The sequence below is a fragment of the Nicotiana sylvestris genome, chromosome 8, assembly GCF_000393655.2.
Source record: "Nicotiana sylvestris chromosome 8, ASM39365v2, whole genome shotgun sequence".
NCBI lineage: Eukaryota > Viridiplantae > Streptophyta > Magnoliopsida > Solanales > Solanaceae > Nicotiana > Nicotiana sylvestris.
In genome coordinates, this window is record NC_091064.1 from 177,963,934 (window position 1) to 178,036,022 (window position 72,089).

Below are 72,089 nucleotides of genomic sequence, written 5' to 3' on the forward strand. Positions count from 1 at the left end.
TGATAAAAACTGGCATTCAGAAAAGGCGAAGGACCAGTATCATCTCCAAAGTTCACAAAATAAAGGCATCAGAGGAAAGCATTAGCCGACAAGAAAGCAAGGCAACAAGAACAAGTTGAAGATAGAAGATATCTCACACTCTTGCTTAACTTCTTGTTTTTCCTTTCAAGAACAATGTAACAAGGAGATCAGTGAGCAGTAGCATCCTACAGCAGCATGCAACAGCGCACAACAGCAGCAAGCACTACAGTCACACGGTAGTCCCAGCTACCAAAATTTCCCGAACTACATTGACCTGATTCCTGTTCAGCCCAGGATATGTAGGAAACCTCTGAAGCAAAGGTTCGGTCAAATCTTTTTCAAAAAATGCTTCACACGGAGTACTCAGATGAGCAAAAATCACCCGCTTTATCTTTGCGCGAAAACCCTTCGTGTCTTCGGGCAAAGAGGGGCAGCTGTAAGCACGTGATTTTTGCTTCGCAGACAATCGCTCCAAAAGAAAAGAAAAATAGTGACAAATGACTTCACTATACAATTGTTCGAGTTTTCCGTGACATGTGTTGTTAGTCGTGTGTGGGTCTGTCCATTTCGCATTTAATCATTAATCAAACAAAATACAAAAAATATGTGTCATTAAAAGAAATTTCAAAGATATATATATGTGCATCGTTTCGTTCTGGGTTGTGATTTAAATTACTTAAACAAGTTAATTTGGTGTGATAATTATGTTAAAATGCTACATTGTTGTTTGTTTTAATTCCATTTGTTTTATTACCTATTTGTTTTAAAAAAACTTAATAATAAAATAAATAAAAAATAATAAAACAAAAAGAAAAGAGTTGAAAATCGGTTTGGGCCCAAAAGAAATGAAACAAAGTAGGCCCAAACAGGCACTCAAATCCAGTCCAAATCCGGCCTGCCCAAGCACCAATTCAAACGATGCCGTTTCAGGCAAGTCGATCTGAGCCGTCTAAGCCTCTTGATCCAACGGTCCACATGCTCACCCGTGACCCGACCCAATAACCGATCTAACCCAACCCCTCACTTAAACCAAACGACCCCGTTTGACTATCAAACGACCCCGTCTCATTTCTCACCATCAGATCCAAGCCGTTGAGATCATCTGATCCGACGGCTCAGATCCAAACCCATAGACCATATATAAACCTTCCCTTACATCCCACGCCCCCTATACCAACACCCCGTCCCTTCGTCCCCAAGCTCAAACCCGGACCTCCCATTAGAAACCCTAGCCGCCCCCGTCTCCCTCGCCATTAAAGCCGGCGGCATGGACGCCGGTGGCCACCTCCTGAACACCCTAGGACCACCTCACTGTCCTAAACATGGATCTGCTATCCATTTGCCTCGAATCACCTTCCTTCGTCTCGAATCTTCATTTGAAGATTTGAGTCGAACCCGGACCTATACCAAACTACCCCATCTTCATACCAGACACTCCCCTGACCCTCCTCGTGACCAAACCAAATTTGGTTTGGTCCGAATCTACACACAACTCATAAAAAATCAGATCTGAAGATCCAAAACCTAGAACACTAATAGCCTTGGAATCCGGCCGGTCTTAACAAGGGTTTGAGGTTTAATGGATCTTAACCAAGGTATTCTCATGTGTGAACACCCTGGTTAAAATTTGTTCGGCCTCAAATGGTCAAAACTAAGTCGGATTTGGGACAGTTTGGTTTAAACTTTTTCAGTAAGTTTTCTTCCTCTTTGTTTTAGTTTTGATTGAGTTGTTAGCATGCTTTGTTGTGCCTGTTTGTTATTGTGTGATGTTTTCTTAATTTCTTCCATCTCTGTCAAAGGCCTTTTATTGGGTCAATTGTTTTCTGTTTGTGTTCTGAATGTACCCCATGATAAACATGATCGTCAATTAGATTAGTCGTCAAATGAGTTAATTCATATAGGCCCCCAGTAATTGAACAAAAGTTGTCTGATGCCCTTTAGGTCCCTGAACGTAGTGTTTATATGAGCGACTGATTATTACCTGTTATAATAAGTATAGTCGACCTGATAAATGTCGTCGATTAATTTCCTACGACTGAATGTTCAAATATTCTAATATGTACAACCTCACTTGACTGAATGGACCTGCATTATGATTTGAGTGTTGGACATTATCTATGAGTGCTAGTTTGTAACTACATTGTAAAAAAATCAATTAAAAGGATCAGGCTAGGGCAGTTCTGAAATGGAACTTTCAGAAGTTCAAAAATGCCCTGATACTGCAATGGGCAGGGCAGTAATAATCAAGGGCTAACAAGGGTATTCTGGGGTTTGAAAAGGACAGAAAAGATTAGTTTAAATGAACTGACAAGTATGGTACTAATTTAGGATTAAACTAATGCTCAATGGGGAACAAGACACAAGGGTATGGGGTTTAAAATGAATAATAAAATGAGCCCATAACTCTTGATTAAACAAAACCAGGCGTGGGGAACAAAGGGCTGGCACCAAAAGATGCTTAGGCATAGGCTTAAAGGAGTATGGGCAGTCTGCAAATTGGCAGGGGAGGCAGCTTAACTGCACTGGGTCATTTGGCTTATAAATAAGCCATTTGAGAACTTAAAAATTGGGGGAATTTTTAGTCTTGAGGCTGAAAACTTTTAGTCTGAAGAGAGGTCTACTGAGTTTAAAGAAAACTGAAAACATAAGGTAGTTTCCAGTAAACATTGTAACCAAACACTGTCTGAAAGTGGTATAAGAGTTCATATTGGTCAAGCTGCCTTGGCCAAGTTCTGTTTGTTTGCATTGACTGAGCTGTTTGTGTTTGTTGAACTGTTGGTGTTGCTGCATCGAATACTCTGTTACTGCTGTTGTTTCCTTACTCTTTCCTGGGATTGCTGGTTTGGTACTCGACTATCTGCTAGTTCTTTTGTTCTGGGAAATATTGCTGGTTGTCTGTGGGCTGTGGAAAACATTTGATTGTTGGTTTGTTGCTGTGCTGTTGCTGTGTTTACTGCATACTGCCCAGCTGATCATTCCTTTCTTCTTTGTCCTCTATACCAGGTACACAATTACACTACCAATGTAACTCGAAAGTTTGAGCAATGAGTATAAAAGAGAAGATCTGCAGATGTTGTTTATATACATGTACTGTTGTGTTGAATGTCATGTAGTGTCTAATAGCTCACATTTTTGGATACTGAAGGTAGCTTACAAGCCTAGTTGATGTCAATGTAGGGGATCGAATGATAGTTGTATATGTATGCTGTTAGGATAAAAGTATTCTCAATGAATTAGGTTGCATCTCAGATTTAGTTTACTTTGCAGTATATGCTGTAACGTATGCCAAGCATGAAAACTGTACATCATGGGTTAAGTTCTTCCTTTTCTGATTAATGGTCTCATATAACTAGTAAACCACCTGTTAAGACAAAGAACATAAAACTTGTAATATCAACCCCATGAAGGTCGAGTTCAGGTCAAAACAGGCCAAGCAGGCCTGCTTCGAGCAAGCAGTGGCCCAGGTTTGGCCCATCACGCATGGGTTGGATTTGGGCCCGTGATTATTTATTCGACTGACTGTGCACGCAGCTTCGTTCCTGATTTTTTTTAAGCATTTCCGAATTCCGTTACAAATAACTTGCAAGCATGTAATTGATTAGGACTATCTACTGTTTTCAATAGATAGAGACAAATACGACAAGAAACGTAGTTGCTATAGGATACCCTTTTAAAATAAGAACGAGATGAGCCTCGACGAAAATAAACAAAACGCGCAGATGCGGGGCCCTTGTTAAATGTATATTATCGAAGCATTTAGTTTCCAGGGCGGGTTGTTTAGCAAATCTCACAACCCTCCTAAAATAACAATACGTTAGACTCTTTAGGACGCGCCTTAATAAATCTTACCTTCTTAAACCCGGGTGCACATTTATGTGACCCAAATCCAATTCTCAACGGAGTCGAAATGTGTTTCTAACCACGGGTACATTGATTGTGGCGTGGTTCGAGGTGCGTGTCCATGACGTTGCAAATTCATTTTTAAAATAAGAATGAGATGAGCCTCACCAAATAAAATACAAATTACGGGGCCCTCAGTAAATATTTGTTTTTAAAAATTGTTTAGATTTCAGGATGGACTGTTTTAGTAAAATTCCACGGTCCTACCCAAAATAAATACGCTAGTCGCTTTAGGCGCGCCTTTAATAATTTAATTTCCTTAAACTCGGGTGCACATTGATGTGACCCAAATCCAAATCTCAACGGAGTCAAAGTATGTCGACGACCACGGGTACATTGATTGTAACGCGGTTCGAGATACATTTTCAGCGATGTTCATATTTCTTTTAAAAACAATAATAATAAAGCGGTTAAAAGATAAAATTTGCACATAAGTTCATATTTGTATAAAATCAGACAATCAAGCCGAATATAACAGTTGAGCGACCGTGCTAGAACCACGGAACTCGGGAATGCCTAACACCTTCTCCCGGGTTAACAGAATTCCTTATCCGGATTTCTGGTACGCAGACTTTAATATAGAGTCATTATTTTCCTCGATTCGGGATTAAAATTGGTGACTTGGGACACCCTAAATCTCCCAAGTGGCGACTCTGAAATAAATAAACAAATCCCGTTTCGATTGTCCTTTAATTGGAAAAAACTCCCTTGCGCCCTCTCGGGTGCGGAAAAAGGAGGTGTGACACCTTACCTTTAAATTTGGCGTCGAGTCTCGACCAATGTAAACCTTCCTATTTGGGAAGTCAATGATAATTTCTAGTTCTTCAGCATTTGACCTCGTGGCTTTTGATGCCTTCGGTTCAATGATTGCTTCCGAAAATATTTGTATAATTGTCCAAGGTTATTAATGAACCTTCTTTCCTCGTGTCTATTCCATCCCGCAGCTATCTCTTCTTTTTCAGTTGTTAGGTGTGGTGTCTTTGTAAGCAATCTCGTGGGTGTTTTACCGATGTTCTTCCTAATCTTCATTCTTCTCCTGTGAAATTTTACAATTTAGCAAGGTAATTCCTTGCCTGTTCGGGTAGAGCCAGATCTTTTCCAGCCCGTGAATAAAATCTCACATCTCTTTGCTCGGACCTGTTTTTTAGATTTTTGCATTTAGATTCGAATCACCCAAGAATCACATCCACTTGATCTCCGGACCTATTTTAACTTTCAATTGAATGAACGTGTCTTCCTCTATTCGAAGCTTTGTATTATATCGAATGTAAATTTTACTCCTCAGTACCGGGAAGGTCCGACATTATTCTTCTGACTCCTTCAATCATATCCGGAATCATCTCGGTTTGGTTTTCGAACCTATTTTTGGGCACTTATTACTGTCGATTCGACTTACAGTGTCTTCTTCTATTTAAATTTCGGTGCTGCAACGGTTATGCATATCATTCTCGCAGGATAGATAGAAATTCCCAGAGGTGTTCTATCCGCTCGTTCTATTCCTTGATCTGTTTATGTAAGGTTAGAACTAAATTTTGCAAATTAAAATTATCTGGTATATCTGAACCTCCTGTTTCGGAACTATTTCGTACAGATCCATTATAATTCGCTCTGGTACAGATAGTTGCAGTACCAATATATCGATGTACATTCTCTATTTTTCTCTGCTTGTTACTTACATATCATTATCATGGCTATTCTTCCCTTTTTATTTTGCATGTACGCCATCTCCAACTTAGTTGCCCTCAACTGTGTTGATTGGTAAATTTCGGCCATGATGAAGGTTTAAACTGAAAACAAGCGAATATTAACAAAAATTATTACTATCTTTGGATGAATAGCAAATTTGCTTGAGTTCCCGGTAACCGAACCAAACTGTTTAACCGAAAAAATAGTTTTCAAGGTCAAAACAATAATTTAATATATGATGGGCCACAAGCAACCGATTCAATCCGAAAGATATAAAATTTTGTTAATACAACGTGATAGAGAAGTGGGAAATAAATTCAATGACAGATAATATAATAAAAATAAAGCAGAGAAGAAAGAATTCTTATTGAATGATCCTTGATAGGATAATGAGCCGAACAGAGTTTGAAGGGCCGAACTATGGCTAACTTGGGAGCAAGATGCTATGAATTACAATGTATAGAATTGTAGAGAAGAAAATTAGATTCCCCTGATGGTAGTAAAAGTATGTCTATTTATAGGGCTAAATCTATGTAACTAGTCTCCTTGAATTATGGGTCCATTATGAGCATTTACTCAATCCATCCATTACTTTTGGAAGACTTGTAACAGCTGTGTAAATGCTGGAATTCCGTAATTGATGAGTTAATTCCATAATTGATGAGTTAATTCCATAATTAATGAGTCAATCACGCGCCTGTTGAGTCAATCACGTGCCTGTTGAGTCAATCCCGTGCCTATTGAGTCAATCTCATGCTTGTTGAGTCAATCTTGTAATTGATTGTCTTGTTCTGACCGTTACAATCATTTTTTGCATTTATTAATACTCCCTCCGTTCCAATTTATGTAAACCTGTTTGACTGAGCACGGAGTTTAAGAAAAAAATAAAGACTTTTGGAATTTGTAGTCCGAAACAAGTCCAAATGGGGCCCAGAGTATTTGTGTGGTTATAAAAGCTTCTCATTAAGGGTAAAGTTGTAACTTTAAGCTAAATTGTTACCAAATTTAGAAAAGGTTCATTCTTTTTGGAACGGACCAAAAAGGAAATAGGTTCACATAAACTGGAACAGAGGGAGTAATTGATTTGTAACTGATGGTAAATCCCATATAATCCGGGATTAATTATTCCTTACTCATTTGTAATTATGAGATATTCTCCCGCGCCTGATCTGGGCTATTTCATGATGATAAGTTTTGGGGCTAACATGCACGGTATGAGTATGTTCGGTCCCGGGGGTGTTTCACATATCATCTTTACATGTCATTCTTCACTTTTCTTCAAACTCTACTGACATGTGTCGCCATTTAATAGACCCACAAGGCGAGTCTAATTTTTACTAATGCACTCTCCTCAATCCACCTTCCTTAAAATTCCATGTTTCCTGTACTCCTCCCCCCTCCCCATGTGGACTCTATTTTCTTCAAGAATTTAATTATTCTTTTCAAAATTCATACAAATCCAAAGGATCTAATGTGCTACTTTATTTTTTCAATATGAAAAAAGTACTTTATTTTTTTAAAAAGAAAGTATCATTTCTGTAACATGAAAATAAATTACTCATTTTGTTGAATAAAAGAAAATATTTTTCTAAATCATGAAAAAAATACTCAATTTCTTGAAATAATAGAAAATACTTTTTCTGCATCATGAAAAGAAAGTACTCATTTTGTTAAAATAAAAGAAAATATTTTTTCTACATGAGGAAAAGAAGATACTTAGTTTGTTGAAATGAAAGAAAATATTTTTTCTACATCATGAAAAGAAAGTACTCGTTCTGTTGATTTGAAAGAAAATAATTTTTTCTACATCATGGAAAAAAAGTACTCGTTTTTTTTTTAAATGAAAGAAAATACTTTTACATACTATATCATAAAAAGAATATACTCATTTTGTTGAAATAAAAATTAATCTATCTACAACATGAAAAGCAGAAGCGGATCCAGGATTTAGGCAGGATGGGTGCACTATTAAGAATAAGAGAATCTAGAATATAATTTTACGTGTTCAACCTTTAGTTCTTGCGATTGCGTACCCAATGTGCTTTTGGAATTATGAGTTTAATTTTTTTTAAATAGTAATTTTCTTACATCTATATCTATTTTTTATGTTAAAAATATTGAGATCAGTTGAACCCATTGACTATATGCTACATCATACACCGCTACTAGTTTTAATATACATATTTTGTTTAATCATATAAGATTTTACAGTGACAAAAGAAGAATAGGAATTTCAATATGTGAAAATTTTGAAAGAATAAATCAAATAAAAAAAGAAAAAGAAAAAGTACTTAATTAATACGCAAAAAATAACACCAGACACGCCCATCTCACGTGGGCGTCTACTTCTAAAAAAAAAAAGTCAAAACAACAAGATTGACATAAGAGTTGAACTTACAACCTCACCTAGAGAAGTACACTCAATAACCATCACATCATATAATACTTTTAACATGGGTGCACACACATATATTTAAATATTTTTGAAACAATATAACATTACTATACACGATTTAGGGCGGGGAGCATGGGTTTACATGCCCCAAGGAACCCCCCCCCCCTAAATAGGTCCCTGATGAAAAGAAAGTACTCTTAATAATAGTTCTATTTAGAGTGGGTGGTGGGCGAGGTTGGGGTGGGTAGGGTGTGGTCGGTGGTAGGGGTAGGGGTAGAGGTTGGGGTGGCGTGGTTGAGAATATGGTGGAGAATGTTGAAAAATATTTTGGAAAATATTTTTCGTTCCTTTAATTAGAGGAAAATGAGTTTTTGAGGAATATATTTCCAAAATATTTAAACCAATTAAATATAAAAAAAATAAAAAATATTTTCTTCCCTACCAAACATACACTTTGTGTGAGTAAATTTTACTGAACCGAAGGCTGACGCCAGAGGTGCAAATGTGCAATTATTAGAATTAGGGTTAGGAAAATCATTTTACAGAGTGATTTTCCCATCTAACCAATGTTCGTATATTCTTCTTTTGGTCAAAATAAGAGGCTTTCGTCCATTTTAGAAGAAATTATGAAAACCTAAAAGATATAGAGCAAAGTACAAAAATGGAATATTTGTGACATGTAAGGACAAGTAAGAAAGTCAGGTGACGCTAGTTGATGAAGATCAAGCAACTACCACTTTTATTATAGCTTTGGGTTTTGGGGGAATAAATAATAAATTTCAAAGAAAATGACTAAAAAGTCATGTTTGCACAAAAGAGAGAGAGGGAGAAAAAAGAACTAGCATTAACAATAGTCTTCTTATATTATTGAAGTCACCAAGATAGTTGTCACGTCCTTAGTTGTTAACTAACTACACGTGCGACACTTGACAATTTGCTCACGATCTTGCACAACTTGCTCATGTTCTTGCTATGCCAAGTCAGCCTTACTACCTTCAAGATCGCTAAGAGAATGGAAGAAAGAACACAAGAGAATTGTTCAAGGAAGCTTTGTATTAGAGAGAACTTGAATTGTTTGCTTGGTGAATTACAAATCAGTGGCCCCCTTTATATATTAGTCTCATAGGGGCTAGTGTGTAAATATTAATTATTATACAAGTCCTTGATATTTACAAGATAAGGGCTTTCTCTAGAATTCTCTACAAGCCTAGAAGATTCCAAGGACTTTCTTAGCAAATCTATAAGGATCTAGGTTATTCCTAAGGAAATGTCCATACCTCCCTAGAATCTTCTCACAAATGCTAGCCTTCTTTTTATGTAAGCTTCCACATGACATTAATATATGCTAAATAGCGCCTATGTGGCATGATAACATGGCGGGTCATCACACTCTCCCCCACCCAATATTGCGACGATCGCGGTGCAATGCTGCTGCATAAACTCTCGGATCTTATCTTTGAATTGCCACAAGTCTTCATATCGTACCCACGTGGCCTCCTCGGTGATTGCCCTTTCCAATGGACGAGGAACATAGCGGTGGCTTTTTGCCCTTGTTTTCGCTTGGCCTGGTAATCTATGCCTCAATCTCCCGATCATGCGAGGCGGTGATGGTCATTGGTGCTCGACTTGATTGGCCTCTACTCGGATCATCCTTATCTTCATGATATGGCTTAAGCATGCTGGCATGGAAGACATGATAGATCTTAAGATACGATGGCATGTCAAGCTTGTATGAGATCTTGCCTGCCTTGGCGACGATTTTAAATGGCCCCTCGTACTTGCGAATCAGATTCTGATGCATGCCCCATAGTGCCTTGAACTGTCTTGGGTTAAACTTCACCATGACCATGTCCCCAACTCTATAGTCCGTGGGATGCCATTTACGGTCCATAAATTTCTTCATCTTCTTAACTGCCTTATTCAAGTAGGACTTAGCAGTGTCAAGCTGCTCCTCCCATCTTTTGGCCATATGATAAGCCCCCAAACTCTTTCCCCCAAACGCGGCTGGTAAGGAATGTGGAGTTTGTGGTTGTTAGCTTGTGGCTAGCTCAAATGGTGTCCGTCCTGTGGACTCACTCCGCTGCAAGTTATAAGAGAATTGGGCGATGTTTAGGAGCCTTGCCCAATCTTTCTGATGCGCGCTTACATAATGCCTCAAGTAGCATTCTAGTAAGGCATTGACTCGTTCTATTTGTCCATCCGTCTGTGGGTGGAAACTAGTAGAAAAGTACAGCTCTGTACCAAGTATATCAAACAACTCTCTCCAAACGTTTTCAGTAAAGTGGGGATCTTGATCACTGATTATATGCCTTGGTAAGCCCCAATACCTTACCACGTTCTTAAAGAATAGCTTGGCGGCTTCCTTGGTTGTATAACCTGGTGAGGCGAGCATAAAGGTGGCATATTTGGAAAATCTATCCACGACCACCATAATAGTACCATAACCGTCGGACCTTGGTAGGCAAGTGATAAAGTCCATAATCATGCTCTCTCATGGACGCTCTGCAACTGGTAGTGGCTCCAAAAGTCCTCTGGGCTATTGTTGCTCAACCTTGTCCTGCTGACATACAAGACAAGTCTGCACATAACATTCTATATCATCTCGCATGCGTTGCCAATAGTAAATTGACTCAACCAAGGCCCTGGTGCGACGTTGGCCTAGATGACCAACCCACATTATATCATGACTCTCCCTTATGATCCCCCGTCTAATGTATCCAAACTTAGGCGCATAGACCCGCCGACCCGTGGTAAGCAATATGCAGTCTTCTACCTAAAAACGTCTCATCTTGCCCTGGTTGGCTAACTCGATAAGTTGTTTGGCTCCTGGATCATGTTGCATGCCTTCTTTTATAGCCTCAAAAATATCCCATCTCATTGAAGTAATTTGCAGCAAGCTCGACTTTCCGTCTCAAGGCATCGGCTATAACGTTACCTTTGCCCGGCTTATACTCCAGTGCATAATCAAACTTGGCCAAGAAATCCTGCCACCTAGCCTGCTTTGGTGTGAGCTTCTTCTGTGTCTGAAAGTAGCTAGTAGACACATTATCAGTCTTGACCATGAACCTCGACCCGAGCAGATAATGTCTCCATGTACGAAGGCAATGCACAATGGCAGTCATTTCCTTCTCTTGTAGCGTGTAACGCCGCTCCGTCTCATATAACTTGCCGCTCTCAAATGCTATGGGATGCTTATCCTTCATCACGACACCCCCAATGGCAAAGTCTAAGGTATCTATGTGCACCTCAAATGTCTTGGCAAAGTCAGGTAATGCCAAGATTGGCTCCTCTGTTACAGCTGCCTAAGGCATTCAAACGCCTTTTGACAATGCTTCGTCCAAACCCATGGCTTGTTCTTCTTTAGCAACTCAGACAATGGTGCGACCTTTGCTGAGTATCCACTAATGAACCGACGATAGTAGCTAACAAGGCCAAGGAAAGATCTCAACTTAGTTACCTTTATGGGTGCCTCCCACTCCTGGATAGCATGTACCTTTGCCTCGTCCATGTGTAGCTCGCCATTGCTAATGACATGGCCCAAGAAGTGCACCTTTGATTGTGCAAACTCGCACTTCTCTCTCTTTATGTATAGTTCATTCTCCCGCAAGGCTTGAAAAACCTTCCTTAAGTGCTCCATGTGTTCCTCCAAGGTGTTGTTGTAGATGACTATCTTATCTAGGTAGACTACCACGAACTGATCAAGGTAGGGATGAAAAATCTTGTTCATAAGGGTACAAAATGTGGCCGATGCATTGGTTAAACCGAAGGGCATCACCAACCACTCAAAGGCTCCATATCTCGTCACACATGCTGTCTTTGGCTCATCCCCTTCCGCAATGCGAACCTGGTAGTAGCCTTTTCGAAGATCCACCTTAGTAAAGTACTTGGCTTGCCTAAGTCTATCGAACAAATCAGCAATGAGCGAGATTGGGTACTTATTCTTCACTGTAACCTTATTAAGTGCTCGGTAGTCTATGCACAAGCGCAACGATCCATCCTTCTTCTTCTGGAACAATACTGGTGCGCCGAAAGGTGACTTTGATGGGTGATTGTGACCAGCATCCAACAACTCTTTCAATTGTTTCTTGAGCTCCTCCACCTCGGGCGGTGCCATATGATATGGGGCAAATACGGGTGGCTTAGCCCCTGGCTCTAACTCAATCTTGTGATCCACCTCTCACCTAGGCGGCAAGTGCTTAGGTAACTCCTTGGGCATGACATTTTTGTTCTCCTCAAGCAACTTCTCTATGCAAGGCGACATTGTCTCTTGAAAATTCTTGTCTTCCTCTAGACTTGCAATGGTTGCCACAAACGTCGGCTCCCCTTTCTTGATCCCCTTGACAACATGCATAGCTGAGAGTTGTGCTTGGGTCTGTCCGTGTGGCATAGTCACTGTAGGTACCATGCAAGCTCCTTCTCGCTCCATAACCAAGAGACGTTGGAGGTAGGGGTCGATTAAAGTATGACAATGTCTAAAGAACTCTTGCCCCAGTATGATGCCAAAGATATCCATAGCGGTTACGGTAAAGTTTGTCATACCTTTCCAAGTTCCCAATTTGACACCAACTCCATTAGCTACCCCACAAGCATTTTGTACTTCGACATTCACGGTCTTGATGCGAGAGTTGGTTGGAGCAAGCTTCAATTCTAGTCTCTTTGCGGCAGCCTCAGTTACGAAATTATGAGTTGCTCCAGTATCCACCATTGCACGAGCGGGATTGTTATTGATGGTGAGATCCACATACTGATTGCCATTATCGGTAGGTTGGATAGCTTGCTTTGTGACAACACCACATAATCCGATCATACCCAACTGTGTGGTTCCCGAACTCTCTCCTTGCGGTTGCTCCTTCTGTTCACGGACCATGACATTGAGGCTCTTGAGGTCGGGACAATTCCTGAAGCCGTATGGCCCTCCACATATGTAGCATCCCTTCTTCTCGGTCTGTGCCTTCTTCTCGGCATAACCCTAATGACTACTCGAATTTTTGGGATCTTGAGTCTTGGAGTATTGTTGTTGTATCTCCTTACCTTTGCCACGATCTCCCACACCTTTGACATTGTTAACCTTTGACTCCTTTCCATTGCCTTTGTCGTGCTTGTCATGCCTGAAATCCATCAATGATTCGGCCTCCATTATGTCTTGGTCTATATCAGTGACTTGTCGGCGTTGCAACTCTTGCTTAGCCCAATTTTGCAACCCATCCATTAAGTGGAACAACAAGTCATCATTGTTCAGGTTGGGGATTTGAAACGTAAGGGTAGTGAACTCCTTGACATAGTTACATATGCTTCCTGTTTGCTTCAATTCCCTAAGCTAGCGCCTTGCCTCATACAAGACATTGTTTGGAAATAAATGTTGCTTGAACTCCACTTTGAGCTCCCATGTGCTAATAGTACATAGACCTTTATCCACGTCGGCCATCTTCTTTCTCCATCATAGCATGGCAGTCTCTGAGAGGTACAATACCGCAGTGTTGATCTTGGACTCGTCGTCCCTCACTTTTCCATGCCTGAAGTAGTTCTCCAAGTGCCAAAGGAAGTTTTTCACTTTTTGTGCATCACGAACACCTTTGAACACCGGGGGTTTGGGAGCCTCAATCTTGGCCTCCCTCATCACCACAACATTTCTGGTTGCCTCGGTCACGCCAGCATTGGCATACTCATCGAGTGACTATATCTTTGCCTTCATAGCATTGATAGTACTCAAAGCCTCCATGAGTCTGCACTCTAAGGCAGTGATGGTTTACCTTAGTTCCATCTCGGTATGTGCACGTCCCTCCAAGTCATTTCGGATACTCTCGATCTCTTCAAGAGTGTGCCCCTCAAGAACGTTAAGGGTGCCTTCCACCTTACCCAAGCGTTGGCCAAAGAATTCCACGGCGTACATCCCCGCATTCATCTTCATCACCCACTCTTTACCGAGCGAGACGTCCTCTAGAAGGACCTTCACTTCATCCTCGCTCGCCTCAGTGGCAGATGGTTCTTGGGATGTACGCCCTTCGTTTGACACAACCTCAGGTGGAACCTCCTGGCTCCTGTTGGTGGCACTTCTCTTTTTGCTACGACCACTCTTGCCAGCAACATCCTGGATGATGTTGGCTTGGGTGTTGGCAGCGTTAATTTCTCCGTCGTTCGCCATTCCTTTAGTTGAAACCTGGCTCTGATACCACGTTGTCATGTCCTTAGTTGTTAACTAAGTACACGTGCGGCATTTGACAACTCGCTCACGATCTTGCACAACTTGCTCACGTTCTTGCTATGCCAAGTCAACCTTACTACCTTCAAGATCGCTAAGAGAATGGAAGAAAGAACACAAGAGAATTGTTCAAGGAGGCTTTGTATTAGAGAGAACTTGAATTGTTTGCTTGTTGAATTACAAATGAGTGGCCCCTTTTATATACTAGTCTCCTAGGGGCTAGTGTGTAAATATTAATTATTATACAAGTCCTTGATATTTACAAGATAAGAGTTTTTTCTAGAATTCTCTACAAGCCTAGAAGATTCCAAGGACTTTCTTAGCAAATCCATAAGGATCTAGGTTCTTCCTGAGGAAATGTCCATACCTCTCTGGAATCTTCTCACAAATGCTAGCCTTTTTCTTATGTAAGCTTCCACATGACATTAATACATGCCAAATGACGCCTATGTGGCATGGTGACATGACGGGTCATCACATAGTGCTCCATAAAATATTTTTTCTTGACTTTTTATTAAAAAAAATCTAGTATATTTCTTATGTTATTTTTTTCCTTTTTCTTGCAAATAGTAACGTACTCTTGCTATATTTGGCTGTTCAAATTAAACTTTGACCAATAAATAATTCAAAAAGAAAAAAAAAATTGTTAGTGATATACTAGGTAGAAATTTTCGGAACCACCTTAGACTTGGCAACCTTTGTTTAGTTTCCTTAAATTTTATGTGGTCTTTAATACCTCGTGAACTTGAAATTTAATAGTTTTGACCCTCCTAGATACTGATGTGGTAAAGAGTGTGAATACACTCTCTTTTAGGAATGTGGGAGAGAAGAAAAATCGAAAATTAGCTTCCAAATATGGTATTTTTTAAATATTAATTATCACTAATCAAATATAATGATTTATTTATTTCAATTGTATTTCTCTTTATCTTTTTTTAATATATATTGCATATTTTTTCGCAATTATATTTTTGTATAAACATAATGAATATATATTTCAACTATGTATTCTTATCTTTTTTTATTGGTCCAAATCTACAAAAGTTAGTTGAACTCTATTTATTTTATTTAAATAAAAAGAAGATTTTGCTAAAGTAACGAAGTTAAAATGGTATATTTTCTAAAAAAAAAAAGCTGTATATTTTTATTTTTATTTTTATTTTCATGTAATAACTATTTATTTAAATGGTATATCCCTTTCATAAGTAAGTTTTTCTTCAAAGAACTTTTCTAGCTGTCCGACTGTTAATTGTCCAAATAGTACTGTACTACTTTTTTTGGGTGGGGCTCTGAGCAATTGCCTTTTTCACATTATGGAGTATTATATTGTCATTCCACTCAACCAAAACCAAAAGTCACGTGGCTTAGTTCAAATATTTCTGCTGTATATGCCTCCCCTTCCCCCAAAGCTTTAGTTGTTTTCCATTAAAATATGTGCCTCTTCTCCCACTATCTTCACCTCCTCTCAGTACCCACAGCCCCCTTTTCCTGAAACCCTGGCCTCTCTCAGCCTTACTATTCTTGTAAGTTCTAACTTTTTCTTTCTTCTTTAGTTTATGCAAAATCTTTGTCTAATTAGGATACCCTTCTATTACTATATTCACTTCAACTATGTTCGATGGTTTCTGTTTCAGACACTAGTCAGTAGTCTTTGCTCTTTTATAGCTGTTCCCCCACTTCCCTTTTCTTGTTTTGTAGCAACTGAGGTCTGGAGGTTCTTTTATCATTTTCTGTTTTTATGGGTACAAACCAGATTTTAATTTTACTGTCGTAAACTCATGATTCTATTGGATAATCCCAAAAAGATTGCATCTTTGCTAAAAATATTTGTTGCCTTGTTGTTCTAATATCATCAACTGGATCATATTTTTTTTTTTTTTTTGTGTGTGCTGAATCTTGGGCGATTTAGATATTGATGAACAAGAGTACCTCTGTGTGCCTGTTTTTATCAAAAGTTGGTTTGGTTTGGTGAAAGCTTTGAATCTGTAGTGTCATGGTAATACTTTTGTACTTAAAGTTAGTACCTGCAAATATTCACTTCTCTTCATTATTGCAATGTGTGATTCTTTCAATAATCATAAATGCTACACCTAAGTGAAAGGTGCACATTTATTGTCAAATTGAACTATGAATGATCAAGACACATGTGTCTCCCTTGTCTGTTCCTCTCTGTTTTGTTCAGGTGTTTGATGTTTAACTTGGGGTGGAATGGATGCAAATGGTAAGGCTGCAAAGTTTAGTGGAGAAATAAGCATGTCAGAGAACAAGAAAAACCCCAGTGATGAAGTGGTTGTCATGATCTCTGGAGATCATAAGGATTCTAAAAGTCCTGTTGCACCAAAACCAACAGTCCTAGTCAGTGATTCCTCACCTGAAATTGCCAGGTATAGTCCAAGCCCAAGCCCCAACAAACCACCCAAAATCCCCACCACTGAAACTCTCACTCGACGAAAATCCCTTGCAAGATGTACGTATTCAAAACCCAAATCAAGATTCGGCGAACAATCTGTACCTATTGATGCTAACATGTTTAATGAACAAGCTGCTGAGCCAAGTGCAAGTTCCCCCAATAGGAATGTATCCAACCATGCTTCTCCTACTGCTAAAATGGGTTCCAGTAATACATTTAAAGAAACTACGAGAACGGTATCTATATCAGTAACCCCAAGAACACCATTAATGGCATCACCAGGTGGTTTTGGAGGAGTGGATGAAGATGAGGAGATATATAAGAAAGTGAGCTCAAGGAATAGGTTGAAGTATAACAGAGTTAAAGCAAAAGTTCTGATTGAATGGCTGCTGTTTCTTTTCCTTTTAGGATGTTTACTTGCTAGCTTATTGGTAAAGAAGTTCCAAAATTGGAAGCTTTGGGATTTGAGGATCTGGAAATGGATTGTCCTTGTTATGGTGACCTTTAGTGGCATGCTGGTTACTAAGTGGTTTATACATTTTGTTGCCTTGTTGATAGAATTGAACTTTTTGTTGAGGAAGAAGGTGTTGTATTTTGTCTTTGGTTTAAAGAAAAGTGTTCAAGTTTGCATTTGGTTTAGCTTGGTTCTTCTCACATGGGTTCTGCTCTTCTCAAACGAGGAACGGTCGCGTACCGCTGAGAAGGTTACTAATTTTATTACCTGGACTATTACAGCTTTGCTTATTGGTGCATTCTTGTGGCTCTTGAAGACTTTGCTGCTAAAGATTTTGGCTGCCTCTTTCCACGTAAACACATTCTTTGACCGGATTCAAGAGTCAATTTTTCATCAGTATATTCTACTCACCCTATCCGGACTCCCAGTTATGGAGTCTGCTCAGATGTTGGGGAGATCAAACAGTGCTGCCAGTCAATTTAGTTTCCGCAGAACAAAGAAGGGAAAAGATGGGAAGGAAAAGAAAGAAAAGGCAGTGATTGATATCAATAAACTTCATCAGATGAAGCGAGAAAAGGTCTCTGCATGGACCATGAAAACGTTAATTGATGTAATATCTAACTCAGGACTTTCCACTATCTCTGGCTCGCTCGGTGAGAATGACTATGATGCAGGTGGTGAGCAAGCAGATAAGGAGATCAACAATGAGGAGGAAGCAATTGCTGCTGCCTATCACATTTTCAGGAATGTTGCATCGCCCGGTTCCAGGTAAGAAAACACTGGCATTTTAAACATTACTTTTGATGTTTAATTTTGTCACATTTCGACTAGATATCCTGTAGCATTCTTTGTTGTAGTGTTATCTCTCTTGATTCACATTCCTTTTTTTGGATGTCTAGGTACATTGATGAGTATGACCTTAGGAGATTCTTGATTAAAGAAGAGGTCGATATTGTGTTCCCCATGATAGATGTGGCAGAAACTGGACAGATTGATAGGAAATCATTGACGGAATGGGTGGTATGCTCACAATTTACTCATTTTCCTGGATTATGCCTGGCAAACTGATGTAAAAGAATCTAAATCAAATTTGGTTACCAGATGCTCCATGCTCACATTGTTAGAGGTTGGAATAACTTTAGGCATGATTTAAACTAGATCCATTTCATCTGATATTTAATTGCCAACATGATGCAGAATATTGGGATCTAGAAAATAAAAATAATTCTAGACATTTTTCTGGTGATTAAGGGAGCACAATTAGAGCTTTCCTTCTGAGACAGTCGTGAAATGAGTATCTTCGGTATATCAATCGTTTGTCCTTTTTGGCGTATCAGGTTAAGGTTTATCAAGGACGAAGAGCTCTATCGCATGCTTTGAATGATACAAAAACTGCTGTGAAGCAATTGAACAAGGTCGTGACCTGCATTCTGGTTGTCATAATAATCGTCATTTGGCTCCTTTTGGTGGGGATAGCGACTACGAAAGTGATTGTCTTTCTGTCGTCACAACTCGTGGTAGCTGCTTTTATTTTTGGGAATACTTGCAAGACTATATTTGAAGCTATTATATTCGTATTTGTGATGCATCCTTTTGATGTTGGTGATCGATGTGTCATTGATGGTGTTCAGGTAATGGTAATGTCCGCTAATTGCTTCTTCTAGCTGTTTTGCATTTTTCTTTATTGATTCACACTTTTATCTTGCAAATTGCAGATGATTGTTGAAGAAATGAATATCCTGACCACAGTATTCTTGAGGTTTGATAACGAAAAGATATACTACCCAAATTCAGTTTTGGCCGTCAAACCAATCAGCAATTTCTACAGAAGTCCTGATATGGGTGATGGCTTTGAGTTTTCCGTTGATTACAAGACACCTGTGGAAAAGATAGGAGCTCTAAAAGAGAAAACAAAGAAGTAAGTAGAAAATTCTTTCATCTTTTTCCTGTATTTGTAGTAAATTATCCCTTGAAAGTTATTACTAGGACCAAAGCACAGCATTCATAATTAAAGATATGACTTCTGCAGCAATTTGTAAGATACTTCTTGATACGGCTTTAGTGAATCCAAAAGTTAAAGTTAGTCTAGCTAGAATCTGAAAATTAACTGTTGAACATTCATCTAAAACCTTAGCTTTCTCGAAATGTTGAAAGCTGGGGTTTATTATGACAACTAGGGGCCTGTCCAAGCCCTGAGCCTAACTTAGTGCAGTTGGATACTTGGATCCTACATATGTCCAATTCCTCCCTATGGGTCTATTCCGTAGCAAAATTTATGAAGTACTAAAAAGCTTCAGTTGATAATTGAATCTTAATTCCTATTGTCTAACTTAATGTTTGAAATGATTTTTTACATATATTGTTATTATTCACTAGTTTGCGCAGAAATTATAATGCATAAACTGTATGAAATTTCGGAAAAATGACGTCATGCATAACATATACACCATAGCACGCCAGGTAAGGACCTTCAACTTAAGCCAAGACCATATTCTCCATGCCCGTGATTTAGCTCAGTCGTACTTGAACAACGAACGAGCCAGGCAATTGCCGATCCCTAATTGGTGACATGCACTTGTGGTATAGGGTCTAATGGAATGTTGATACAATTAATAGGTTGTAGTTGGAAGAGACAATGAAAAAATAACTTGCACATGTTTCTTTTCTTTGTGGCAATTTTTAGGAGTGTTTAACGTTGGACACATTTCTTTTCTTTGAGGCAAGCATATTTGTCTGAAGAAACAAATCCATGATATGGCTCTTGTATATTTTCCGAGATTCCCAACCGCAAAGGATCTGAATGAAACTAAAGCACATAGGGAAACTGAGAAAGATGAGGGCTTTTTTCCTCCCCGATGGTGGTGGTTTGGGCTGAGGGAAGGGTTTTTTGGCATAAAGGTTGATGCACAACATGTGATATCTGGAGCATAATCTATATCTTGTTATATCTTTAATAGATAGTCTTTAATGTCGCTTGTGCAACTTGGTCGAGAGAGATAAGGGTAGATGTTAATGCCTTGCACATGCTTAGTAGGATTCTTTCTGATTACTGAAACACCTTGAATTTAAAGTTTGGCTTAGGCTTTATTCTCCAACAAATACCATGAATTTAGAATTTGAGCTTAGGCTTTATTCTCCAAGAGCATGTCAGTTTTAAAGCACGAGTTGTCAACCAGTATTCTTCTCATGGAAAAACTGATTAACCTGTTCAAAGACAACACAAACTCTCTAACCACTTGATGGCAGATAAGGATATCTTATGTATAAGGTCTGCCCTATACCTTGTAATATCAATCATTTTTCACTCAAGTTTTTGATTTTTCACCTTTCTTGTTGTTGAATTATCAGGTACTTAGAGAGAACTCCCCAGTATTGGCATCCTAATCACAGTGTGGTGGTGAAGGAGATTGAAAACATGAACAAAATAAAAATGGCACTCTATTTCAATCATACTATGAACTTTCAAAACTTTGGTGAAAAGAATAGACGGAGAACTGAGTTGATCCTCGAAATGAAGAAAATGTTTGACGAGCTTAACATAAAATATGATCTTCTTCCCCAGGAAGTTCATCTTCTCGATCAAAGAGCAGTAAGTGGGAACACTAGATGATCTTTATCTTCAAGTTCACAAATACCAGTTATTTAAGTAGCTAGTGTTGCTTTCACTGCAATAGTTTTTTTTTTGGTTGATGAAGTTTAACACCCGATTCTGCAATACCGGAAGTGTTGTGTATTACATTAAACAATATTTGTAACATAAAAGTTTCATCTGCTAAAATTGTGTGGAAGTGAGTACAGTTTCTATTTGGAGGATCTTAGTAACATTGTTTTTCAAGGGTCTTTAAAGGAAGTTATGCTTGTTTGTCGTCACAATTTGTGCAAGAAATGGTTATTTGTGATGTTATAATTGTAGATATGTGATTTTTGACCCTCCCTAAGATTTTTTCATATTTAGCACCTAAATATTTAATTTAGGCTAATACAGCTATTTCAACTTATTTTTACTCTTTTACTTTATTTTATTACAAGAAAGTGAAAAATATAAAAAGATAGGTTCATTAATGTTTTGTAGTCATGTTAAATCTTGAAAAATACCAAAAATAGTTTTGTTTTAACGGCCAGCCTTATTTTAATAGTTATTTTATTTAAGTAGGATTAATTAATAAATGAGATCGTATTTTAGGCTCGTTCGCGAAAAGAATAAAAACTTGGGCTCGAACAATTCATTTTTAGACCTAATCCATAATTTTTAATCCCATAATTCTTAAGCCCATATCCCTAACCTAATTCCTGCTACTATATAATACTAGTACCTACACCCTAAACACTAAAGAAAAGAAGAAAAAAATCCGCCGTTTTGCTCAAAATAGACAGCTCACGATCTCATCTTCTGAAAAAAGTTAACCAAAAACCTTGAAGACCTAAGGCTGCTAGGAGCTAAAAATACAGAAAAAGACCGAAGAAAAGCCAAAGAATATAAAAGAGAAGGGACCAAAAGCTGGGGCAGATTTTCAACGAAAAGGAGACCACAAAACCAACGCCGAAACACCGACAAAATCAGAAAGATCGAACCTAGAGGAAAAGGCTGAATCAACGCCAATTCTTTTTTTCTTTTTTTAGGGATTTGAAAAACAATTCAACTACAATCCCAAATCCATCTCCTTCTCCTCTCATTATTCTTTACTCTCTTTGAACTGCTTTAATTCTCCATTAGATGAAAATAGCGGCTGAGAGTGTCTCGTTTGGTGGCCGCCTGCGAAGCTGTTCGGAAAAGGTAAGGAGGTCGTTTGAAGTTGGTTCGCAGTTTCGGCCGCCGTTGAGGTCCGTTCGAGGTTCCGGTGTTGCTAGTTTCTTGTTCGAGCTTCGTTCCGATAGGCGGGTTTGTTTGGCTCGGACAGATGTAAGTTTTTCAACTCCGAATTCATTTAATACGAAGGTCCGATTTTTTGCCTTCTCGCTATGTTGGCTTTGGATATCATTTTGTTTCTGTCCATTACAAATTGTCTGCTGAACTTCACCGTAGATCCGCTCTTAAATGCTATATACTTTGTCATATTTTTTTTTATTAATTCTACTTTATCCTTAGTTTTGTCTACATCTGTGAGTAGATACAGTAGTAAAGAATACTAATTTTATGCGTCAATTTTAAAATTATTAGATAATAAAAAATGATGAAGAACCATGGTGGGATGCATGTGGACGGGTTTAGAGTTGGGATGTGAGTGACCTGGAAATATAGCGTTTGGATCTCGATTTAAATTTGGAAGATTCATATCCTATGATAATTCTTGGCTTCATTTGTTGGGATGTAGGATGTTGGTATAGAAAATTTTTCGTTTGTATTTGTTGGCCTTGCAATAATCTCAAAGTTTAGGGAATAACTCATGAATATCGTAGCTTATTTTTGGCACGATTAATAAACCATCTAATTATGGGTACGATTTCCGTGACATAGTTATGATGCTTAATTTTCCAAATTTGAGGGTGCATTTCATGTGACCCGATTATTACAACTTCGAATAATAAGATCTTTTAAAATGAATTGAGGCGTGTCATGCCAAATAAAACCCCTAAGCTCATGACCCTCACAAAACTAGTTAGCCTTTGTAGGAAACTTGAGGTGTGTCATTTCAGTAAATAACTCATGGCACTCGTATAATTGTTTTAACTCTTAAAATCGGGGTGTGTCATCAATTACATCGGTGATTTGAGACACCAAAAAATTATCCCAAGTGGCGACTCTGAATTTTAAATAAAATAATCTCGTTTCGATTTTCACTTTAAGTTGAAAAAAACTCCCTTATACTCCCTTCCGGGAGGTGTAGGTAAAAAAGAGGTGTGACAATAATGTCGGAAAATCTTGTGTGGTTAGAGTGTTTTACGGGCAGAGGAGTTACAGGGCCATCTATTCTTGTGGGTAAGGCAAAGGACTATAAATCCTTTTCTTCCCTGTTCAAAACATTCTCCAAAAAGATAAATTTATTCTCCTGTTTCTTTCTTCGATGATCGACCATTATTTATGACTAGAGAACACTTTACAAAATGTGCTTTGATGGTGAGTGAGATTTTTGAAATTCAATTAGAAAAATATTGGGAGGGTAAGATATAGGGTTCTCTTGTGAGTGTAAATTCTAATTCGAGGAGTCAAAGTGGAAATTGTTTTCACAACCTCCTAGTTTAAAGACTAGACTTCGACAAGCATCAAGTGCATTTAGTTGTCTTACATGAGACTTGGGGTATTTTTCACTTATGACATGACACTTTTTCTTATTTATTCTGTTTGTTCAGACATGATTTCATTATTACCTATTGTTCTTTTTTTCTTACCACTTAGAGAGGTGTCACGTTGATTCGATGTTCCTCTGAATATAATCATATTCGTCTAGAAAAATAGGATATGGAAAAGAAAATTTATAAAGGAGAGAACCTTTGTATCTTCTTATTTCTCTTTTCAAAATTCATTTGCTTGCAGCATTTTGAGTGGACAAATAATTCTAAATATTGATTTTTTAATATTATTACTAAATTACAATTAGGGGTCAAGTAATCTTGAAAGTGGAATTGAGAATTGTCGTTGCCTGAAATCTTTTCGCTCTCTTACCAAATTTCTATCTAAATCAGATTACAAATTTATAGAAAAAATTATATTGCTATTTCATGAAGCAATCCACATCAAGATAATATGAAAGTCAATAAAGATATCGCCAATACCCCTTTTGTAATCATCAAACAAAAGATTTAAACATAAAGACCTAATAAACACAAAAATGCTGCAAATAGCCCTTAATATCAACTCACATGTCAAGTAAAGTTTAACTAAATATTCACCCATTTGCCTTCAACTATATTAGAATATGATTTGTAGAAATTGTATGACTGTCCCTCATTGATTGTCCATGTATTACCTTATCAAGAATTGCATCTACTACATTTTGTACTAATTTCTCTTGGCGTAGATTTACTTATTTTGTTAATAGATTGGTAAAAATCATGTTTATTATTTAAAGACCTAATAAAAAAGATAGAAATGACACCGTGTAGCCACTTTAAAGGGTTGCTCAGTGCGTCCTGAATTCAATTTTCTAGTTCAATTTTTTTGGGATAAAATGTCCTAAATTGTCCCGAAGTTGAGATTCTTAGTTTAAAATTTCAGGACAAAATAAGTACTGGCTAATCTCTAAATAACATCTCTAAGATTGGCTGTTTATACCCCTACCCCCCATAAAAAAGTGGGACTCAAACAACATGGAAATAAATGTCCTCTTGCAAGCTTGATATGTAAATTTAAGACAACTTAATCAAAAATTAGAATCAAATTAGTTGTAATTCTGGCTTGTAGGACTTTTAATTCCATGGGATGGAGATAGTTCAAAATGATTGATGTTTTATACTTCAATACCACACAAGAGAGGGGAGATGAGTGATTTGTGTGGTGTCCAATTTTCACGTGCACTGGATTATAGAAGGACCTAATTCTTCTATGCGTTCCTTAATCTACTGTTGCGGAATAAGTAATGTAGAAAGTAAAGAACATACGTATTTTTATATGGAAAATACCTGGTTCAAAAGGTAAAAAAATCACGACCTACTTTCCAGTAGGATCTTCCCCAACACTTCACTACAATTCTGAACCAAACAACAAAGTTTACAAACTCTTACAAATCTAAGGATTAACTCTAACCTTTGTAGCAACCAGCCACAGGCTGTTGTGATTGGTTCAATTTAACTCTAACTTGAACAATACAACTCAAGTACCTAGTACAAATGCTTCTAAGAAAAGTTAAAAGGTACAACTCAAAAGCTCCTACTACAATTGAACTAGAATAAAAGACAGACATATGTAACTTGTTCTTCAATCTAGTTCATGTAGCTTCAGGTTTGCACTCTTGAAACTCACAGGAATTGCTCACAAGATGCCTTGGAATTTTGCTTTCAATTCTTGCTTAACTTCAGTATGTGCCCGTGACCTATAAAAGAGAACAAGAATAATATTTATAGAGTTAGTGGGATTAGAATTAACTAGAAACCTGATACTTTAATCTTCCTTAGTGGAAGAGTTGTGGTTATCTTCAACTTATAACTCTTTCCTTATCTTGGATAGAGTTCTCTTTAAGTAAGGATTCATTCTCATTATCAAATATGCAATCTTTTCGTTGATGGATTATCAGAAATAACCACTTATGCCTATCCCTTGTACGTGCATGCCTTTTGCTTAAATCTGACTATAACCTGTGTATAGTATCCATGAACCTGATTCATGCATGTGTTCCTTTGTCAATCATCAAAATCAAAGTCGCTTAAGTCAATAAATTCCCTCATTTTGATGATGACAAACTTTGTGCTTTCTAGAAGCATGGAACCTGCTTCAACTTAGCTCAACATCAAACACAATGTCACAAGACTTTCCATTTTAAAAGTCACAAATCATCAAGGACCAAGTTCATTGGGTTATAAATATCACAGTTCAAAGCAAAAGCACACCTTGTCTTTCCCTTTTTGGCATCATCGAAAAGTTGTATAATTTACCAAGTAACTAAATTTTAACAGATATAACTCATGGCAACTGGGCTACTTTAAATGCGATTATGGATTTATTTTTTTCTTTTTCAATCTAGGGATATTAGCCATCTAAGAAATATCAACAAACAATTAGAGCAAAAGTAGCGAATTTCATTGATTGATAAGATCCTATACCATAAAGTATAAGAAGAAATAAAGACATAGAACCATGAGAAAAAAATAGAGAAATTCCATTTGGGTTACTGGTTACTGGTTACAAACTGGTCTAGGAAGAGTTTAGGATTGGGAAGGACCAGGTTCTTGGTTCTTAGCTTGAAGCAGTTTCAGCATATATTGAAGAATGCCCTCATGCTTCTCTTTCTCCTTTGCCAGCTCAGACTTGAGAGAGTCTCTCTCAGCTTCCACTTTAGCCAACTGTGTCTTTAGCCTTTTTATTTCAGCATCCTTAGCCCCTCTCTATATCTCCAATGCTCTAACCTTGATGTTCTTAGGTACTCTCTTGGATGAACCAGGTTCTTTGCGCGTAGTTTGGACTTGGTAGTCATAATCAGTCAAAGTATCGGCCCCAAAGTAGTCTTTGTCATCAAAGCTCATTGTCACTCTTGTCACCTCACTATTGACTTTTCCATTATCAATCTTACAGGTGGCAAATATTCTACAATATCAGCCCTGGCCAACCTTATTTTCAACTGAAGGACCATGTCCTTCCAATCTTGTAACTCTAATTTTTCCTGCAGCAGTAATCCAACATCAACAATCTTTGATCTCTTTGAGTGGTATTTCTTAGATTACTATTGCTTATTAAGTAATATGATATTTATAATCCATCGACATGATGGGTTTCATTTGATTCTCTTTGGGATGATAAATGACCTACTTAACTCAGTGGTTAAAGTACTACTTTCATACGGTGGGAGTCATTGGATCAAATCCAATAGTAGGTAAAACTTATTAGATACCATCCATTCTTCCTCCATTAAGGAGCCTTCCCTTCAAAATGGTTCTTTTCTAGAACTTCACCAACTTATCCTTTTCTTCATCAGTCTCCTCTTCTTCACTTTCTTCCTCCACTACTTGAACTTTCATTGATTTTCTTGCCAACCTAGTTCATTTGGACAACACATAGTTTTTTGCCTCAACAGACTTTTCTGGAGGCTTCTTCTTAGATGTCTTTCTTTTCTTAGCACTGGGAGTGACAACCAGTTCCTCTGTTTCATCTCCATCATGAAGGACCAGGTCCATCTTTTCAATCTCAATTGCCCTCGCTCTGCTTCTTCTGGCTCCTTGTAATTCTTTCTCTTGTGAGATGAGTCTCTACAGGGATATAAGAGGCAACCTTTTTCTTCTTGCCACCCATAGCCTTTCCAGAGAGTTTTACACTTTTACTCTAACACTCTTCTTCTTCTTGGGATTGTAACTGTCTGACACAATCTGCAACAGATCATGGAGGAGTTCCTTTCTAGATGGAACATGTTCTTGGAATCTTTTCCCTAACCTAACCAGCCCTTCTGCTGCAACAGTTTCCTCAGAACTACTACTTCCTTCTCTTCCAATCCTCTCTTCCTCATCAACACTCTCCTCACTCCATAACACCATTTCCCCTATTTCTTCATTCAAACCAACAAGAGTGGGTGAAGAAGATCCAACCACTTTTTTTGTCCCTTTCCCCTCGTATCTACTTCAACACCCTCACTCTTTTTTTTTTTAAATTTTATTTTTACCACTAATTTTTTCATACCCAACAGTTTCTACATCAATAATCGAACCAACCAACACAAACCTATTTTCAAGATTTTCAGCAATTTCAGAAGCATCTTCAGAAGTTTTCAACCAGAAGTTACCTGTTCAGTTTCAGATAAAACTGATTCTTCCCCCTCAATCGCATACTTAAAGGACTCATAAGATTTTTGAATTTCTTATGCTTGGCTAGCCTTCAATTTCTCATTTAGCTTCTTGGCATGTTCTCTACTTGCCACTGTATTGCATGCAAACATCTTGACATGTTTTTTCTTGGGGGTTTGGGTGATTAAAGGTGTGGGTGAAGGTTCTTTAGGTGGTGAAGAAAGATTCTCAGAATTCTTGGGTTTTCATATATGTTTGCCATTTGATCAGTTTGGATGATTGAGAGAATTTGAGAGAGTTGGGGTTTTTGGTGTTTTGGTGGATTTGGTGTGAAGAAAAGGGTAAAGGCAAATCAATTTAAAGAGGGAAGAGATGGAGTGTATAACGACAACTTTGGAGGTTAGAAGTCTTTTCATCTTGGGAGTGTAAGTTTGAAGAGATGCCGGACTCTTTCCCAAAAATCTCGGCAATTATAGAGCGTGAGTCTCTTGGTTAAATTGGTTTGCTTATAACTGATTGGTTTAAAAAGGAGATTGGGATAAAGTGCGACTCTTTTCAGATTATGTTCCATATGCAGTTATTTCAAATTATGCGAAGTGTAAAATACATATCTTATAAGTTCGATGAACCAGGTTCTTCCCTGAAAGTTCTCTTGTGTAAGATTATTTTTTTTCCAAGAAAGTAAGGGTAATATCATTAGACATTAGTGAGACATTTTAGCGCATGACACAAGAGTATATTAATAAAAGTATGAAACTGAGCAATATCTAATCTAATTATTTACAAAATTTACAAATTATTAACCAATCGTTGTGGTAGAACCGATTTCTTTTAGGTGATTTTAATCATCCTCGTACAACCCTGTGAATTTTCATAATTAATTCGGGTTAATTTTAAGCTTAAGGATGTAATTTAATTAAACCCAACCTACATGGAACTTGGAATGCTTGAGAATAACTATTTTATCAAAGATTGAGTATTGGATTAATGGTAACTATAAAGACCATTAAACTCTTAGAAAAATATTTATGTGTCAAGCCCCAAAAGCTAAGGTGGGGGCATGATTGGCACCCGATCCAAGCAACCTGTCGAGTAACCCCTTAATTAAGTTGTACTAATCATGAAAACTGAAGTAACCCAAAATGATGTCATGACATATTTATTAAAAAAAAATAAAAAATAAAATTCAAACTGAGAGTTAAGTCATAGATCTCAATAAAATACCCAACTGAGAATAAAAATTATACAATACCCACTAAATTAAGTCATGAGACTTCGAGAATACTGAATATTTATGTCCTTCGTACATACCCCAAATGCTAAAATAATATAAATAAATACTAAAATTTGAGTCCGCACCGAGAAGAAAAGCAGGAAAAGACTGAGCTCTGTAGTGCCGGAACGTGATCAGTATTATCTGCATCCATAAAAAGCGAAAACAGGCCCTCACGGGCTAAGTATCATGACAGGGTACCCATCAAGTCTCATAGGCTACCTCCTAAGAAGGAGGAGGGGACCTTCTGGGATAAACATAACAAAAAGAAAAGATATCCACGTAAAACATGTAAGAAATTTAATGTATGAAATCTGATAAGACTTAAAACTTAAATTGTAAGATGAACATCTAAATAAATAACAAATAACAAAAAAAAAAAAAAAGAACTTAAGTTAAACATAGTGGCCCTGCGTGCGTAGGATCTTGCAACACGTACGGGGAGTATCGGCCTATCTCCTCAACAAACAATAGCCCCTAGGAGCATGAGATAGCTAACCTTGGCACTGATGACACTCACACAAGGGGAGGTCGGCTAGCTCTCCCTTTTGAATGTGATCACATTAATGCATGAATGAATGTTGAAATTGCATATTAAACTAAATGTAAATATCACAAATAAAGGCACATAAGAAGTAGTAATACACGTAGTAATACACGTAGGCATGTAATTCTGTCACATATAAGTAGTACTGAACAAGGATAGAGTGAGTGTTTGAGTATAAGAAAACGTGGCTTAAATTTATCGAACACATGAAGCACGAGGGTTTATGTGGAATTCCCTATTAGGAAAATAAGCCTCAACTCACCTCAACGTATGTGCTCGCTACAATTCATGCTTCTCTCAAGAAATCCCATTCACAAGTCTATCTACATGATAAAGGAGTTCAATTTACATCGATACAAGAACTAAAAGTATAACTTAATTCACTTAGTTCATGAATATTTAGGCTTAACATGTCCAACTTGTGAATTCTATCTCAATATGCACAAATTAGGTTCACTTGTTCCAAGTTATATCACTTAATAGATTTAAATAATCTTCACGTACACCCCCAGTTATAATAATCGGCACCCATTAATTTATCATCATCTTTCACCACTAGGCTTATATCCAAAGTTTCAAGTACTCAGAACAGAGAAGAAACTGATAAACTAGCATAAATAATGTTACTAATTATTCGACATCAACTATTTTGATATTTTCGAATTATTGATGATATATCTTTAATTTAAGTGGGGACATGCTAAATTAATCCAAATGTAATTACTTATTTGAAAAGATATAATTTTTTAATAAAGAATACTTCTTTTAAACCCAAAGGATGCTCATTCCCCCATCCGTATCCAACCGCAGAAGATGACTTGAATTTGTCAGAATGTCAATGAATTGGGTAAAGCATGCTTTGTTCCAAAAATTCATTCTTTAAATTATATATGATGATTCCCCCAACAATAAACAACAACAATAACTATCCAGTATAATCTTACCGAGTGGTGTCTTGGAAGGGTAGGATGTACGTAGCCTTACCTCCAGGTTAGAGAAACTGTTTCCGAATGACCCTCGGCTAAAGAAGGTGAAGTCCCACAACAATAAAGATGTACATAATTCTCTATTACCTTGAATTTCTTCTTCTGCACTAATGAAGCTTGGAACAATGTTTGGGAATTCCTAATTCTCCTTTTCGATGTTATTGCTGCGTTCTTTTGTGTCAAAGGTTCCAAACCCCTTTCCGTTAATTCCCTCGCTTACAGACGTGGGCTTGGTCCATTATCTCATTATTTACATAGTTTCTCTTTTACTTTGTCTTGTTTTTTTTCCTCCTCATTCTTTGTTCTCTTTTCTATGTTCAAATAATTATTTCCAGTAGATCCATATGTTGCACTTGCGGGTATATTTTTCAGGGGTAAATTTTATAAATGGTCATATAATTATGACATTTGTTTACTAAAGTCATATAACTTTGTTTTCTCACATAAAAGTCATAAAACTTTCACTACTTTACTCAAAAAGTCATAGTTAACCGGCAAAGACAATTCTCCGGTATTTTTTTGGTATTCTACCTTTTTTTTTTATTTTTTAAATTCAATCTAATAAATAAAAATCATAAAATTTAGAAATATATTTACTACTAGGTTTAGAAGTATATTTCGTTATTCATAAAATTTAATTCGTAAATACTTCAGTAAGAACTTCACTGATAACTTATATTTTTAGCTCGAAAATTTGATTCAATAAAAGTGTTTCTATCATATTTTTCGAACAAATAATATTTATTATTAGGTTTAAAAATAATAGATATTTATTTGCAATAAGGATTCTCAGGTGTTTGTTTGTTTTGTTTCTTTTTTGTTACAATCCAACAAACCTTTTTAGGAGTTATTTAAATTAAAAAATCACATAGACATCTATTGAATCCACAAAATACTTAGAAATAAAATAAGAGTCACCATGAAAGTAGACATTCATTAAAACTATAATTAAAGTAAATGGCAGGTATACTTTGTACATATCACATTCGAGCCCTTATGTGAAATATTGATCTTCTTTTTATCTTTTAAATATAAATTTTATATTAGAAAAATTATAAATTTAATCAGTTTCATAGCATTAGGCTTTTGAAGTCACTTAACATTTTGTCTATAAATCTTTTATTTTTTAAACTAAGTAAAAATTCCAAATACAATTTAATTGAGAAAAATCTTAATTACGTAAGTCCTTTTCTTATTGGAATTGTGTAAATTACAATAAAATGATCCTTGTCATTCACTCTCGAATTACCAAAGAGAGTTTTTTTTTCTCCTTACACCACCTAGAACCTACAATGCTACTTTTATAATTTTCAGCTTATGTTTTTCTCCGAAGTAATATAAGATGTACCTTAAATTCATTTAGTATTTCTCATATAACAAGTTTCTAAAAGATTATTTATTTATATCCTTACAAATTTAAGTTTAATATGTTGACGGAAATAAATTAAAGATTTTTATATGGAAGTTTCTTCCTTCATTGAGTTAAATAAATAAAATTAACAATGATAAATTTTAGAAATTTAGACTTTTTACTTTTACGTACTTCTATTTATGAGTCTCATTTAATGTAATAAATATAAGATTTATAAAGAAAATTTACTTATTCGGACGAGGTACGCGCGTAAAGCACGCTAAATAGCGTTCACCTTTTTTTTTTTTTTACCCTTTATACATACTATAAGGTATATATAATATTTATATTTTGAGTAATATTTTTTACACCAAAAACATCATCTATAAGATACATGTGCAACTATATGCTGCATTTATCTCGATGTTAATTGCTATTACAAATAATTTATTCTTATTCTAAATTTTATATAATTTTTATTAATAGACACAAAATACATGTGCAATGCACGTACACTAAAACTAGTTTATAATTAAATATCTAACTGTGAACCCAGTTATTATTGCATATAAATTTGAAATTACGGTAGGAACTCATAAGAATCAAATCCCGGATCCGCCTCTGAATATAGTGTATGCCTTTGCTATAGGAGGTAAAATTTCTTATTTTAATTGAGTCATAATTTATTAGATAAAATTTTAAAACTAAAAAAACTTGGTAAAATACGAAAAAATTACCGGAGAATTATCTTTGCCGGTTAAGCATGACTTTTTGAGTAAAGTAGTGAAAGTTTTATGACTTTTGTGTGAGAAAACAAAGTTATATGACTTTAGTGAAAAAATATCATAGTTATATGACCATTTGTGAAATTTACCCTATAATATGAAGAAGTGTGTGGGTCCTTATACTCCCCAGGTATTTTAATTATATTATTAAATTCGTAATTCTCAAATTTTAAGCCTAGAAACTTATGGGGCCTTATATTCTCTCATGCTTGGGAACATTCATCCTCAAATGTGGTATTGTATCGGGAAAAATTAAGTTCATGTATAGAATTAATTATTAGGTGATGTGTCATGACACGTGGGCTGGTAAATGAATGATAGTTGGCGAAGAATAGTTGAAGAGGCACGATGTAACGACCCGACCGGTCGTTTTGAGCTTTTGCATTTCGCTCGCCAGTTCTCGGGCTTGACTTGCCTCGTGTGATGCAATATGACTTATGTAAATCGTTGGTGTTGGATTTTAGGTTAATCAAAATTTAATTTGGAAGAACAGTCTCAGTTGAAAGCTTAAAATTTGAAAGGTTTGACCAATATTTGACTTGTTTGTATATGATCTCGGATTGGAATTTTTATGATTTGGTTAGCTCCGTTAGGTGATTTGGGACTTAGGAGCGTGATCGGAATGCATGTTGGAAGTCCGTGGAAGATTTAGGCTTGGATTGGCGAAATTGAGATTTCGGCACTTTTCGGTTGATAGGTGAGATTTTGATATAGGGGTGGAATGGAATTCCGAGAGATGCAATAGTTTCGTTGTGTCATTTGGGATGTGTCTGCAAAATTTCAGATCATTCGAACGAGATTTGATAGACTTTTTGATCGAAAGCATAATTTAAGAGTTCTTGGAGTTCTTAGGCTTGAATCCTATGTTAAATTTGTGATTTGATGTTGTTGTGAGCGTTCCGAAATTTTGAACAAGTTTGAACGATGTCATGGGATGTGTTGGTACAATTGGTTTGAAGTTCCGGGAGTTTTGGGTAGGTTCCGGTATGTTTTAGGCCAAAAATCATAGCTGTAGCAGGTCCAGAAGGGTTGTTGGCCTCGGAACTCACCCGTGCGGGCCGCACAAAAAGAAGTGCGGCCGCGGCAGGTGTTGTGCGGACCGCACAAAATGGTGTGCGGCCACGGTGAAGAACATTCCGCTCATCTTACTTCGGAAGCTCATATCTTTTGATCTACAAGGAATTTTGAGATGATTCAAAAACGGAAGTTGTGCCCTTTGTGCCTAGTTTCGAAGTAGCCCTTCGTGCCTAGTTTCGATAAAAGGAAAGATATCGCAATTTGGACATCTGTAGCAAAAGTTATGGCCAAAATACTAAAGCCTGTCACTGAAGAGGAAAGCTTGTGCGACCGCGGTTGTTTTTGTGCGGACCGCACTGGTTTTGTGCGGACTGTAGTCGATTTTGTGCGGCCCGCGGAGGTGGAAATCTGTGGGGTACTCTATAAATATGAGGTTTTGGGTTTTATTTTATATTTTGACTTAGAGATCTTGGATTTTGGCGATTTTTCGAAGGTTTTTCAAGAAATTCATCGGGGTAAGGGATTCTAACTCAGATTTGGCTAGAGTACATGAATCTATCATTGAATTCATCATTTAATTCGTGATTTGGGAAGAAAATTGTGAAATCTTTCAAAAATATAAAAATGATGATTTGAAGGACCAATGGTATCGGAATTGGATAATTTTTGTATGAATAGACTCGTGAGAGTATAAGGATTCTAGTTTGTGAATTTTGTCAAATTCCGAGATGTGGGCCCGGGGGTCGGGTTTGACCAATTTTTGGAATTTTGTGATAATTCGATCGTTTTCGCTTGGGCTTTGTTCCCTTAGCATGTTGTGACGTGTTCGTTCTGATTTTGGATAGATTCGACGCGCGTGGAGGCCAATTCGAGGGGCAAAGGCGTCGCAAGCTAGAGAATTAGCCGGTTCGAGGTGAGTAATAGTTGTAAATGATGTCCTAGGGTTTGAAACTCCGGATTGCACATCGTAGTGCTGTATTGAGGTGAGACACGCGCTGGTGATGAGAGTGGGGTCTTTTACTACTGGGGATTATGACTTGGTCCGTCCCGATTGATGATTTTACCATGTATTTGACTGAAACTTATTTGTTATCATCATGATTTGGGCTGATTGCTATATTTGGGCTTCGTGCCAACTATTTGAACCCTCCGAGGATTTTTATCACAAATTCCTTATTGTTTGACTTATTACTTGAACTCAGTCCTGTTGATATTTACTGTTTTACAAACTCAGCCACTTTTATTCATATTTGAACTTAAATGATATTTCTAAATGATGTTTTGGGCTGAGAAATACGGTTTTACTAATGCCCGAGGGGCTTGTGATGATTTTCGGACTGAGTGAGGCCGAAGTCCATATGTGAGTATATGCTGAGTGATATGAGGCCGAGGGCTTGAGATACTTTTTATTGCCACAAGATGACTTGATATTGCGCTTGGGCCGTAAGGGGCCCCTCCGGAGTCTGCATCCCCACAGTGAGCGCGGGTATCCATCATGATTTGAGAGTGACTCGAGGGGCTGATACTATACTGAGAGTGAGCCCGAGGGGCTGATATTGTACCGAGAGTGAGCCCGAGGAGCTGATACTGTTCTGAGTGATTGTTACTGTGCCCGAGGGGCTGATTTCTACTTGTTATTCACCTGCTAAACTACCTGTTTTACTTGGCTTAAAGGAACTTCATTTGATTTCTTCATGGATTTACTGCCTTAAGTGATTTTACTGTTTGATATAGAATTGCTTTGTACCTTTACGCGTTTTCTTGCTTTCAACCATTATTTATGATTATTACTCATTGAGTCAGAGTACTCACATTACTCCCTGCACCGTGTGTGCAGATTCAGGCGTCGCAGAGTCCGCTCCTGAGTGCTGATCCTCCCAGTCCAGGCAGTGTTTTCGAAGACTACGAGGTAGTTGTTGACGTCCGCAGCCCCCGTGCCTCCCTTATCTTACTATTTTCATGTTCTTGAACTTCTGTAACGGATTTTGTAGCTAGTAGACTGGTATCCGGAACTATTAGTTGCTCATGACTTGTGACACCCCGGTTTGGGCTGTGTCGGGATGGTTTCTACTGTTGTTATCGTTAATTTCGCAAATTATGATTATTATATCATGTTTTAGAACTACTATTGGTATTTAACTATTTAAAAGAGGTGGTCTGTTTTGGTCTGGCTGGCCTAGTCTTCACGAGAGGCGCCATCACGATCGGGTTCGGGGAATTGGGTCGTGACAAGTTGGTATCAGAGCCTAGGTTACATAGGTCTCACGAGTCATGAGCAGGTTTAGTAGAGTCTCGCGGATCGATACAGAGACGTCTGTATTTATCCTCGAGAGGCTGCAGAACCTTTAGGAAAACTTCACATTCTTGAATTCTTATCGTGCGTCCTTGATTCAGCTTGAAATGTAACTCTTTGAATTCCTCCCACGCATTCGTATGTGCGCATGAGCACTCATTATCAGATGTGCCTCGATGGTTTGTGATTCCCTGATCGAGGGGCGAGATACGATCTCTGTGTGTTGATGTTGGGCCAGTCTGGATGACTTGAGGCCGGATTTTTGCCTATAGCTTGAGCACCGAGGTGCTGATCATGTGAGCAAGTGCTTTTGAATTTATATGTCCGGTATTTTTCCCTATTAGTGGAAGTGACGACTAGATGGCTATGTAATGAGAATGTTAGTGCGGCGAGATGTATTTGTATGCTTTGGATGTGACGAGAAAGGTCTGCTGGAGGATAGAAGAACTATTAGGTGTTTGATTTCCGTCTTGATTCGAGTTATAGCCCGAGTTATGGGCGTGTGAAGAATCTTTTCATGTCTCCTAGTTGGGAGTGGAATAGATTTCATGTTGCGGTATGAGTTCAGACTCAGGAAGACTAAGGGACTGCATAATGGTTATGACGGTGGAAGGTATACATAAAAGTTAGTTTAAAGCGAAGCAGGTGGGTTATCTCCTGCGAAGTGTTCTGGAGTTGTGCGATCTTTATGTTGTCTGTTAGAAGATCCCATTTACAAGTGAAACATATGTGTGAATTTAATTTGGGTCTTTTAAGAGAGTGGGTTTAATTGTTACGAGAGTAAATGCGAGATTTGTAAAAGATATGAAGTACCGGATGGTCTGTGTGCCATGAGCTTATGAAGGATTGAGTTAATCTCACTATGGTGTTATGGTAGCAATAAAGTGTATGCGTTATGAGTTATGGTGCGTGTTTTGATCTATGGCTTCGAGCCAAATGGGGGAGTCCGCTATTGAATAGTTGATTGTACGGTTATGTGCTTTAATGGTTCCAGCTCGAGGCGTATTTGTGAATCAGTTATGACTCGAGTAAAGGAAATTTCAATAAAGCCTATGTTATGCTTTATGGGTGTACGAGAATCGGGGAATGACTTGAGTTGTGGTTGGTAAGGAATGCTCGGTGCATAGGGCAGGAAGTTGCTTGGTTATATTGGAATGAGGTCACATTCTGCAGTGTCGGAGTGCTAGTGAAGCACAGGCTGTTCGGTTCATTTGATCAGACTAATTGCAGTTTGAATAGAGTGAATGACTCTCGAGAATGGTTCTAATGTATTCAAGATTCTACATGTAGCAATTGGGTATTTTAAAGTTGTATATGTGGTTAGGAACTGAGTTTTCATTTGGAAAATGTCAAGACTTGTGGTACTTTCTACATTAACTATGAGATTCTATATATCATTATTAGGAAGGTAATGGTTCCAGATTCGCAGGAGGTCCCTTTGGGGTAGGTATTTTGAACATGGTGCTTTTGGAAATATTTAAGAGAGTACTCAGCGGCTTATGAACCTTAGACAATGTAGTTTTATGCTTGGGTCTCGTGTGGTAAGTCTGGGTTGAGGAATTGTGGTGCTACAGCAAGAGGGGATATCAAGTTGAAGATAAATCAGAAGGAAACTCAGATAGATGGGATAGCTGGGTAGTAGGCCGGATCGGTATGGTAAGGATATGATTAGTTCCTTGGGTGTGTACGGGGTAATGAGTTTCTACAGGTATTTTGCGGCAATGCTCTTAGGTTTTGATGTCTTGCGTAGCTTGGTCGAGTTAGAAGGATTCAGTCCTGGCAGGTCTGGCTTGTGCAAGGGGGACTCAGAGAGTTCTTGATGGTTTCTACTTCGAATTGGAGATGTATATTTTTTATGGGCATGAAGAGCATGGGATGCATAGTGATTTTCTTCTAGATGGGATCAATGGAATGTTCTTGACTAGTTGAGTACGTAGATGTTTGTGGCTCAGAAGGGAGATGAAGTTCTCATGTTATCCTAGGATGGTATGGTATATGCGGTATGTTGTGGAGTATTGAGATTTGCGTCTGTAAGGTTACAATTCAGTTTTGAACGGAAAGTCATAAAATTCTTAGGCAGCACGAGCAGTTTCAGATGATTAGAGAAATGAACTTCAGATGATTAGGGGGATGATCTCCAGGTGATTATGGATATGGTATTGCTAAATGGGAGTGATTTGACGAGGGTATATGTTTCAGAAAAGACAATGTAATTAAGTTGATGTTACTTCGGTGGAATTGCGGCGCATTCTTGTTAGATCGATTGCTGATATTCGAGTTTGCATGGTGACACAGGGGAATTTTAGAGTATCTTTCGTGGAATGATTAGGTATTCGAGGTGCGGTATGCATTCGGATGGCGGAATTGGGATCAGGTGTGTTGAGTCATGTGCCATATGGACTTAGAGTCAGGGAAGTTCTCACATGTAGGCTATATTGTAATTGTGAGTCGTGTGTATCTGTCACACCTCCTTTTTTTATCTACACCACGTAAGGGAGTATAAAGGAGTTTTTCCAATTAAAGGACAATCAAAATGAGATTTATTTAAAAGATTCAGAGTCGCCACTTGGGAGATTTAGGGTGTCCCAAGTCGCCGGTTGAATCCCGAGTCGAGGAAAATATGACTCTGTTTAACAGTCCGCGAACCAGGAATTCTGTTAACCTGGAGAAGGTATTAGGCATTCCCGAGTTCCGTGGTTCTAGCACGGTCGCTCAACTGTTATCATCGGCTTAATTATTTGATTTTAGAACATTTTGAACCTATGTGTTAATTTTAACTTTTGGAAAACCGCTTTTACTTATTTAAAGAATTAATTCAAGGTCATTTAAAACATATCGCAAGCCACACCACATGAAATGCACCCGTAGTTCACGACACGCTCTATTTAACCTTGTTGGAAATTAGAACCGGGTCACATGAAATGCACCCCCGGATTTCAACAACACGCTTCATTCTATTATTATTCAAAGTCATGGCGGGGTCACATGCAATGCACACCCGAGTCCCTTTAATCTAATTTGACGTAGTTCAGTTGATGAATAGTAACCCAATTTTCATACTGTGACAAAATCATGTTCAGCTATAACCAATTCGAGTAAACACGAGCCTCAATTTCTCTAAAACAGAGATTTGTATTCAACTATAACAATCGAACACAATCGAATTCCACAAATACTAATGTGCTATCTCTTTAACATATCTTTAGGATCATCACCAACCACTCAGCACTACCATGTACGATTTAGCAAAGGATTAAAACTTATCTCTCAAAAGATCAATAAAATACAGTAAGACCTCTCAAATTTCGTACCCGTGGGTCTAATTTTGATGAAACTAATCGATTTCCAAAGATAAGGCCACAAAAGGGCTATTTGAAATCAGTCGTTTTCCTTTGAGCACAAACCAAAACCAAACATACGTCTACTATACTATTCAACTTCAAATACAAGTAACAACTTGACAACATAATTTAAATAAGGAAAACTCAAGGAAAGAAAAGTAGGCGATTGTACTTCTCAAAGTTTTATATATGTATATAAAAATGGTCATGCACAGAACCGACAAAATAGCATTTATAAGAAGTGCAAATTCAAATGAATTAAAGGCAACATAACAGAAACTGTAAGGAAATGCAAACTCGACGCTCTAAGAATTCAAATAAGTAGCGACCAACCTGGTTAAACAGAGCATATAGCCGTGAATCGTTCACATTGAAAACATGGTCACCCACGAATGGACCTCAGACCAGCAACCTCGACGGACCGAAGATCTCGTCGGAAATTCAAAACAATCAAAATCTCAGACAGCGTATCAACGAACACCTTGACGGAACTGAACAGATTCACTCGACATGGATTTGGGTAGCGTCTTCGAGCTGACTTTCGCACTGATTTGAGTTAGTTTCAGGGAGTTTTGGAGCTAGGTTTACCGCTAGGTTCGAACCCGGTTCGCCGGATCCTATGGCAAGTCGTTTGTGACGTGAAGCTTCGCCGAAAATGGCAGCTTCGCGGTGAACGGAGGTCCAACGACGATGGTGAGCTGGGTGAGGTCGCTTTGTTCTATTTGTCGCGTCTGGAACTCGTTGATCCGACGAGCAGGTGGATCTCGTTTTACCGGCGCGTTTTAGGCAGAGACGAGGTCGTTGGTGTTTTCTCCGGCGTGCATGGGTCGTTCCCAGTTTTGGGGGCTATTGGTCGAAGAAGAAGGACGGGGAAGGGAGGGTCGTCGAAGAAGACGACGTGAAGGGGGTGGGGGTCGTTCTGGTTCGCAGCCTTTTAGCTGCGTTTTTCCAGCCTTCTTCGTTATTATCATGCGCAACTTTGCTGCTTTCTCGTTTCAGCTCCTCTGTTATTTTTTGTTTTTTCTTTTTATTTATATAGTCTAGGTTTAGGTAGGGTTTTAAGTTAAGGGGTATGAGCCTAGGAATTATGGGCTTGGCAATTATGGGCTAGGTCCAAAATTAGGCCTAAAGATTGGTTGCTCGAGCCCAAGCTCTATTCTTTCGCTGTGAACGAGATTAAAAATACGGGCCCATTTGTTAATTATTCCTACTATTCAAATAATTATTAAAATAAAACTAACCATTAAAACAAATCTATTTTTTGTATTTTCAAATATCATATTAAAATAAAAATACGATACTATTGTTGTATATATTTTTTTTAAAGATTTTGTTTTTAGATTAAAAATGACTACAAAACATTAATGAACCTATTTTTGTATTTTTTGTTTTCTTGTAATAAAATAAAGTAAAAGAGTCAAAATTACTCAAAATATCTATATATGCCTAAATTAAATATTTTACGCTAATATATAAAAAATCTTGGGGAGGGTCAAAAATCACATGTCTACAACTGCCCTCTTTGACTGGAAACGTACAGAGTTTTCAGACAAAGACTGACTAGACAGGTTTTTGACCCGACCCATATTTGGAGAGACTAAAGCTAAGAGAGAAGGGAGTGTGACCGAGCCCTAGTATCTGGGCTGCCTACATATCCTTGGCTATAAAGGAATCAGACCACGTGTAGTTCAAAGACGAGTGAGGTGATGGAGTATGCCGCGGTGGAGAGCCGGTCGAGGTGCCGTTCCGCCGAGGTTCCGGTCCGCAGTCCTGCTATTACATCAAAATCAAAACATGAAAAAGACTAGCTAAGCCTATCAATTACGAGTTACAAGATTCCTATCTATAAGTCTTCTGAAGCTTGATCTTGAGTCTTGAATGGTTCTTCATGCAGACTTTAGATTTGAACCTTGATGCTTGCTAGTTGCAGGTGCTAGTTCATCCTTCTTCAACTTTTCGGATCAAGACCAGGTATACAATGCTTGTTACCTCGGCCATGTTTTGAGCAACCCACATCTTTCATCAACTTCTGCATTTGGATTCACTTTTTGCCTTTCTTTTTTCTTTATTGTTACTAACTTCTGTTGATCACCTCGGACTGTTGACTCGCATTCTTGCCGCGAGATTCTTTGGTTGCTGTCTTGACTTGCAATCTGAGATGTTTTTCCTTTTCTTTAGGTGGACGCCTGGCTGTTGGACTCGAACCGTCTTCTCTTGTTACTTGACACTGTTTTCCTTTGCACCTTGAACCATTTTCCCCTGAAACTTGAACTGTCTTCCTTCAAAACTGCTTTCCCTAAAAACTTGAGTTGTTTCCCCTTGTTCTCTAGGTGGGCGCCTGATTACAACAAAATAGACAAAACAAAGAAATTTTTTCTGCCCTAGTTTGCACTAGGAAGATTTGTGAGTTGTTAGCAAAATTGTAAACCACTTGTACTATTGTTGCAATGATGAAATTAAACTAAAGAATAGACTAGGAAAACTATAAACTAAGCTTGACTAAAGAAAAAACTGACCCTATTATCCAGGCGGGGCTCCCTGACTGCTGACGTGAAATGTATTCCCTGCTCTCCAGGCGGGCTCCTGACCGCTGAACTTGAAATGTATTCCCTGCTCTCCAGGCGGGCTCCTGACTGCTAAACTTGAATGTGTTCCCTGCTCTCCAGGCGGGCTCCTGACTTCAACAAAATAGACAAAACAAAGAAAATTTTCTGCCCCGGTTTGGTGGCTGGGCACAGATGTAAGTGTAAAATGGATCACATTACCAAATATCAATAAGAACTTGAAATCTGAAACTTGAATTGTACTCCCTTGTTCTCCAGGCGGGTTCCTGATTGCTGACTTGAAAGTATTCCCTGCTTTCCAGGCGGGCTCCTAATTGCTGACTTGAAAGTATTCCCTGCTTTCCAGGCGGGCTCCTGACTACAACTTGAAAGTGCTCCCTGTTCTCCAGGCAGACTTCTGACTTCAAGATAGACAACACAAAGAATTTGAAAGCTAAAATTTAAATTGTACTTCCTTGTTCTCCAGGCGGGCTCTTGACTGCTATGCTTGAAAGTATTCCCTGCTCTCCAGGCGGGCTGCTGACTTCAACTTGAAATGTATTCCCTGCTCTCCAGGCGGGCTCCTGACTTCAACATAGACAAAACAAAGAGTTTGAAAGCTAAAACGTAAATTGTACTCCCTTGTTCTCCAAGCGGGCTCCTGACTGCTGCGCTTGAAAGTATTCCCTGCTCTCCAGGCAGGCTCTTGGCTACTGTGCTTGAAAGTATTCCCTGCTCTCCAGGTGGGCTCCTGACTTCAATTTGAAATGTATTCCCTGCTCTCCAGGTGGGCTCCTAACTTTAACATAGACAAAACAACGAAAATTTTCTGCCCCAGTTTGGTAATTGGGCGATTTGTAAGTTGTTAGCAATATTGTAAACCAAAATATAACTTGAAATACCAAGACTAGGAAGTGCGTCTCCTAGGGGTGGAACATTAATGACTTAAACTAGGAAGTGCGTCTCCTAGGAATGAATTTAAATGACCGAGACTAGGAAGTGCGTCTCTTAGGGGTGAGAACTTCAGTGACTAAAACTCATACAATCCAAACTAGGAAGTGCGTCTCCTGAAAGTGTATCCTAAAAAAACTCAGACTAGAAAGTGCGTCTCCTAAGGGTATAACTTTAGTGCGCGGAACCAGGAATTGCGTCTCCTAGGGGAAAGCTCAATGTAGGAAGTGTGTCTCCTAAAACAAAAATATAACCTGAAAAACCCAGACTAGGAAATGCGTCTCCTAGGGGTGAAACATTCAATGACTCAAACTAGGAAGTGTGTCTCCTACGACTGAACTTAAATGAACCAGACTAGGAAGTGCGTCTCCTAGGAGAACATCTCAATTTAGGAAGTGCGTCTCCTAAAACAACAATACAACCTGAACTGCCCAGACTAGGATGTGCGTCTCCTAGGGGTGAAATCTCAATGACTCAAACTAGGAAGTGCGTCTCCTAGGAATGAACTTAAATAAACCAAATAGGAAGTGCGTCTCCTAGTGGTAAAATCCCAATTTAGGAAGTGCGTCTCCTAAAGCAAAAATATAACCTGAAAGACCCAGACTAGGAAGTGCATCTCCTAGGGGTGATGTGTGATCTTTTCAATAGCCTTTGCGTAAGCAGAATTGGGGCATTACACCTGAAAATTTCAACCTTCCAAGCTTTGATATGAACATAGCTTCCGTCCCTATTTCAGACAAAGAAAACTTGTGAGTTTAAACATGGTGGTTGGTTTGTGGCCTTGGCTTTGCGGCGACTGCTCCTTCACTTGCCATGATAACTTTGATTTCACCTTGAAAGACATTGCTCGCTTATTGACTAACCAATTTCTCTGTCACCCTTATCATAGAAAATACCTCTTCTCCGTTCAGACCCAATACCCCCTATCTATTGCATTGCTCATGAACTGACGTCTACCAAACCTTTGTGTTTCACATGAATCCCAAACCACGTTAATTGCCATCCACTTAGTGCACATGCTATTTTTTTCCTGACTTAAATCACTGGCCTTGGTCTTGAAGTCTATTGTTCCCTCACTTGTCACGATAACTTTGATTTCTGCTTAGAAGACCTCGCTTGTCACTGGTTAACCACTTTCTTTGTTGATCTCATCATAGATAATACCTTTGACCCGTTCACACAACATCCTCTATCTGTTGCACTATTCACGAATTGAAATATACCAAACCTTTGTATTTCTCATGGACCCCAAAGTATGTTAATCGTTACCAACTCAGTGCGCTTGTTGTTCTTTCCTGACTTATGACACTATGACGTGCTAGCCAGATCTCGGTTTGTACAATTGGAAAGCTGGTGGCAAATTTTGAAGCCATTTCTCACTTATTTTGACCAAACAGACTCAGGAAAAGGAAATAAACAAGACAAAAGAAACAAAGTAAAGAACAAAGGAAATAAGTGATTCCTAACAAGAAAACTACAAAGTAGAAACCTATCAGATGTGGATACCAACTATAATGACCATGACATGCACTTGTGGCCTATTCTGTTGAGCAAGTCTGATGTCCAACTCCTGTTATACCCCCTAAACCGTGAAACTGGGCTTCAATGCTCCAATTATCCAATCTGACTCACAATCCTTATTCGACTTGTAGTGCCCAGAGAGTTTTCACCATCAAGCCTCTCTCATTTGTTCTTTCTCTCAACTTACCGTCGCCTTACGGTGCCTGTGAAGGTTTTCACCAATAAGACTCTCTCATTTTTAACATTTCCCTACTTGGACCAAAGTGTTGCCCCTAATATGCATTACCTCTCATTGCTTGACCTGGCATTTCTCGAAGACCGATCGGAAGGTCTTTCTTTGGACCGTAATGTATGTTTTTGGATAGGGTTAGCAAGAAAGGTTATCAAAGGCTCAAAACAATTCAAGTGGATTCAGAATTACAACTTTTGGAATCAGATTTCTTGCAACAACCACAACTTCTGCCCTAGTTTCTTGCTTGGGGACTTTTGGATTTTTATTTTGATGAGACCGAACCGTGAGGCTACCTACGTATCCTTAAAAGGAATCAGGTCGAACATAGTTCATGACATAGGAATTGCTTCGTTTTTGTACTTTTCTCTCTCCTTTTTTCTTCTTTTCCTCTTTTTCCTCTTTTTCTTTTCTTTCCTTTTCTTTACTCTTTTTCTCTTTTTATTGTTTTTTTTCTTTCTTCTTTTTCCTCTTTTTTTTTCTTTTCTCTTTTTTTTTCAACTTCATTTTTCTTCTCTCCCTTTTCGTTCTTTTCTTTTCCTTTTCCTTTACTTATCTTTCACGCTTGTGCTTCTGATCTTTGCTACTGATTCCGGAAAAAGGGGTATGAAAGAAAATAAATGAGGCTCAAAGGGGTAACGAAGGATAAAATGTTTAGATAGCAGAACAAAATACCTTTGTCATTCCAATCTCCAAAACATGCCAAGTGCAAACTACACAATTAAACATACCAAGGAGAACATTTGTAAGATCTTTTGATTGTACTAGACTTGATAACCATATCCACACATTCGCCTTTTACATCTGTTAATTACCAAGCCCCATTGGACAACACCCTCACTCTCATTACCACGAACGACCCCCCTACAAATTTGGGGCAAACTTGCCATTATCATCACCCGATGCAACATGATGCATTTCAATAGTGTATTTTTATGTTCCACCTGCACAGTTTCACACAATTCGGGCTTGAAGTGATCTCAAAATGTCTTCACTTATTTCCCTCCAATGTCCCTACATCTTCAACGTTGTTTCATTGCTTCATGACTAAACTGACTTTTAAAACCAAGCTGAGAATTACGAGTGCATGTCATGTCACTAGAGTCAATAGGAAAAAGACTATAAAAGGAAAAGAGAACTAAACAAAAATGACTAAGAATAACAGAAAACAGGAAATTGCATTAGACAGATGGTGAAAGGGTTTAAACAACAAAACAATCAAAATAAACTGGGTTACAACCCTGGAACAAACCTAGACAACACTAAACGAGTTACTACGAAAAATAAACTAGGCAAAATAAAAGGATAGAAGGGTTTGAATCACAAGACAATATCTGGATTACAACCCTGAAAATAACCCGAACAGCAGAAATGACAACAAAATAAACCACCAAGACTCCTCTCCAGCTAGCCAAGAGATGAAGCGTCTTTCCAATTACCAAGCACGACATCTTAGCCACTGGGTTCCACATCAATATTGCCAAAACCATTAACAACTTCAATATCATTAACTTCAGTCCGCAAGTTCCCAAGAGGATTCACATGCTCCCTGTCACTGTCATTGATCACAATTACCCCTTCTTGAATCATTCTTTCTATTTCCCTTTTCAAAGAACGACAATCTTCAATACTATGCCCTTGGACATTAGAGTGGTACATGCATCTTACAGTAGGATCAAAGCCTTTTGCATATGGGTCTAGAGTATAGCCGAGAAGCGGCTCAATCAGGCCAGAATGCTTTAACTTTTCAAACAAGCTTGTGTAGGACTCCCCAATTGGCATGAAACTATTTCTTTGCCTTTGTTCCCTTCCCTGCCCCTGTTTTCTAGGGTTGTTGGGTGCTCTAAAATGTTGTGAAGGCAAGAATGCATTATGCGGTGCTGGCGCTCGCCATAGGGAGTGACCTGGTGGTTGGACATATGACCGGACATTGTTCGGAGGATAATACTGAGGTGGATTATGTGGAGCTCGGGGACAGGTTTGGGGTTGGAGTTGAGGCTGGGTATATTGGGGAGGCGGGCCCTTTGGTCCATGTTGTGACTCTGAAACAACCATGGCAACATCACCGTGTTCCTTCTGACCCAACAAACTTCCTGTGTCATTCTGAATTGCTTGTGTTGTGGCTTTTAAAGTAGAATAGCTCACGATCTTGCTCGACTTCAGCCCATTTTCTACCATTTCTCCCATTTTTACCACATCATTAAAAGGTCTACCCACAGTCGTGATCAAATGCCCAAAGTAAGTTGGTTCTTGAGCTTGAAGAAAGTACTCGACCATCTCTTTTTCTTACATGGGAGGATGGACTCTGGCAGCTTGCTCTCTCCATCTGAGCCCGTATTTCCTAAAGCTTTCATTAGGCCTTTTTTCTATCTTTGCGAGGGACATGCGATCTGGGACAATTTCTATATTGTACTGAAAGTGCCTGTCAAAGGCTTGAGCCATATCATCCCACGTGTACCACCTGCTAGCATCTTGGCGGGTGTACCACTCCAGAGTTGCTCCACTCAGACTCTGACTAAAATATGCCATCAATAATTTGTATTTCCCACCGACGCCTCTCATCTTACTGCAGTAACCTCTCAAGTGGACCACGAGATCTCTGTGCCCGTCATACAAATCAAATTTTGGCATCTTAAACCCAGCAGGCAGTTGGACATCAGGAAACAAACACAAGTCTTTGTAAGACACGCTCATCTAGCTCCCTATCCCTTGCATGTTTCTTAAAGACTGCTCTAAGATTTTCACCTTCCTAGACATCTCATCTTGCTCCACTATCTTAGCAAGCTTTTCAGTTTCGCCGGGAGGCTCAAAATGAGGAGCAGGAGAGTATGAATCTGAGACTGTGAAAGTTGGTTCTGGTGCATAGTGTTGGGCATCAGGGACTTTGAACACAACCTCGTTAGAGGATCGAGGAAAAGTAGCTGAGGGAGGAGCTACAAGAGCATGAGTGGCCAAAGGAGCGGGATACGAGGTGGTTTTGGCGGGTAGAGTGTGAAAAGGTTGTGGGGTGATATCAGCAACAGTGGGAATCTGGATTTGGGATAGTGGTGGGATAGTTGCAGAGTTTTCGGTGTAGTTAGTGGGGAATGAAGGCGGAGAATGCCCCCTGATCCAAGACTGATACATTTCTGCCATCTGTTGTTTCACCCTTTGGAACTCCACTTTCAATTCAGACTCTGACTCCACAAACTCCCTTGACGGGTCAACAACTCTCGTGCCCAAGTTTTTGCTAGTCATGGCTACCTTGCCCTTTGGCCTTGTGTTGAATGGATGAGTTGTCTTAAGAACCACAAACCAACCACCCTTCTGCTACAATGAGGAGAACAAAAGGAACAAAATGAAGTCATCATTTTAGCGTTAGAGCATTTAACAGCTAAAAATATCACATTTCGTGCCATGCACCTAGCAATAATTTACGGTCCAAGAATGACTTCGAGGGTCACAAGGTCACTTGACATCATCCCAATTTGTTCATTTCAACCTCTCTTCTCTTTGTTTTTCTGGTACTTGCTGGCTTGCCCATTTTCCTTCATTTTTTTTTCGTCACTCTTTTCTTTCTCTCATATCTCACATCCCACAATTTCAACTTTTTTTTCGTTTTCCCTTTTTTTTTTCTTTTTTTTCTTTCCTTTTCCCTTTTTTTTATTTTCTTTTAATAGTAAAAAAATGATTCGATCGAACCCTATGTAGGTTGCCTACGTATCATGACGCTGCATGAATCAGATCTTTGCGTAGTTCTGGAAGATCGGGAATAAAGTAAACAAACTAACGTTTCCATTTTTTGAAGGAAATCTAAGGAATAAACCACAGAAAGACATTTTGAATCCTCATTTGATATCTTGACGCAAGATTTCGAAGCAAGCAATGAAAAAATAAAACAGAATGTTTTTGGATTTCAATTTTGATTGCCTAAAGGAAAAATTCCAATGACAACAAAAAATAAAGTATTATTTTTTTATGTACAATATCCTAAAGTTCTAATGAAAATAAAAGTTTTTTTTTTCATTTTTCACTACTTTCCCGAAGAAACACCTCAAAAGAAAATCTTTTTGGATTTTGGAATTAACACCTTAAAGAAAGCTTTTAAAGAAGTACTAAAAGAAAAAAAATCATTTCTAGAATTAGTATTCTAAAGAAAATTTATAATGAAATATAAAATGCAACATATCTTTTTTTGGATTTTTACTTGTAACACATTTCCAAATGCAAAATAAGAAATACAGTAACAAAAGACTATACAAACTTAACTAGACAATACAAACTCTAACATCACATAAAAGACTAAATACTACTATACATGATTAGAAAAATAAAACAAAAACAATTGACTCAAAAACATAAAATGGCTCCTCGAGCAGCTCCTGAATGCAGTGATCCTTGAGCAGCTCCTGAATGCAATGCTCTTAGGTTTTGATGGCTTGCGTAGCTTGGTCGAGTTAGAATGATTCAGTCCTGGCAGGTCTGGCTTGTGCAAGGGGGACTCAGAGTGTTCTTGATGGTTTCTACTTCGATTGGAGATGTATATTTTCTATGGGCATGAGGAGCATGGGATGCATAGTGATTTTCTTCTAGATGGGATCAATGGAATGTTCTTGACTAGTTGAGTACGTAGATGTTTGTGGCTCAGAAGGGAGATGAAGTTCTCATGTTATCCTAGGATGGTATGGTATATGCGGTATGTTGTGGAGTATTGAGATTTGCGTCTGTAAGGTTACAATTCAGTTTTGAACGGAAAGTCATAAAATTCTTAGGCAGCACGAGCAGTTTCAGATGATTAGAGAAATGAACTTCAGATGATTAGGGGGATGATCTCCAGGTGATTAAGGATATGGTATTGCTAAATGGGAGTGATTTGACGAGGGTATATGTTTCAGAAAAGACAATGTAATTAAGTTGATGTTACTTCGGTGGAATTGCGGCGCATTCTTGTTAGATCGATTGCTGATATTCGAGTTTGCATGGTGACACAGGGGAATTTTAGAGTATCTTTCGTGGAATGATTAGGTATTCGAGGTGCGGTATGCATTCAGATGGCGGAATTGGGATCAGGTGTGTTGAGTCATGTGCCATATGGACTTAGAGTCAGGGAAGTTCTCACATGTAGGCTATATTGTAATTGTGAGTCGTGTGTATCTATCACACCTCCTTTTTTATCTACACCACGTAAGGGAGTATAAAGGAGTTTTTCCAATTAAAGGACAATCAAAATGAGATTTATTTAAAAGATTCAGAGTCGCCACTTGGGAGATTTAGGGTGTCCCAAGTCGCCGGTTGAATCCCGAGTCGAGGAAAATATGACTCTGTTTAACAGTCCGCGAACCAAAAATCCGGGTAAGGAATTCTGTTAACCCGGGAGAAGGTATTAGGCATTCCCAAGTTCCGTGGTTCTAACACGGTAGCTCAACTGTTATCATCGGCTTAATTATCTGATTTTAGAAAATTTTGAACCTATGTGTTAATTTTAACTTTTGGAAAACCGCTTTTACTTATTTAAAGAATTAATTCAAGGTCATTTAAAACATATCGCAAGCCACACCACATGAAATGCACCCGTGGTTCACGACACGCTCTATTTAACCTTGTTGGAAATTAGAACCGGGTCACATGAAATGCACCCCTGGATTTCAACAACACGCTTCATTCTATTATTATTCAAAGTCATGGCGGGGTCACATGCAATTCACACCCGAGTCCCTTTAATCTAATTTGACGTAGTTCAGTTGATGAATAGTAACCCAATTTTCATACTGTGACAAAATCATGTTCAACTATAACCAATTCGAGTAAACACGAGCCTCAATTTCTTTAAAACAAAGATTTGTATTCAACTATAACAATCGAACACAATCGAATTCCACAAATACTAATGTGCTATCTCTTTAACATATTTTTAGGATCATCACCAACCACTCAGCACTACTGTGAACACGTGATTTTTTCCCTATATGAGAATTACTCCCAAAAAATTCAAATAAAACAATTTTCCTTTGTGTGCAATTTTTGAATTTTTCGTGGCATTTTTGGATAATTATTTGTATTTTTGTCTGTGCATGTTTATTTGTTTAAATTAATAAAAATATAAAAATATGTCGCGTTTGCATTTAATATTTAATTAAGTTTGTTTTACAAAATAAAAAATCATAAAAAATAACGTACGTTGCATTTTTAGCATTTAACGTCCAATTTGTGTGATTTTATCATTAATTGCTATTTAAATGTGCGATAATTGTTGTTAGGAGTTAATTAATTTTTTTTAGATAATTTTGAGTTTTATAATTTAACCTTAGCATTTTTAGCTTTGTTAATTAGGAAATTGAATAAATAAAAAGAACAAAAATAGAAGAAGACCAGATTGGGCCTTTTCTTCAATTTTAAACCACAGGCCCAAAGATACCCAACCTTCCCCTACGACCCGGTCCATTTCGACCCGGGTCGACCCAGTCCATAACCCCAAAGACCCAACACCCCTATCTCCCTATCTTTCATTTCACAAAACAAAACCCTAAACCTAAAAAACCACCCGTCCCCCCTCTTCTTCATCCTCTCCAAGCCCTAGCACCCCAAGCTCCCCTCCCATGGCTGCTCCTGCTTCGTCCAGCTTCGACCATGGCTGCCCCTTTCTTCTTCCTCACCCTCACGTCCCAAATGACCACCCTTGCTGTCTTCATCTTCCCATCGCTGCTGCTGTTTCTTATTCCTCAACCTCACGTCCAAACGACCCCCAGCCACGCCGGAAAAACCAGTGTCGCTGCCCGTCTCCACCAGCTGCTATAACAGCAGCGACGAACACACACACACACACACACACACACAGTCGCCATGGTTGTTGTTGCTGCTGCTTCGTCCAACTTTGACCATGGCTGCCCTCTCGTCGTCACCACCCCAGCTTCAACCACCAACGACCCTCCCCGTACGCCATTGACGAGCAACCATCGCTGCTGCGTCAACCATTGCTGCTGCCCTCGTCGAGCTTTCATGGTTGCTTCACCTTCCTTCGTCTTCGTCGAGCTCCGGCCAGCTCCACCAGTTCATTGACAAGTAGCGTTGCTACTGTCCCTTTCTTTTTCTTCGTCGACTGAATTCCATCACCACCGGAAAATGGCGACGAAAGTTTGTTTCATCAATGGAGTTCGTTTAAAGCTCGAGGAGAGTTCGTTTGAGTTTGTCGACTGACTTTCAAGTTTAACGTTCCTGTTGAGTCGAGATCCGTTAGGTTTGGCAGTCTTGGTTTGAGTTTTTCCATTGCCGTTCGAGTTCGTCGTTGTTCGTTTCCGGTTAGTTGGTTTAAGTTTCATTTCTGTCCGTATTTTGCTTGATATTCTCGGATCCGAAATCAGTGTATGTTTGTTTCTTTCTTGTTCGTGGTTTATCGTTTCTTGATTATTTCTTCAGTTTGTTTTTATTCATTTAAAAGAATTTTGTTTTAATATAGAAGTGTGTTAGTTTGATAACTTGAATCCTTCATCTTGGTTGTAATATTGTTAGATTTAGTTTAAGGTTCAATTGATTATTGAGTTTAGTGATTTAAATCTGTTTATTTATTCCGTTTAAGTTTAATTTGAATTTGAACTCAGTGATTTGAATATACTTGTTTGTTATTGTTGTTGAATCAGAAAGTAGGTTTGTTGTTTAAAAATATTGTACAATCAAAATAATTCCAGTTATTTCTTTGTTGTTCATCATTTAGTTTGAATTTGTTGATTGAATTTGATTAAGAATTAGTTATAGCTGCTATATTTTGGTTAATTGATTAGGTGAATTGGTTATAGATGGTAATCTGATGTTAGTTCTTAGATAATTTTGAAGTTTGAACAGATTTTTTGAATCAGGGCAGTAACAATAGTTTTAGGGGTAATACGGGAATTAACCAATTGTAGATTTATTTAATTTAAGTGCTCCGTCCACTAAGCTCTAATAATAGTAAAATATTATAGTGGGGAACAAAACATATGGTAGTGGGAATCTAATATATTTATTTAAGTGGTAGTGGGGAATAAGACATAATGATGTAAAGTAAAAAGGAGAGGGGGGGGTTAATAACGAGGTCTTCTTTGACCACTGAAAAAGGGGGGAACCGTGGGGTCCGTGTTGACTGCTTTTACTTAATTAAAAATTAGAAATAGTATAGGTAATAATAAAAGTTAAAAGGTATACATAGTAGAAGAATATTGGGCTGAAAAGTAAAAGAGGCAAAAAGGGGTAGTAATAATAGTTTAAAAAGTAAAAAGGAAATAGGTAAAAAGAAAAGGAGGAGTCTTGCTTTGGGTATAAAAGAGGACTCATTTGACACTTGAGAGGGACTGAATTTGGAGAGAGAAATTTGAGAACTAAAGAGGAGATAAAAACAGACTTTTAATCTTGAGAGTTGAGGATTGAGAGAAAAGAACTGATTTTCAGAAGTCATAGAGGGTCAATAGTTTGAGAGTGTTCTACTTCGAGTCTTAAAGAAAAAAAAAATCAGAATTATCCCATTGCCTCTTCTGTTTTTTTTTGGGGTTCATTCTGTCCTGTCTATGAGAGTTATTGGGATTTCTGGGTCTTCGCTTGGTTTTTCCTAAGTCTGGTTGGTTTTTGGGTCGCCGCTCCACCGGTTTTCAAACTCTGTTTCTGGGCTATTGCATTACTGCTACTGGTTGTTTGTTGTTGCTGCGTTGTTCTTACTGCTGCTGATCCTATTCTTCCTTTCCTTGTATTCAAATACCAGGTACACTACTCTGAATCATTTTGACATATGCATTGAAGCTGAAATGTAATGGCCAGAAGATTTATGCTTCTAATTATAGAATATTCGTATTTTTAGTTAGATATTCATTATGTGTTTCATGTTATATGAATGGTAGAAGTATGTATGATGTGAAGCGTTATATTGCGGAGCTATTGGATGAGTGTCGATATGAACACCATAAGTATTAGTTTCGGCTTTGCTAAATTTTTTAGTTTGAAATCGCATTCAAATCAAATTGGTAAATAGTCAATATGGGAAATCGATTTAATTTGGGGGGGGGGGAGGGGGGAAGGTTAGTAAAATCTAGATTTGAATTTGCAAATATTGGAATAGAAGCAATTTGAGTTTTTTTTTTATCTTTGAATCTTGTTAGTAACGAAGATCCGCAAATACTAGGCAAATATAATAGGCCAATAATTTCGTAGAATCAGCAGGCTTGATGCTTTTAATGTGTGATTCAACGTAGCAAGGCTAAGAACATTAATCCATTAGGTGCGAGTTTGAGCAAGATGAGTCAACGTTTAAGTTTAATAAACTTTCTAATAAGCTTTAGTAATTATGGTTAAATCTAGTTTCAAATGGTTGTGAATAATTAATTCCAATAGTTTTTTTATAACAATGAGAGCTTTAATCTAGCTATAATTGATTTCTTTTGAATATTACTTGGCGAATTTCTTATTTTATTTACAATTTCGAATTTTTTCTTTTTTTTAGTAAAATTCCTTTCCATTAATATTTGTCTTAATCTAGCAATTAGTATGTTACGCTTTCTTATTTTTAAGCTCGTAATTAATTAGGATTTATTTTTATTTTTATTTTAGAGACTAATTTAAATAGAAATGTAGTCACTTTAGGATATCCTTAAAATAAATGAGATGAGCCTCGCCCAATAAAACGCACAAGTTGCGGGGCCCTCAATAATTAGTTAATAATTGTATAGACTTCGTGATCGGTCGTTTAGCAAATTTCACGGCCTTACCAAAAATAATGATACGCTAGTCGCTTTAGGCGCGCCTTTAACAATTTACTTTCTTAAACTCGGGTGCACATTTATGTGACCCAAATCCAAATCTCAACAGAGTCGAAATGTGTCGATAACCACGGGTACATTGATGTGACGTGGTTCGAGATACGTTTTTCACAATGTTGTAATTCTCTGTTAAAATAATAATAATAATAAAAGCGGTAAAGAGTTTAAAGTTTGCACATAAGTTCATAATGGTATAAAATCAGATAATCAAGCCGAATATGACAGTTGAGCGACCGTGCTAGAACCACGGAACTCGGGAATGCCTAACACCTCCTCCCGGATTAACAGAATTCCTTATCCGGATTTTTGGTGCGCAGACTGTAATACAGAGTCATTCTTTTCCTCGATTCGGGATTAAAACCGGTGACTTGGGACACCATAAATCTCCCAAGTGGCGACTCTGATCCTTAAATAATAGTCCCGTTTCGATTGTCCTTTAATTGGAAAAAACTCCCTTCCGCGTCCCTTTGCGGTGGCGCGGGTGAAAAAGGAGGTGTGACAACTACCATGTACGATTTAGCAATGTAATAAAACTTATCCCTCAAAAGATCAACAAAATACAGTAAGACCTCTCAAACTTCGTACCCATGGGTCTAATTTTGATGAAACTAATCGATTTCCAAAGATAAGTCCACAAAAGGGCTATTTGAAATCAGTCGTTTTCCTTTGAGCACAAACCAAAACCAAACATACGTCTACTGTACTATTCAACTTCAAATACAAGTAACAACTTGACAAAATAATTTAAATAAGGAAAACTCAAGGAAAGAAAAGTAGGCGATTGTACTTCTCAAAATTTTATATATGTATATAAAAATGGTCATGCACAGAACCGACATAATAACATTTATAAGAAGTGCAAATTCAAATGAATTAAAAGCAACATAACATAAACTGTAAGGAAATGCAAACTCGACGCTCTAAGAATTCAAATAAGTAGCGACCAACCTGGTTAAACAGAGCATATAGCCGTGAATCATTCACATTGAAAATATGGTCACCCACGAATGGACCTGTCACGACCCAAACCGATGGGCCGGAACAGGTACCCGGTACCTTACTCAACTGAGTACCAACGTAACGTATCTTTCTTAATACATCATCATATACACATACATACGGGCCTAATAGGCCAACATGATCCTTTATAAACTCAAAACATAGGCCGACAAGGCCGTACAATATTTAAGTACACGACATATGTCTACAAGCCTATAAGAATACATAAATATCATAAGGGTCGGGACAGAGTCCCGCCATACCAAACAATACACGTCTAAATCATACTAACCAAACGAGCAACTCCGAAGCAAATGGAGCGCACCAACATCTTTCGCTGAGCTGATAGCCTACTTGGAGGGCTCTCGACCTGTCTATCGGGACCTGCGGGCATGAAACGCAGCATCCCCAAGCAAAAGGGACGTCAGTACGAATAATGTACTAAGTATGTAAGGCAGATAAATAAATACATGAGAGATATGGAAGACATATAGAGTACATGACTCAAAGTGTAAGTCTGAATAACTTTGTAAATCATAAATTACTTTTAACGTCATGCATATGCGTATGAATGTCATGTCGTGCATAGATACATATTTCATAATATCATCAGCCTCTGAGGGCATCCTATCATATCATATCGGCCACTGTAGGCAAAATCATCATCGTATACCAGCTGATCAGGTGGTGGTGCGTATATAACGCCATAACCTTTCCCATATCCCATATACATATATACATACATATATATGCGTATATAACGCCATTTGAATCATACTTACATATATATGCGTATATAACACCATTTGAATCATATTTCGGCCACTGTGGGCAACATCATCATCATATACCAGCTGATCAGGTGGTGGTGCGTATATAACACCGTAACCTTTTCCCATTCCATATACATATATTTACATATATATGCGTATATAACGCCATCTGGTCATGGGTCAATGCACATGAATGCAATGCATGAAAAGTACGTCAATAAAATCATTCGGAAGGTCATAAGACCAAATGCCTCTTGAGCAATATCATAAAGTAACATCTTTTCAACTTTCGTATTTTTCTGAGACCCATGAACAGATGATAAAATATTATGACACATGAGAATTAAAGAACATATATATCTCTAATACTTCTATGAATAGAGTCGTTCATGAAATTTGTGCATTTGCACGTTTTGTTTGTATCGTACGGATCATGCCAAAAGAAAGAAGGGATAGCCTTAACATACCTGATGTAAAGTTGCTTAATACTTCCCCTATGACAAACTTCTATAGTTTTCTGACTGAGAAGTCTACAAAAAGTATTGCAAATTGGAAACATTGAGCTTTTGATGCACATATCCATTGAATTTCTCCATACTCTTCATTTTGTTATTTTTCTCTCCGATTTATAGTTGCTTTTTGCTATGTATTCCATGACCCTGCTCCATAAGTTGTTCATAGCAAGCTGATTGTCCTCTTAAAGGTTTCTTCACATCTATTACTTTAATCACCTTATTTAATCTTATATGATCCATGGCAGAAGCTCTCTCTTAATTGCCTTATTTCATTTTATATGATCCAAGGACCAAGCTCTCTTAGAAATTTGTAAATATCAATCTTAATTCCATTACTTTTATGGAATAGCACATATAAATTATTTTCATCATGCTCTCAAATAGAAAGTAGAGTGGGGTTCGGAAGTTAGGAGCTTTTAGGGAAATAATATTAAGAAAGATGTGGTTTATAATTAATATGTTGCTTTCCACCTAGCCAAATCATTATTAAATGTAACCTTGGCTTCTTGATAACACTAATTGAGATAAAGTAGGCTTCAAATGTTGCTACCTTTCTTTGTGACTTTAAGAGTCACCAATCTTGGCCAAACTTACTGCCACGTTGGAGCCTTTAAGGCTTATCCATCCATCTTAATTAATTTAATTAGGTAATATTCCGCTATCCGATAATTAACCAATTACTCGCATAATTAAGAATTATTTCAAATTACTTAAAATACTATACATTTTTAACACATTATGTACATCTTACTATCGTGATCATATAAGATCTTGTATAGTACTAGTCCATAAATACCGGATATTATAGCTCGGGCCCTAATTTATCTCAAAACGACATACTTCGATGAAACTCATTTATTCGATTAGCTTACCCTCTCACCTTCACGAATTGGTTTGAAAGAACATAGTACTTAAAATCTCAAAATAATCTCATTCCCGCACTTACGTCGATTAACTTACGACGAAACTTTAACGTACGAAATTGCGGACTGTAACATCATCCCCCCCTTTGGAACATTCGTCCTCGAATGTTGGCTGATGCATTTATCATTATCGTAACCTATATTTCTTGGGAATACTTTAGTACCCTCCTTGCCATCTAGGCAACTGTTTTGTAAATAATTCCAAAGGCCAGGGCATTTTCCCTTGTAGGCCTCTTTCTCAGCCACAACTTGTGGTCGGAATCTTTCCAATTTCGTAACTCTTGCTACCTTCTGTCATGTAACATGTGCAACTTTTCCTTGTATGTGCGCCTATGCGACTTTTCTCTCTTTTTTCCACCAGTGTTTAGCCAATCTCTAGGCATAACTTTGTAAGCATATATAGAGCTTGAAAAGATGTCTCTTTGGGCATTATACTGAAGTTCTTTGCCCGATACTTCATTGAACTTGCAAATATTGCTATATATTATTTTATAGATCCGTTTATCCATTTGTATGACTTTACTGCCATAACGCTTACTTCGTTTTATCGTTACTGAGGTCTGCTACTAAACTCGAAGTTACTTTTGTTGCTTTTTATCATAGATGTATAAATCCAAGTCCTTCAGTGCTTCCTTATTACTGTTCATCTAAAATATGGAATCCTTATCTCCTTTCATACGTTGGAACTTTATCCATCTATTGTTGATTCACCTCAATATTGATCTACAATCTACTACTAATTACTTGAAACCTCTTATGTAATCACTAAAGCTCACGTTGCATCGAGGAATATCTGAAGTAATTTCTATAATCGTATTTCATAGCATCCCAATGTGATTTACCTTAGGTGTTTCAATCATGTATAATTCATGAAATCCTCTTCAAATCATTACTCCATCGAAGGCCCAAACATCATCCTTTATCTATTACAATTAAACCCTCATTGTACTGTCACGACAATAGTCCATCTATTCTAAATGCCATTAGTCTTAGACTCATTTGAGTTCATACAGGCTATACTGAACTTTGTATAATTTAAAGAAACCATCAGCTCTCTTGTTTTTGATGGGCTTAATCCCGATGACTTATCCATTCTCGTCACCTTCTCACTCATCCTTTATTGTTCTTACTCTTTTCTTCCTAAAACCTTGTCAATATCCATTTATACTACTCGCAATCTTACTTCACCATAGATTTCCTTATATTATTCTGGAACATAAAGCGAGACATTTCATCATTTCCAACTCTTCTTTACTCTCTTGGCTAGATCTCTCGGTACCTAGAACCCATAGGCTGGAAAATATACTATTGACGATGCTGCTATTGTTCCTGGATACTGAATCCCTATGCGTTTAGCTTTCTATCCGAAGTATGGACTATTTACATCCTTCTGCATTTGAGTATCTTATACGTTGATCAACTTTACCTTACTTACTTTAAAATCTCGCATCGCATCTTCTATCTCTTTCACGACCTCCCTTCCACATAGGTACAATTCACGTCCATAACTTGAAGCTCTATTATAATACTTGCACCGTTAGTGCATACACAATCCAGGTAAGAGCTTCATGTTGACTTCTTATAAGGATGGTACCCTCGTTTTATCGTAGAGCTATCGTAAAATATGGTTATTATACTATCTCTCTTGCACCTCTAATATTAAGAGTGACTCTACGATGTTCTCAATCACGATATCCATAATTTCCTGGGTCCAAAAATCAAACTCTTGATTTACTTAGTTGATGTAACTCTTAAGTTTCCTCTTTCCTCTGATCAACCTTTATGTAAGATTAAGCTATCTTCCGATCTGCGGCTCATGGTGTCAGTTATTACTTTATCCCTTTAAGGAAGCTATGGAATATCCATGATTCAATCTCGATCCTTTGTATGTGACCTGGGCTCAATTTTTTCTTTTAACTTATACTAGTATCTTCTACGACTGTATGACTATCAACATATATGTTGCATGGATAATACTCCAAACTCTTAAGTGCTTTCATAATGTAACTAACTCTGGATCATTGATAGAATAATTCCTTTCGTTCCTTCATAGCTTTCTTTAAACGTAAGCTAGTAACTTTCTTGGTCTTTCTGCCCCTTGTTGCTTGCATATTTAGCTTATCTTATTTCCCACGCAGGCTGGACTTTTCGGGCAACTCATATCATCTTGAATATTTCTTTTGATTTTACTTCCCATTCATTAGCCATGGTAGGTGCCACTTTTTTTTGGAAAGCTTACAATGTTGTTGTGAGACTGTTGTTACACGACCATTTCCTCTTTAGGTCACTGTGCTTGGGTTGAAGTCTCCTTCCTTATTCCTCATCTAGTCTTTCATTGTAGTATTTAGGGAGGACTTTCTTACTCTTGCAAAGATGTGAGCTTATTACATCGTATACTTGGAGGAATTTTTGATGTCCTTGCTTGTCTACAATTATCCGTAGTTACTTATTTCCACGCCCTTGTGCTTGTAGGGTTGCTTCTGAACTGGTATTTTGACTGTCTTCCCAGTGGGACTCTCTTGTACCTTCGTAACACTCATACGGTACCTTTGACTACCCAAACTCCTATCTGAATATTTTTCAAGGGTCACGATGTCATAACTGCGAGGCCGAATTTACTATACTGGGTTTTACTATGTTTATCTTGCATGATCTATCGATTTATCTATATCCTCTTGTCTAGCCATAACTAGGCTCTTCCTGAATCAACTACTAGCTACTCGTTGACCCGTTCTCATATCAATATTTTGCGTAATCTTTCTCGGGTCATTTCCTTTGTCTTAACTTAGATCCCGCACTTGCTTCATAACTGTCAATAACATCTCGGGAAGGAACCCTTACTTCCTTTCCTTGACGTCATGCTTGCATAATATTCTGGAATTATAGCATATCTGTAGGATTTGGATAAATGCAATCTCATTCCTTTTTCATTTTTATCGCATTCTCCCTTTACTATTCCATAGTCACTAAAACCACTTAATTCTGACTTAATGCCACATCACTCCATAGTCCCCCCTTTAGGGGAGTACTGAGAGTTGGAGCTACGAAGACCTAGTGATAGATGTTTTACCTCTTCATTTTTGGCGTCCTTTCATATCATCGATGACCCTTACTCACCTTGAGGTAATCCTTTTGTACCAAGGATAATAAAATTCCTTACTCGCGAGGGTGATACTTAGTGTAACTGGCACACAAAGTCCCTTAAGCTTAACTTTGCTCACATTCCTTGCTTTAGGGAAGCATCTTCCTGAATGACCATTCTATGAATTTCTAATGAATCTTCTTTTGTTGTCCATTCTATTATGGCCGGAATGAAATTTGAAACTCTCATGATGCCGACTATTATCCAATCACTTAGTCCCTAATTGACATTTAGTTTATCTTGTTCACTAGCCCATACTGATTTCTATTATTCTGGGGTCTAAATTTTCCTTTCGGTAGTTGTGTTGGAGTTATGAACTTTTTTCTTGAAGTGAGGATATGACTTTATGGCCTATACTCTTTTGTTGTCTCAAGGCTGGTCACCTCTCGTCTTTTCCTTCACTTGACTATAGACTCGGTAATATTTTCATCTTTTTGACCTACCGTTGTCATCCATGTATCACATCTTACTCTTAGCTTCATTAGCTCTCTTCTTATTTTCTGCTAATACTTCTGTCTATCACTTTATTCTGAAAACTTCAACAAGACATTTTTTTTTGCTTTTAGGTACCCTTTGCTCCATCCATTGGCCCTTCGGGTTGCCTAACATTATCTCTTTACTAGGGACGGGAGCCACACTTATGTAATATTTATCCCTTCAAGGCTTCCAGTGCCTATCTTTGTAGTACTCATATCTAGCTGTACTATTTTAGAGTGCACCATTTAGGTGTCTCACAACAAGATCTATTAGCACCTTTGTAATATCCTTTGGAAATGTCAACTAACGCAAACCATCCATTCATCATTTTGGGTTACTCTAACCCTAGCCGGATCCTACTATCCTGCCTTTCTCTTAAACCATATCCCTTAGCTCCCATAAGGCGTGACTGAGATATGTGTGGCCGATTGTACGTATATCTATTACTGTTGAAGGTAATTCAAAATGCTTATATCTCTTTTCCTGAATGGTAAATAATGATAATCTTTATTAATTGGGTACTTGGTACCTTTCTTCACCTTGCTTCTGTTACTTGATACAACTTCTGTCTAACTTCCGATTCTGTGTTTCCTTTTTATTGTAAGAGAGGATAAGTATTCTTCCCTAAATGCTCCTTATCAAGAACCGTGCACCTTTTAGTACACGCATGATCTGCTAAAGATCTCGCATTTACTCATCATAAGCAAGATGCAAAATCGAGTCCTCCAGTTCAACACTTCCACATCTATATCTCTTATCGATTATCTTTATGAACGTAGGCATCGTCTTATTACGAATAAAATAGAAGTTCAGAATGTGAAGTTTTATAAGCGAGCTCTACCACACGATCTAGAGTAAGAAGAAAGAGTGACAGTCCTAAATGCCCTATAGACTCCTGCTTATAAATGTGGTGCACAACACACCTATAAACAAGACTCTACTAGACACAGCTTGTAGACTCCCTAGAACAGAACTGCTTTGATACCACTTTTGTCACAACCCAAACCGATGGGCCGGAACGGGTACCCGGTACCTTACTCAACTGAGTACCAACGTAACGTATCTTTCTTAATACATCATCATATACACATACATACGGGCCTAATAGGCCAACATGATCCTTTATAAACTCAAAATATAGGCCGACAAGGCCGTACAATATTTAAGTACACGACATATGTCTACAAGCCTATAAGAATACATAAATATCATAAGGGTCGGGACAGAGTCCCGCCATACCAAACAATACACGTCTAAAGCATACTAACCAAACGAGCAACTCCGAAGCAAATGGAGCGCACCAACATCTTTCGCTGAGCTGATAGCCTACTTGGAGGGCTCTCGACCTGTCTATCGGGACCTGCGGGCATGAAATGCAGCATCCCCAGGCAAAAGGGACGTCAGTACGAATAATGTACTAAGTATGTAAGGCAGATAAATAAATACATGAGAGATATGGAAGACATATAGAGTACATGACTCAACGTGTAAGTCTGAATAACTTTGTAAATCATAAATTACTTTTAACGTCATGCATATGCGTATGAATGTTATGTCGTGCATAGGTACATATTTCATAATATCATCAACCTCTTAGGGCATCCCATCATATCATATCGGCCACTATGGGCAAAATCATCATCGTATACCAGCTGATCAAGTGGTGGTGCATATATAACGCCATAACCTTTTCCATATCCCATATACATATATACATACATATATACACATATATAACGCCGATTGAATCATACTTACATATATATGCGTATATAACGCCGTTTGAATCATATTTCGGCCACTGTGGGCAACATCATCATCATATACCAGCTGATCAAGTGGTGGTGCGTATATAACACCGTAACCTTTTCCCATTCCATATACATATATTTACATATATACGCATATATAATACCATCTGGTCATGGGTCAATGCACATGAATGCAATGCATGAAAAATACGTCAATAAAATCATTCGGAAGGTCATAAGACCACTTTGCCTCTTGAGCAATATCATAAAGTAACATCTTTTCAACTTTCGTATTTTTCTGAGACCCGTGAACAGATGATAAAATATTATGACACATGAGAATTAAAGAACATATATATCTCTAATACTTCTATGAATAGAGTCGTTCATGGAATTTGTGCATTTGCACGTTTTATTTGTATCGTACGGATCATGCCAAAAGAGAGAAGGGATAGCTTTAACATACCTGATGTAAAGTTGCTTAATACTTCCCCTATGACAAACTTCTATAGTTTTCTGACTGAGAAGTCTACAAAAAGTATTGCAAATTGGAAACAGTGAGCTTTTGATGCACATATCCATTGAATTTCTCCATACTCTTCATTTTGTTATTTTTCTCTCCGATTTATAGTTGCAATTTGCTATGTCTTCCATGACCCTGCTCCATAAGTTGTTCATAGCAAGCTGATTGCCCTCTTACAGGTTTCTCCCCATCTATTACTTTAATCACCTTATTTAATCTTATATGATCCATGGCAGAAGCTCTCTCTTAATTGCCTTATTTCATTTTATATGATCCAAGGACCAAGCTCTCTTAGAAATTTGTAAATATCAATCTTAATTCCATTACTTTTATGGAATAGCACATATAAATTATTTTCATCATGCTCTCAAATAGAAAGTAGAGTGGGGTTCGGAAGTTAGGAGCTTTTAGGGAAATAATATGAAGAAAGATGTGGTTTATAATTAATATGTTGCTTTCTACCTAGCCAAATCATTATTAAATATAACCTTGGCTTCTTGATAACACTAATTGAGATAAAGTAGGCTTCAAATGTTGCCACCTTTCTTTGTGACTTTAAGAGTCACCAATCTTGGCCAAACTTGCTGCCATGTTGGAGCCTTTAAGGCTTATCCATCCATCTTAATTAATTTAATTAGGTAATATTCTGCTATCCGATAATTAACCAATTACTCGCATAATTAAGAATTATCTCAAATTACTTAAAATACTATACATTTTTAACACATTATGTACATCTTACTATCGTGATCATATAGGATCTTGTATAGTACTAGTCCATAAATACCGGATATTATAGCTCGGGCCGTAATTTATCTCAAAACAACATACTTCGATGAAACTCATTTATTCGATTTGCTTACCCTCTCACCTTCACGAATTGGTTTGAAAGAACATAGTACTTAAAATCTCAAAATAATCTCATTCCCGCACTTACGTCGATTAACTTACGGCGAAACTTTAACGTACGAAATTGCGGGCTGTAACAGGATCTCAGACCAGCAACCTCGACGGACCGAATTTCTCTCCAAAAATTCAAAACAGTCAAAATATCGGACAACGTATCAACGAATACCTCGACGGAACTGAACAGATTCACTCGACATGGATTTGGGTAGCGTCTTCGACCTGACTTTTGCACTGATTGTGTAGCGTCTTCGAGCTGACTTTTGCACTCGACAGATTTGGGTAGCGGTTTGCCGGATCCTATGGCAAGTCGTTTGTGACGTGAAGCTTCGCCGGAAATAGCAGCTTCGCGATGAACGGAGGTCTAGCAACGATGGTGAGCTGGGTGAGGTCGCTTGGTTCTGTTTGTCGCGTCTGGAACTCGTTAATCCGACGAGCAGGTGGAGCTCATTTTTCCGGCGAGTTTCAGGCAGAGACGAGGTCATTGGTGTTTTCTCCGGCGTGCATGGGTCATTGCCGATTTTGGGGGCTGTTGGTCGAAGAAGAAGGACAGGGAAGGGAGGGTCGTCGAAGAAGACGACGTGAAAGGGGTGGGGGTTGTTCTGGTTCGCAGCCTTTTAGCTGCATTTTTCTAGCCTTCTTCGTTATTATCATGCGCAGCTTTGCTGCTTTCTCGTTTCAGCTCCTCCGTTATTTTTTGTTTTTTCTTTTTATTTATATAGTCTAGGTTTAGGTAGGGTTTTAGGTTAAGGGGTATGGGCCTAGGAATTATGGGCTTGGCAATTATGGGCTAGGTCCAAAATTAGGCCTAAAGATAGGTTGCTCGAGCCCAATCTCTATTCTTTCGCTGCGAACGAGATTAAAAATACGGGCCCATTTGTTAATTATTCCTACTATTCAAATAATTATTAAAATAAAACTAACCATTAAAATAAATCTATTTTTTGTATTTTCAAATATCATATTAAAATAAAAATACGATACTATTGTTGTATATATTTTTTTTAAAGTTTTTTTTAAGATTAAAAATGACTACAAAACATTAATGAACCTATTTTTGTATTTTTTGTTTTCTTATAATAAAATAAAGTAAAAGAGTCAAAATTACTCAAAATATCTATATTATTCCTAAATTAAATATTTTACGCTAATATATAAAAAATCTTGGGGGGGGGGGGGTCAAAAATCACATGTCTACAATATCGACACTGTTTAATGATTATTGGGGGTTTGGTGACCCGAGCGGATCTTTCGTTGCTTGGTATGTTAGATTTTGGATGTGATATTGGGTTCATACTAGTTGTCTCCGTGTTGTGTCATTTTGGACTATTGCACTAAGGCGGCGCTATTGGCTATGCCAGAAATACCACGGATTGAGCGGCGAGGTTCGACGGATTATGTCCTATTGAAGTGGTTTTATATTTTGAAGACCCAACGGACGGCTGGGAAGGATTGTTTTTCTTAGTTGGGTTTTCGTGATATATGTCAGTGCAGAGGCTCCTACCATTGATTTAGTTCCGGTGGTGAGGGAATTTTCGGATATGTTTCTTGTGGCCGGACATGTCATCGGGAAAGGTTGTTGATTTCAATATTGATTTGATGTCGGGCGTCATATCGTATGGCACCGACAGAGTTAAATGAGTTGAAGAGCAGCTCTAGGATTTTTGTGATAAGGAGTTCGTTGGCAGACCAATGTGGATGTGTGTTCTAATTTGAGCCAGCTTGGTTGGCTCTGAATTGTACTATTGAGGGGTATGTTGATTCAATTGTTATTGAGCTTATTAGTAATTTGGAGAGATCCATGAGTTGCCTTTCTGTGTTGCGAGATGTTATGATTTGTTGGTTATGGGCACATATGGTGCGGTTCTATTGGGGTTTCATGGTGGAAGTTGAGCGGGAAGAGTGATTGGGTATTGCTCGGTGAATGGCATATCGGTTACGTCCTTTCGGGTTATTGTGGTGTATGTTATTTGCTTCACCGTGGGTATGATGATTTGCTTTGGTTCCAGACATCGAATTGTGCGTGGTTGTCGATTTCGAGCATAGTGACTTAAGGTGGCTCATGTGGAGCAATGTTGGATAGGATCGCACATCGCATTATGAGGAGGTATGACCTTGCGGGTTAGATTCGTGTGTTCTGTTCCTATGATGTGAGACGGGTTCTCAGCCTTGTGTTGTGGTGGTAGTGGTGAGCTTGAGGTATAGCTCTTTCATTTGAGTCATTTCATGATTTGAGTATGTTCGGACCGTTGCTTATTGGTGCGCGTATTAGGTAAGTTGTGGCTTAGGCCTATGTTGATGTGTCATGTCACCAGAGTGGTGTTTTGGATTAGAGGAGATTGTTGGGATCATTAATGAATATGAACAAACTCGATTTCATCATGTTGGAAGGATAGTATCGAGCTTCGGTTCAAAAATTTGCTGTGGTATTTTCCAAGGAAGAAGTGGTTTCATGAATGGTTGATCTAGGAAATGGTTATGGCTTACATGTCTTAGTGATCATTGGCAGTATATGAAAGTGTTGGGATAAGACTTTAGTTGATATGAGTTTTTCTATCGGTATGTGGATGTTGTGTGTAGCTGCTGTGATTAGAAGTTATCACTACAAGTATTGAGTTATGTGGTATATCATGTGATTGCACCAGAGATAGCATATATGGGTGATTACAGCTTGTTCGGGCTTATTCGGAAAATAGATGTGAGATTATGATCTTGTGAATGATTTCAGAAGAGGAAATGTGGTTCCATGGTTTATGGACTAGGATGAATTGTGAAAATTCAGTTATATTGTGTTATCGAACCTATGTGAGATAGGGTGACATGGGATCACCCCCGGGCATATGCATGGTAAGGTTATTCAGCGATTGGTTGGCTTTTAGAACAGCTCTGGGCACGTTCGCGGACGAACGTATGTTTAAGTGGGGGAGGATGTAATGACCCGACCGGTCGTTTTGAGCTTTTGCATTTCGCTCGCCAGTTCTCGGGCTTGACTTGCCCTGCGTGATGCAATATGACTTATGTAAATCGTTGGTGTTGGGTTTTAGGTTAATCCGAATTTAATTTGGAAGAATAGTCTCAGTTGAAAGCTTAAAATTTAAAAGGTTTGACCAATATTTGACTTGTTTGTATATGATCTCGGATTAGAATTTTTATTATTTGGTTAGTTCTGTTAGGTGATTTGGGACTTAGGAGCGTGATCGGAATGCATTTTGGAAGTCCGTGGAAGGTTTAGGCTTGGATTGGCGAAATTGAGATTTCAACACTTTTTGGTTGATAGGTGAGATTTTGATATAGGGGTTGGAATAGAATTCCGAGAGTTGCAGTAGTTTTGTTGTGTCATTTGGGATGTGTGTGCAAAATTTCAGGTCATTCGAACGAGATTTGATAGACTTTTTGATCGAAAGCATAATTTAAGAGTTCTTGGAGTTCTTAGGCTTGAATCCTATGTTAAATTGGTGATTTCATGTTGTTGTGAGCATTCCGAAGTTTTGAACAAGATTGAACGATGTCATGGGAAGTGTTGGTACAATTGGTTTGAAGTTCCGGGAGTTCCGGGTAGGTTCCGGGATATTTTAGGTCGAAAATCATAGTTGTAGCAGGTCCAGAAGGGTTGCAGGCCTCGAAACTCACCCGCGCAGTCCGCACAAAAAGAAGTGCGGATGCGGTATGTGTTGTGCGGACCACACAAAATGAAGTGCGGCCGCGGTAGGTGTTGTGCGGACCGCATAAAAGGGTGTGCGGCCGCAATGAAGAACATTTCGCTGGTCCTACTTCGGAAGCTCATATCGTTTGATCTACAAGGAATTTTGAGATGATTCAAAAATGAAAGTTGTAACTCTTAGTGTCTAGTTTTCCGAAAGGTAAAGATATTGCAATTTGGACATATGTAGAGAAAGTTATGGCCAATATACTAAAGCCTGCCACTGCAGAGGAAAGCTTGTGCGGCCGCGGTCATTTTTGTGCGGACCGCACTGGTTTTGTGTGGACCGCGGTCAATTTTGTGCAGCACGCGGAGGTGGAAATATGTGGGGTACTCTATAAATACGAGGTTTTGGGTTTTATTTGATATTTTGACCTAGAAAGCTCAGATTTTGGCGATTTTTCAAAGGTTTTCAAGAAATTCATCGGGGTAAGTGATTCTTACTCAAATTATGCTAGAGTACATGAATCTATCATTGAATTCATCATTTAATTCGTGATTTGGGATGGAATTTGGGAAGAAAATTGTGAAATCTTTCAAAAATATAAATGATGATTTGAAGGACCAAATGGTATCAGAATTGGATAATTTTCGTATGGATAGACTCGTGAGAGTATAATGATTCTAGTTTGTGAATTTTGTCAAATTTCAAGATGTGGGTCGGGGTCGGGTTTGACCAATTTCTAGAATTTTGTGATAATTCGATCGTTTTCGCTTGGGCTCTGTTCCCTTAGCATATTGTGACGTATTTGTTCTGATTTTGGATAGATTCGACGCGCGTGGAGGCCTATTCGAGGGGCAAAGGCGTCGCGAGCTAGAGAATTAGCCGGTTCGAGGTGAGTAATTGTTGTAAATGATATCCTGAGGGTTTGAAACCCTGGATTACACATCGTAATGCTGTATTGAGGTGAGACACGCATTGGGTGATGAGCGTGGGGTCTTTTACTATTGGGGATTGTGACTTGGTCCATCCCGATTGATGATTTTATCGCGTATTTGGCTGAAACTTATTTGTTATCTCATGATTTGAGCTGATTGCCATATTTGGGCTTCGTGCCAACTATTTGAACCATCAAGGGATTTTTATCACAAATTCCTCACTGTTTGACTTATTAATTGAACTCAGTCCTGTTGATATTTACTGTTTTACAAACTCAGCCACTTTTATTCGTATTTGAACTTAAATGATATTTCTAAATAATGTTTTGGGCTGAGAACTACTGTTTTACTAATGCCTGAGGGGCTTGTGATGATTTTTGGACTGAGTAAGGCCGAGGGCCATATGTGAGGATATGCTGAGTGATATGAGGCCGAGGGCCCGAGATACTTTTTATTGCCACGAGATGGCTTGATATTGCACTTGGGTCGTAAGGGGCCCCTTCGGAGTCTGTATCCCCACAGTGAGTGCGGGTACCCATCATGATTTGAGAGTGACCCGAGGGGCTGATACTGTACTGAGAGTGAGCCCGAGGGGCTGATACTGTTCTGAGTGATTGTAACTGTGCCCAAGGGGCGGATTTCTACTTGTTATTCACCTGCTAACTACATGTTTTACTTGGTTTAAAGGAACTTCATTTGATTTCTTCATGGATTTACTGCCTTAAGTGATTTACTGTTTGATATAGAATTGCTTTGTGCCTTTACGTGTTTTCTTGCTTTCAGCCATTATTTATGATTATTACTCACTGAGTCGGAGTACTCACATTACTCCCTGCACCGTGTGTACAGATTCAGGCGTCACGGAGTCCGCTCCTGAGTGCTGATCCTCCTAGTCCAGGCAGTGTTTTCGGAGACTACGAGGTAGCTGCTGGCGTCCGCAGCCCCCGTGGCTCCCTTATCTTACTATTTTCATGTTCTTAAACTTCTGTAACGGATTTCATATCTAGTAGACTGGTATCCGGAACTATTAGCTGCTCATGACTTGTGACACCCCGGTTTGGGTTGTGTCGGGATGGTTTCTATTGTTATTATCGTTAATTCCGTAAATTATAGTTATTATATCATGTTTTAGAACTACTATTGGTATTTAACTATTTAAAAGAGGTGGTCTATTTTGGTCTGGCTGGCCTTGTCTTCTCGAGAGGCGCCATCACGACCAAGTTTGGGGAATTGGGTTGTGACATACGAGCTTTAGCAGGCACGGGCAAAGATCCAAGAAAACCAGAAGGGATAGCAAAAAGGGGTATAGATACATATTATTGGTAATTAATAGGCATTAATTACGAAAAACGTTATAGAATTTGTATTGAATCGGTTACGATTACTAATTATAATGTTACATTAAATGCCATTAATTGTCCATAATGACTCCATTATGAAAGGAGAAAAACGTATTACTTAGAAATAGCTATAAAAGGTGAGGACTGAACATTTGTTAGGACACAAAATACTATTGGAATATACTAATTTACTTTGTTTCTATTCAGTTATTACTTACATCAATTATTCCTATTTCTACTTGATTATCAGTAACCCGAGTTCTTCTAAAAATAAGCTTTGACCGAAATTCCTATTTTTGGTTAAACAAATTGGTTCAGTTACTGGGAATCTGATAATCATCTGCTTTCCAAATCGATTCTTTTATCAAAAATGATTATGTCGAATGTCAACAACAATAACCAATACAATTTACCACCTCTAGATCCACAACATCATATGAACGACCAGATGGGAGGAGCCCACCTCCTTCGCTACAACATTCTTAGCGATAGTCACGAGAGGGGACTCCAAACGGATCTGAATCAAATCAAAATGACATAGTTGCAAATGATCAAGCCCTCGATGAAGCTCTTAAGAAATTAATTGCTCAACAGGTCAATAATGCCCTCCAGGCTTTTACTAGTCAGTTGCCGGTTGCACCACCAACACCAACTCCAAATAACAACACTTTGGAAAACCCACGTCCTGGACTCGTTAATTCAGGCAGTGGTGGAACTCCCAGCGAGTCTCGTGATGGAGAACCAGGTAACATAGTCAATTTCGATTTACAAAATTTAGTATTAACTTTGCAGAAACAGCTCAAGGAGCAAAGAGACTGCATAGAGAAAATACCTAGAGTACCGCCTGTAATCAAGGGAATAAATATGGACAAATATTCACAACAACCTTGGAAGCCCAGTGTTGCTCCTCTACCAATTCCTAAGAAATTCAAGATGCCCGATATTCCAAAATACAATTGAACAACTGATCCACGAGACCACGTGACTGCATTCACAACTGGTGCAAAGGGCAACGACTTGACCAAACAAGAAATTGAATCAATATTGGTAAAAGAATTTCGGTGAAACACTCACTAGGGGAGCATTTACATGGTATTCTCTTTTACCCGAAAATTCTATAAATTCTTTTGCTGAGCTTGCAGATTCAATTATCAAAGCACACTCGGGAGCTCAAAAAGTCTAAAAGAGAATGGAGGATATTTTCAAAATAAAGCAAGGACATTCGAAGCTACTCAGAGAATTTGTAGACAGATTCCAGCATGAAAGGATGATGTTGCCACGTGTACCTGATAACTGGGCAGCTATGGCTTTTGCCAGTAATTTAAATGAGAAAAGTTCAGAAGCCACGAGACGACTTAAGGAAAGTCTACGTGAATTTCCAGTAACCACTTGGAATGATATTTACAATAAATACATCATGAATTTGAGGATAGAAGAAGATACCATTTCTCGGTCTCAAAAAGAGGAGAGGGTAAGTTCGAGACGTGCTGAAACTGAAAAAAGGTCCGATAAAAACAGATACGAGCCCTACATGGGACCAGCAGGAAGAAACTCACGTTCAAAGCAGGATAACTCAAGGTACGATCATAGATCGAGAGATAGAGAGTCAGGCTCATCATCAAGGTTTGGAAAAGAGCAAAATGCACAAGAGACGCGAGATGATGATAGAGGCTCGAAGGCAAAATTTGGCGATTACAATTTCAATGTAAGCACATCAGAGTTAGTAGCAGTATTGAGAAGCATGGGTGATAAGGTGCGGTGGCCAAAGGAAATGAGATCAAACCCGAATAGGCGAAATCCTGATTTTTGGTGCGAGTTTCATAACGATCATGGTCACAAAACGGCAGATTGTAGATTACTGCAAGGTGAAGTTGACCATTTGTTAAAACAGGGATATCTAATAGAATTGTTTAGTGAAAAAGGTAAAAAAGCATATATGAAGAACATATAGGAGCCCCCTAAACCTCCTTCACCAAAAAGGATCGTTAACGTTATAAGCGGAGGATAAAAAATTAATGGCGTGACATATACGACAGCCAAGAAAGTTTCAAAGGTTACAGTCACAGCGGGTTCGACGTGTTTTGGAAGAAGAAAGAATTACATTTGATGATGAAGATGTAGATGTCGTACTAACTCTACACA

The 72,089-nt window shown here is 38.2% G+C and overlaps 3 protein-coding genes and 1 long non-coding RNA gene across 7 annotated transcripts in view; 3 read left to right on the forward strand and 1 right to left on the reverse strand.

Moving 5' to 3' along the window:
* Positions 1-9,575: 9,575 nt before the first annotated feature.
* On the reverse strand, positions 9,576-9,971 carry LOC138876057 (uncharacterized). Its single transcript, XM_070154946.1, has one exon. It carries the CDS (start codon positions 9,969-9,971, stop codon positions 9,576-9,578), a length of 396 nt encoding a protein of 131 aa, XP_070011047.1.
* Positions 9,972-15,590: 5,619 nt separating this feature from the next.
* LOC104220866 (mechanosensitive ion channel protein 10-like) lies at positions 15,591-20,938 on the forward strand. 2 transcript variants are annotated; one of them, XM_009771830.2, is made up of 6 exons: positions 15,591-15,724; positions 16,384-17,833; positions 17,965-18,085; positions 18,403-18,696; positions 18,781-18,983; positions 20,414-20,938. In XM_009771830.2, exons 2-6 carry the CDS (start codon positions 16,410-16,412, stop codon positions 20,673-20,675), a joined length of 2,304 nt encoding a protein of 767 aa, XP_009770132.2. In that variant the 5' UTR covers positions 15,591-15,724; positions 16,384-16,409; the 3' UTR covers positions 20,676-20,938. The 2 variants fall into 2 exon arrangements, with proteins under 2 accessions (XP_009770132.2, XP_070009049.1); XM_070152948.1 differs by having other exon boundaries at positions 18,403-18,702; positions 20,414-20,843.
* Positions 20,939-21,398: 460 nt separating this feature from the next.
* Positions 21,399-53,193, forward strand: LOC138874557 (uncharacterized). 3 transcript variants are annotated; one of them, XR_011401566.1, is made up of 3 exons: positions 21,412-21,965; positions 35,224-35,295; positions 52,969-53,193. It is a non-coding gene; the product is annotated as an uncharacterized lncRNA (long non-coding RNA). The 3 variants fall into 3 exon arrangements; XR_011401565.1 differs by lacking the exon at positions 35,224-35,295 and having other exon boundaries at positions 21,399-21,965; XR_011401564.1 differs by lacking the exon at positions 52,969-53,193 and having other exon boundaries at positions 35,224-35,490.
* Positions 53,194-71,136: 17,943 nt separating this feature from the next.
* LOC138876058 (uncharacterized) overlaps positions 71,137-72,089 on the forward strand; it is a 1,390-nt gene continuing 437 nt past the window's right edge. The window contains exon 1 of the mRNA XM_070154947.1: positions 71,137-71,869. Coding sequence (XP_070011048.1) covers positions 71,137-71,869 — 733 coding nt within the window. The remainder of the gene's footprint in view (positions 71,870-72,089) is intronic.

Excerpts from the sequence above, each read along its gene's own strand:
- LOC138876057 (XM_070154946.1), bottom strand. The coding sequence starts at position 9,971 with ATGGCCAAAAGATGGGAGGAGCAGCTTGACACTGCTAAGTCCTACTTG.
- LOC104220866 (XM_070152948.1), top strand. The coding sequence starts at position 16,410 with ATGGATGCAAATGGTAAGGCTGCAAAGTTTAGTGGAGAAATAAGCATG. Across the intron at positions 18,086-18,402 it reads AATCATTGACGGAATGGGTG|GTTAAGGTTTATCAAGGACG; the intron begins GTATGCTCACAA and ends TTGGCGTATCAG. Across the intron at positions 18,703-18,780 it reads TTGATGGTGTTCAGGTAATG|ATGATTGTTGAAGAAATGAA; the intron begins GTAATGTCCGCT and ends TGCAAATTGCAG.